Source organism: Ascaphus truei, chromosome 3 (assembly GCF_040206685.1).
Source record: "Ascaphus truei isolate aAscTru1 chromosome 3, aAscTru1.hap1, whole genome shotgun sequence".
Lineage (NCBI taxonomy): Eukaryota > Metazoa > Chordata > Amphibia > Anura > Ascaphidae > Ascaphus > Ascaphus truei.
The window spans coordinates 317,619,011-317,691,099 of NC_134485.1; positions in this window are offsets into that span (position 1 = coordinate 317,619,011).

Genomic DNA, 72,089 nt, shown 5'->3' on the forward strand with positions numbered 1-72,089 from the left:
AAATAGATCATACTAGAAAGAAATGATTGGATCTTGAAACGGAGCATTAAAGATCAGGCTCCTCCCAAACATTGGATGAAGAGAGAAAATAGTAGAGCACTATTCATGCAAAAAACAAGATAGTAGCGTATCCCAATGTGGTAAAAATGAAAAAGGTTTATTGGATCGAAGCATGACAAGGGCTAGATGCCCACACTGACATGTTTCGCGCCAACAGGGTGCTTTATCAAGGCTTGATGTACTTACACCCCACACTTATTCCTTATATTAGGGATACCATACCCTTTTTTTGCTGGGCACCATAGCCCAGGGAGTCTGGACTTTATCTACAACCCAGAACTCCTACTTATACTATTACTATCCCAACACCTACCTGAAGTGTTACTAGAGGGATCCTTTCTGCGTCGTTGCTTTATTTTATCACCTATATTTTAATGATTATGTCAATAAAATGTGTATTTTTATGATGTCCCCACCCATTAGGGAGACTGAGTGCCCATAACTGGGTTTACTTGTGTAGCCCTTGTACCCCGGGGGTACTACAAGTACGTGTGCTGCTGTCACCTGTGAGGCTAACAGGTGGCCTGAACCTCCGCCACTGGGAGCCTGGGGTATTCTTACACACGGTGCAGGGCCTCCACTGATGAGGGATCCCATACATACTGAGGGTAAGGAGTGGGGGGGGGGAACCGTGAGCGCGGGGAGACCGGAGGGTACCTGGCTACATCATCCCCCTGGTGAAAACCTCAACAACCCCGCTTGAACCAACACATGCACAACAACATTATATAATAAAAATGCAGTTTCCTGTGTACAACTTAACGATCACTCTAAACGAGATTATACATTTCTACAAACATATTTATCACAGAGGCTAGCTTAGCTTTTGCTGGCTGCTGAGACTCATAGTGAGGTGCCCCTAATGAATCATAAGACAGTCTAGTGGGAGGGCGTCTCACTCGCTGGCTTCTGCGAGTCTCAATCTCCATTTCTTCATCTTGGGAGAGACCATCATAGGCTTGAGGCCTGGGCTCTCGGGTAGAGGGTGAACCAGTTTGGGCAATGTCTCTTTGTAACTGAACATTGTCTCTGTGTGGCACAAAACTCGGGCTATTAGGATTTAACTGCTGACTTGATGACTCGCCTGTTGCCTGTATTTGAGGTGCAAGCCCTTCACCCGTTTCTCCTTCGGGAGGAGCCCACCAATCTCTGTTGGAAGTTCCTTCCAGAGGATCTTGAATCGTCTCAGCGGTTGAATCTGAATTCTTTGTAAACTCTTCAGGCTCACTATCGTTTACTACTGTTTCGGTTTCTGGATCACTTTCTCCCAGTTGTGGGATAGGCAACAAGTGGTTGCGGTGCCAGACTTTTACCCTGCCATTCACGTCACGTATGCGATAGACAGGGAGGCCCGGCATTTGAGATTCTACTTGGAAGGGTTCCTGGGGAGCACACCTGAGATACCTGTGAGATATGCTAATAACTAAATTAGCAACATGCGTGAGCAGTGAGCAGCTCAAAAGGATGATGTGACAGTGATGTTACCCATCAGATGGTTTACTCACACTACTAGAGCGGTGGCCTAAAAAAGCAGTTGTTGTAGGTTTTAGTCCTGTAGAGTCTGACACCATTCCAGTTATTACAGTTGGTTAGTTCCTTAGGCTTATCAACTCTATATAGTTGGTACAGAAATAATTTTAGAAAGTGTGGGGTGAGACTAATTTAAATATACTTTGCATAGCCACTAGCATATCTCCATGCCAGGTACCTCATGTGTGCTCTTTTTCAGCACAGGCATGTCTCCCTAATTCATTTGGAGGGACATTTGAGGGGATATATATATACAACTGGCGACACTTATTAAAGTTGAGTCTCGCTCTCTCTTGTTCAAAAATCTGTCCGGAAATGGATTGCTGTCTGTCTCTGAGGATTTTTTTTGTTGTTGCAGATTTGCATTAATTTTGTATTGATACATTACCCCCATTGTAAGTCCAAATAAAGCATGGGCAGAGAGTGAAGATCCATGAAGGAGAGGCAAATTCTTCAGGTAATACAGCTTTTAATGGGTAGCAAATAAAGAGACAAGCAAGGGGGAATAAGATAAAGTTCTAAAACATATTTATACAGTACATTTCTCACATTTGTTATTGAGATCTAAGAACATGTACAGTAAGTACAAGAGGAATCCCATGTGAACGACAGAAGGCAGGAGCTGCATCAGATAATTTGAGAAACGGATAGCTTTCCAAATGCTATCTTCCTGCAAAGAAAAATAAAGACACTAGAAATTCTGTCTAGGCTTCAAAAACTAAATGAAGATCCATTTGTTCAGAATTGTGCGTGAATGGTATTTTGCATACCTTGAGTATTATGAGTCATAAAAACAAAAGCTATTGTGCTGGAAGGCAAGGAAGAAAAAATTTGGTAAACAGACAGCAAATTCTGCAGAAAACTTTGAAAAGGAATTTATTTAAAAAGTAGGGTTGTAATTAATTGAACAAAATTATTACCATCACAACATGACTATTAAGCTATGATATGACACAAAACGTTTTTGCAACACAATCAGGTGTTGATGGGTCTGCAGTGAGGCCGGTAGCGATCTCCCAGAATTAGGAACTAGCAAATCGGGAATTTAAGTCAGCGAGTGTGTGAGAGCAGAGAGGCATTATTTGATATAAGGCTGCAAGTGAATCAGTGGTGACTGGTTATTTTTCGGAGAGATATATACATTCTGATATCCCTATTTCTGCCACCAGTCTTGCCGAGTTATTCTGCTGTTTTGTATCACCAGGCAGCCCAGCCAAACCTGCTAAACTATTCCAGCACTGATCAATCTGATATATTTCTGCAACATATTTCATCTGATGCCATGTGATTTAGCAGTAGCTTTCTACTCCAACTAGACTATACCACTCTCAAATTTACATCTCTTTAATCTGACTATCTTGGTTACTTACCTTAAACCAGACAAACACTGCTGAGACTGAGGAATATATATGTACGTTACCTAACTGGTGCTGAGCATATCTAGTGCCATAATTATTAAGTCACTAGCATTACACTACTACTATACTACCCCTGGAGAGGTATTATAAGTGTAGCAGAGTATACCACCTGGCCACTGGGGCATTGATACAGCTCCTCAGCCCTCCTGTGAGGGGACTGTGGTGGCCATGTTGGTAGAGGCAAACTGAGAGACTCTATGCATTTGAACTTTGACACAGAGCAAGGGTTACATATACTGGAACTGTAACAAACCAGTCAGTGTGCTGGAGGAGCACATGCGGAGCATAGACTGTCCTGGGAGCCAGTTAGGCTGCCTGAACTAGGCCAGAGCTTCCCCCTAGGCCAGACCTTGGACCCAAATCCTGTAGTTCAGTATTGTAGGGAAGGCCCATAGTTAGGGACCCTTCCTAATAGATCTAGTACCGGTGACACGGCAGAGCCGGCCGGACTTCAGCAAGTAACCAGTCTTCCAAGAACACATGTGCGGCTGCCAGTGGTAAAGAGAGAGAGGATTTCTATTGGAGGCCCCACATTGTGGGACACTGCGTCTGCCTCCATTCAGGGAGCGAGGTCCATGTTCCATGAGCTTCAGAAAGGAAGGTACCCAACCTGTGCACCAACAACACAAGTGGGGTAGAGCTACCATCCACACACTATCACGCCACGTGGGTGACACGTGTTATCCCTGGGTCCCTGGGATAGGTATGTAGCCCTATGTAAAATGGGGTTACATGCCTTTCTCATTCTGTGCTGTAATTCCTGTTAAGAGGGCAGGTTTGCCAGAAGTCATCATGGAGGTTTGCCCTCAACCCCCTTGTGATGTGTCAGGTGTAGCAAAGGAAATCACAGCATGCTCTGTGTCCACTGTTAGTGACACAGGGGAGAGTCTTCTGGAACCTATATATTACGCATCACTTCCTAAAGTTAGTGGGTCAGTCAGCAGTTCAAGTCTGTTCTGTCTGGAGTCAAGTCTGTGAAGCTCAAGTGGCAAAGTGACAAGCTGACACCACACTGTGTCCAGGGCTCTGGCACAGCTGGTAGTCTCCCATAGGGGAGAGGTGGCAGTAATATCCCTAGCTCTATTACAGAGTCAGGAGGGAACTTCCTAATGATGGGCAGCTATATGATGTGCGGCTAAGTACCGGCCACTATGATGGGCAGTCTGCCATGCCTGATGCAAATAAAGATACCCTTGATTCAAAGACCCTTCTTGCCTGTGATTGGAGTTAATCAGGAAGAAGATGCACCCAGGAGTTCTCTTCCAGAAACTCCTCACTGCTATCATGGGGATCTGGAAGGGATGGAGGCGCTGGACCACTGTGAGTAGAACTCAGCACTACCTCACACGCCTGTCATGGTGAAAACCCCACTACCAACGAGCGGGAGACTCAGGAGTCCTGTGAGCCAGCAGGTGCACCACACTACACTGACATGTAACTGGGGGCAGAGTCAGACCATAGGGGCCCATATGAGATTGGGTAGGGGTCGAACCGTTACAGGTAGAAGGGATTGACATTGTGAGTGTTCATTATTGTTGCCTTGTGTATTGTTCCTATATGTGTTTATGCCCTGTTGGTAAAGTTCATTATGGTTTACATTATTGTGTGTGTGGTTGTTCATCCAGAGTATATTTTCCTGTGAGGGGCTATCCTGTTGTGAAAGGGCGTCGGCTTTGACATTTTTAGAACCCGGTAAAAAAAATAATAATATTGAAACGAGAAAAAAAAAAAAAGCAACCAGCGAGCTTGTCAAGCACCTAGACATCGAGCGCCTTCGATGTAAAGTACATTTTTGTGGTTGGTCAAGATGGTAATAGGGTTCTCCGTGCCCTCTAAGAGATGTCTCCATTCTTCTAGAGCTAGCTTAATAGCAAGGAGTTCCCGGTTACCTACATCATCATTTTGCTCAGCAGGAGAAATTGTTTTATAGAAAAAGGCACAGGGATGGATCTGGCTTGGGGTGTGCTTCTATGTGATAGAATGGCTCCGGCTCCGACATCAGATGCATCTATCTCTAAGGTGAATGGTAGTTTGGGATCCGGATGTATGAGGATGGGTGGGCTCGTGGGGGGGGGGGCGGCACGGGAGGTGGGCTCGGGGGGCGCAGGAGGTGGACTCGGGGGGTGCATGGGCAGCTGGCCACGAGGGAGGGGGGAAGCAGGCCGTAGGAGGAGCAGGTACTTCCCCCTCCGTCCCACGTTGGGAGCGGGGGGGGGAGCGGGTCGCCGAAAAGGAGCTGGTACTTCCCCCTCCATCCCACGTTGGGAGCGGGGGGGGGGGGGGGGGGTGAGCGGGCCCTGCTTGCCCTGTGCTTTCGTGTTGGGAGCGGGAGTTGGAGTGGAGAGGGGGTGAGCGGGCCCTGCTTGCCCTGCGCATGTGCACCGGGACCACGGGGGAATCGCCGCCATTTTTTAAAACTTTTTCAAATGTATTTCTTTAAATAACTGGGGCCTGGGATGCCAGTGCCCTTTGTCCCCCCCTGTTGGCGGCACTGGTAGTACCTGTTTGACATGGTCAATGTGTTCTTGAACGGACTTTGAAAAGATCATTAGGTCGTTCAAGTAGACAATAAGAAACTGGTTGAGGAGATCTCTGAAGATTTCGTTGACAAAGTCTTGAAAGACTGCAGGGGCATTACAGAGGCCAAAGGGCATGACAAGGTACTCATAATGGCCATCTCTTGTGTTGAGGGCTGTTTTCCATTCGTCACCCTGGTGAATCTTCACCAAATTGTAGGCACCACGCAAATCCAATTTGGTGAAGATGGTAGCCCCTTGAAGGCGGTCGAAGAGTTCCGAAATCAAAGGTAATGAGTAGCAATTCTTAATGGAGATTTTGTTAAGACCTCTATAATCAATGCAGGGATGAAGAAATCCATCCTCTTTTTTCCACAAAAAATTAGATTTAAGATCATGGTTGGCAAAGTTTTTTGTGTGATAGGGGAGGTGGAGAGCGTTCCCAAAGTGATTCCCCTGGACCTCATTGGGAGTTGGCGTTTCCCGATTTGTGGGGACAATTGAGTACTTAATGTCCGGAATTGCCACAGCACAAGCAGAGCCTGCATTACGTCTGCTTTGTTTCTCGGAGGAAGTTTATTACCACCTAGTTGCATAGGTTCAGGAATATCTGGCTGAAGGGATTCAGACTTACCAGCATGAAGAGAAAGGTATCTCAGAGTAAGTTGGCAATGACGGGATCTTTTGGACCTCCTTTCCTGCAACCGTTGATCCACGCGGATGCATAAGTTGATAAGCTCCTCGAGATCCGTAGGGCGCTCATGTGCAGCAAGTTCATCCTTTAAAGTCTCTGAGAGACTTTCCCAGAAGACGGCCGACAACGTCTCATTATTCCATCCAGTCTCAGCAGCGATAGTGCGGAACTCGGGCGTATCTAGCGACAGGTCGATTCCCCTGGGAAATGTGGAAAAGAGAAGAAGCCGCAGTTACTTTGCAACCAGGTATGTCGAAGACTCTGCGAAATTCCCGGGCGAACTGTCCAATATCCTGTGTGAGGTCCGATATTTTTAATCCCAGATGGGAGAAGCCCATGCCAGGGCATCATTGGTGAGTAGCGAAATGATGTACGCCACCTTGGATCTTTGAGAAGGGAAATGAGAAGGCATAATTTCGAACTAAATGAAGCATTGGTTCAGAAACCCTCGGCATCCGTGGGTTTCTCCACCATAATGATTGGGTGTCGAAAGTCGGGGTTCAGATGTCAAAGTCATAGACATAAGGGTAGATGTGGCAGCAGAAGGACCTGAGGGGACAGGACTTGGAAGAGGCGCTTGTGCCCGGTCAATGAGAGACAGGAGCTTCTGTTGTATGTAGATGTCCATGCGTCGGTCATTCTGCTCTAAATATTTCTACATTTTTGAGAACATGCTGGCGTGCATGCTCAAGACTCACCCCACCTCAGCGGGGTCCATGTTTATGGGGCTGAGCATACTGTAATGGAGTGCTCACCACAAGCAAGGCATGACCGCGGGGCCGATGTGGGGATAGATATATAACGCCACCCACAGCCGCGTGGGCGCGTCTGGAGTGTAGATTCGTTGAGGTCGGGTTTGGAGAAGTAAGGATAGTCAAAGATACTTGCCGAGTTCGGGGTTGGAGAGGTGCGGATCTTTGCAGGTACTATAGCCGAGGTCAGGATTGGAGAGGTGCGGTTCGTCGTGGTACTTTGCAGAGGTCAGGGTTGGAGAGATACGGATTGTTGGTAGCCGGGGTCAGGTGTTTAAAAGAGCGGAGTTCAGAGAGATGGCCAAAGTCAAGAACAGAGAGTTAGGAACCAAGGAGCAAGACAAGACAAGACAAGACTGTGGAGGCAGGGGCAGCAGTGAACACTTCGAAACGACAAAGGTTTATGCTCAGCCAATTTGCCAGAGGGCAGGCTGAGCATATATAGGGAGCAATGACCAATGAGAACTGCAGGCTGTGAGGAGACACGTCAGTAAGGCTGACTGTGGTAGGCTGTTCAGATGCAGGAGACAGGTGTGGGGAGAATCCCTGATGAGGACAGGTGATGCGGTACTTGTGCTCATTGCATGCACACCGCGTGTGCGTGCTGCGCACCAGTGATGTCACTGCGTGGCCACAACCTGGAGGCGGGACTAGAAGAGTCAGTATTTACCTCCACGAGGGATGCGTGTGCACCTGTAGTACAGCGGCCTGTAGTGGTTGGCGCACATGACGTGCTTGTCACGTTTTGCTCACCACAAACAAGACCCCGGTACTGAGATAGGAGTTGATATAACGCCACCGACAGGCACAGGGGCAGGTCTGGAGTGTAGATATGTTGAGATAGCCGGGTCTGGAGTCGGAGAGGTCAGAGTCGTCGTTATGCTTGCCAAGGTCGGTGCAGGAGAGGTCCAGAACGTAGAGGGTACTAGTAGCCGTGGTCGGAGCTGGAGAGGGTAGAGTGGTCGTGGTACGGATACCGAGGTCAGGGTAGGAGAGATGTGGAGAGTCAGAGAAAGCCGAGGTCAGTATGCGCATGCGCGGAGGTGGTGCGGGAGCGCGCGTGGAGCGGCGAAGATCCGGATGCCTCACAGTGCTGCAGGAGGCAGAGGAAGCGGAGCATACGGTCGCGGGTTGGGGTAAGCGGGGAGCACGCCGAGGGCAGTGCGGTTCATGGATCCTTATACTCTTAATCAGTACACTCTGCTCTGTCAGGAAGGTGGGGATACTGCTGACACAGATGCTGCTGTAATTAGATGGGTCCAGCCAGTCTCCTTTCTTGTGGATAGGGGTTATCAGTCCTTCGTTCCACAGTTCAAGGAAGTAGCCAGTAGTAAGGACCAGGTTGAACATTTTCAGTAGAGCTTCTTGTATAGATGCATTGCTGTACAGTCTTCAGCATCTCATGTAGATTGCCACCTGGTCCACTGGCTTTCTTGGTTTTTATTCGTTTTCTTTTTGTTTTTATTTTCTGAATTGTGATGGTTTTGTCCAGGGGGTTTTGGTTGTCTTATAATGTCTTTTATAATGGCGAGGATTTGTTTTTGTTCCCGTGTCAGGGTTTCTTCTGGGATTTCTGGGTAAAAGTCCTCAAAGTTTGTTTTTCCGGATGTTGCCATTCTGAATGGCCAGGTGTCTGCTATTCTGTTTTGTACCAAGTTGTTTCCAGGTTTGACAAAACATATTTTTATCCAATGCTTCTTCAATTCTTTCTATTTTTTTGGCAATGTGGTTTTTGTTTTTTCTTTGTTAGGGTGTGCCTGTAATGCTTCAGGTGTTGGTGGTACCTTATTCGTAGTTCTGTATTGTTTGGGTCTCTGTGTTTTTGGTTTGATATTGTTCGCACAAGAAAAATAGGAGTAAAACACCCCCAAGCGATATTTCCCTGAGGCAAAAATCCAATATGTTGTCATTAAAGTAATCAGTCCCAGACGGTATACTGAACAGAGAAATCACTCATAGAGTTGCTTAGCATATATTAAGTCCTGTTAACATGCTTCTTGTTGATTGCATTAGCCCACAGGTAATTTAGCCTATTCCACAAGGCACCAAATTTGCTAACCTGCACTATATAGGCTGGGTGAAAAGACAATTATACTGGTGAGTAGATAAATACATTTGTACTCACTCACTTAAGCATCTTCATTAAACCGTCAGTGTGCTACAGTCTTGTAGATATCATAAAGCCAATGTGAAGAGATGATGCACAAGTGTAGGGAAAAATAGTAGCTGGACTGCTAATTACTGGCTCAAAAAAATCCTTTGTTATCGGCACATTAAAACAGCATGGAGAAAGATCCCAACCTGCCGCGTTTCACGCGACGTGCGCGCTTTATCCAAGAGTGATATTGTTCGCAGGCTTTTTCTAAGGGTGTTGCATTCCTTATCAAACCATTTTTCTTTGATTTTGGCGTTTGTTGTTGGTCTGTTAGGGCTAGTTTTTTTTCAGGTTTGATTTTCTTGTTATTAGATTGAATACTTTGTTGAGATTTCTTACTGCCAAGTTTACTCCGTGTTTACACCCTCAGACCAATGGCCAGACGGAGAGAACCAATCAAACCTTAGAGCAGTACTTACGCTGCTTTGTCTCTGACACACAAGACGATTGGATGGATCTTCTTCCCTGGGCGCAATTTGCTCTCAACTCCTTACGGAATGAATCTACCCAAAATTCAGGGTAGAAGGGGGGGGGGAGGGGGTGATAGACAGCACTCTGACACAATGACTCAGCAAGGTTGCAGGGTGCACGGAACAGGAAGGGACCCTAATTCCCTTCAGAAGTACTAACAAACCAAAAGATAGTACCAGCACTCTCTGTCTCACAGCTATAGATATAGGCAAATACCAGTGTAGGGAATATGAATAATTTAATGACACTAAAAATAAACTGAAAATATAGCAACAATTGCCAATACGCCAATGCAAGAATAAATATCACCATAGAGAAAATCAAAAATTAAAGGGGGTAGAGGGGAAAGAAGGAAAAGGGGGAAAAGAAAAGGAAAAAATCACAAAAATGGAAAAAGGAAAGCAAACTAGGGGGGCGAAGTTTTGAGGGGTGACCTCTTCATCTGGCCCATTCCCCCTGGTCCCAAAGGGTCCCAGAGGTACTTCCCTAAACCTTCCCTCCCCAATGTCAAATAATCTCACACTCAGCTAATGATATAAATCTAATGTCTAGAGAGGGCAAATCACATAAGCAGATATCAAATATCAAACAATAAATGTAAATACAAGAGTATTGTCAAAGACACAGAACATATGCAGATAGATGTCAATCAGTGAACAAGTATAAGCAAACCCTCTATCAACAGCTCCTGGTGCTCTGTCGAGTGCTCCTGGTCCCCAAGCACTCGACAGGGCACCAGGAGCTGTTGATAGAGGGTTTGCTTATACTTGTTCACTGATTGACATCTGATATCTGCATATGTTCTGTGTCTTTGACAATACTCTTGTATTTACATTTATTGTTTGATATTTGATATCTGCTTATGTGATTTGCCCTCTCTAGACTTTAGATTTATATCATTAGCTGAGTGTGGGGTTATTTGACATTGGGGAGGGAAGGCTTAGGGAAGTACCTCTGGGACCCTTTGGGACCAGGGGGAATGGGCCAGATGAAGAGGTCACCCCTCAAAACGTCGCCCCCCTAGTTTGCTTTCCTTTTTCCATTTTTGTGATTTTTTCCCTTTCTTTTCCCCCTTTTCCTTCTTTCCCCTCTACCCGCTTTAATTTTTGATTTTCTCTATGGTGATATTTATTCTTGCATTGGCGTATTGGCTGTTGTAGCTTTATTTTCAGTTTATTATTAGTGTCATTAAATTATTCATATTCCCTACACTGGTATTTGCCTATATCTATAGCTGTGAGACAGAGAGTGCTGGTACTATCTTTTGGTTTGTTACCCAAAATTCAGGATATACTATGGTTATTTCCCCTCATACAGAGGTACAAAGAAGGGTTCACAGTGTATTGTAGGACCTGCATTAATTTGGTTATACCTTGATGTTGGTATGCAGACGTATGACGCTTTGGCCAAAGGATTTAACTAAATAACCAAGTAATTATAATTATTATTGAAGTATTTAAACTTTATACTTATTACCATATATGTTTTGTAAATTGGATGTAGCATTGGGCACCCCTGTCTTTTGTTGTATATTTGCCATATATTCGTTTTTTTATTTTTACTAATTTATTCCCTTAGCTGGTCAGTGCTCATCTCTTGAGATTGTTTACTTAACATGTCTTCTTTGAATACTGTGAAGTCTCTCTCCAGCTGGGACAGGCTGTCTGTGATAGTGCTGGTGGGTGGATATGATGTGTTGGGGCTTGGTGCGAAATCTTGGTGTGATATCACTCTCGCTGTCTCTCTCTCGCTCTGTCTCTCTCTCTCTCTCTCTCTCTGTGCCTCTCTCACTCTCTGTCTCACTCTCTCTCTGTCTCTCTTTCCCTGTCTGTCTCTGTCTCTCTGTCTGTCTCTGTCTGTCGGTCTCTCTCTTCCACACTCTCTCCCACACTCTCTCCCACACTCTCTCCCACACTCTCTCTCACACTCTCCCACACGCTCTCTCACACTCTCTCACACTCTCACACTCTCTCGCTTTCACACTCTCTCTGTCTCACACTCTCTCTGTCTCACACTTTGGATCTGGATATCTTATTTACCCTATATATCTTAACTGCCCTATACCTACACCAAAATAACCTACAGTATACTGCTTTCTTCCAGATCTGACTCTCAAGCTTCACAGAGGAGACATCGGAATCCCACCTAACCCAGAAGACAGGTAGGGAACACCTCCTCTCCAATATATAACATTGCGGGAATGAGGGTACCTGGACATTGAGAGACAGCGGATCAGGTAAGATCCCAGGCGTGATTGCTGCTTTAGAAATTTGGAAAGCGGGGGCATCAGACACTGGTTAAGAGGTGCAGGAAACTAGTCATTCACATCTGGCTTTTTTTCTAGATTAGTGAGGTAATCCGACACATGCACACACACACGCACGCACGCACACACACACACACAACACACACACTAACAAGGACTAATTGTAGTAAAGTATAAAAGTAACACAATAAATAAACTGTTATGTCAAAAACGAATGTTGTTATTAGTTCTTACTAGGAATTTATTCAATTTCCTTTGTTACATGGAGCCCATATAAGCTAATGCTCTCTGTTAACACAGCTTTAAAGCACAGCATGGGAATCAGATTCAAAGCCAGAGAAAACATTCACAGACTTTCACTGTTCTTTAAAGCTGTGTTAACACCGAGCATTAGCTTATATGGGCTCCATGTAACAATGTTTTTTCAGACAAAAGATGACACATTGTATGCTCATTTGCATGTCATTTCCCAGAATCCCTTGCTGCAGTGGAAGCACTGTATGCTGTGGATAATGGTGAAAGGCACACACACACACACACACTAGTATGTCGTTTTAAATGATACAGTACATACATTTTACATGGTTTATCATTAGTGATACATACAGTAAATGCAAATGTTTAACGTTTCATTAATGTGGGGGAGGTGTACGGAACACATTGTTTTGAAATATTCTCCTCTCTTCTAAAACACTACTGAGATGCCTGGATCAATACTTCAATTAGGCTTTAAAATGTCAAGATCTCAATTAAATGTCGGTGTAACTAGCAAGTGCCTACACAGCTGTAGCATTTTTACTTTCCATAGTAAGCTACTGTACATATGTTTAACACATACTAATCATTTACCTCTGGTATTTCACTGGTAAGATTGAAATGGGGTGACATGTCATAGAAGGATTTTAGAAATGCTGCTCTTGCAGTTTGTAAATTAAAATGCTCAACACAATCTGGCAATCCTAACACTAAGGTTGAAGCCAAAGACATTTTCAAAGTGTTAAACGCTTCAGTGTTTTCTTGTGTCCATCCCTTTGGGAACTTTTTCTTAGCAAAGTGCAATGTATATAATTAGTTGCTGGATGTGCACAGTCAGGTATAACATTTTAGCAACAACAAAAAAAAATTGTCGTTCACAAGAATGATTCAAAGGCAGTTTCATTTATAGGCAAAGGCAAAGCAGCTTTATTTTAATGCTAACCTTGCTTTCATCATACTGTATATTGCTCAGGATATTTTTGTGTGGATCAAATTAAACCTTTTTTTCATCCTGACACCACTAACACTATTTTGGTTTCTTTTTGACATCTGTAACTTAATCTGAGATCTGTTTTATTTATTTTTTATTTATTTATAAAAAAATGTTTTACCAGGAAGTAATACATTTAGAGTTACCTGTCATTTTCAAGTATGTCCTGGGCACAGAGTTATGATGACAAATACATGGTTACATTAAATGAACAGGGTTATCCATTCAATTCACAGACATTTCATGGACAGTTGGAGATGATATGATTATGGGCGTATGCAGGGCCTCAAATAGATTTCCCGGGACCCAGGACTAGAATTTCGTCTGGGTGCCCCCATGTCGGTGGACCTTGCAAGCCCCCCCCCTTCACACCACCTCGTGAGCCCCCTCCACTACCCCCCCTCGCACCTCATCACGAGCTCCTCCCCTATCCCCCCTCGCACCTCAACACGAGCTCCTCCTCTATCCCCCCCTCGCAACTCATCACAAGCCCCCTTTTCTATTCACCCCACTTACACCTGCTCGCAATACCCTTCCTCTTCCCAAGTATTTCTCTTCCACCCTCTGTCTCTCACTCTTCCCCTTCTCTTCTTCACTCACTCTCCCCTCTCACTCTCCCACCTCCCTCTTCCTCCCCTCTCTCCTCACATACTCTCCCCCCTCTGCTATCACTTAATTACCCCCCTCTCCCTCAATTACACTTCCCCAAAATACAATACCCATGCTCCCCCAAAAATACAATACCCCCCACAAAAAATACAATATCCTTCACCCCACACAAAATACAATATCCCCCCACACAAAATATAATATCACCACCTGCAGACACACATACAATACTCCCCCACCCACACAAAATACAATACCCCCACCACAAAATACAATACCCCCTCACCCACAAAAAATACAATTCACCCCCACACAAATACAACTTCCCCCCACCCCACACAAAATACAATATCCCCCCATACAAAATACAATATCACCCCCACACAGAAAATACAATACTCCCACTCACAAACACACAAAATACAATACCTTCCCCCCCCCCCCCCCACACACACAAAATATAATACACTTCCACACACACATGTAACCCCTCTCAGCCCGGCCTTAAAAGAGGGTCACATCTAAGTGCGGTGGAATAGGTTTGTACAGGTGTTGGTGCTTAGAGTCTCTTGTGACAGTAGGGGTAGCTGGCTGACCTAATAAAGAGAAATCCCAGCTAGTTACTCCTAAAAGAAGTATAACTTGGCTGGCTAACTAATGTATATTTCAGCCCAATGTATATAATGTCTGGGGAAGTACAGGGAATGTGGGTTAGCTTTGTGTAATTCTAAGTCCCGTCTTTTACATAAATACTTTATGTCTGTATTTATTCCTGTGTTAGCAATTCCCCCCAGCTTAGATAGTTGATATTGTGTGGTGATGAAATTAACATGTCAGCCCTGCAAATGGAAATGATGTTATGTGCCTGTTCCTATCATTTCTATGGAGGGAGTTTCTGTAATCCATTTAGCTGAGATGTTCCGTAGAAAAGATATGATCAGGACAAAGGTAGGGGACTAGTTGATAGAATCAGTTACCAGGTCTGAGCCCCAGGCACTGTTTCTCTTGGCTGGCTGCCCTTGCTCAATGTTAAATATTAGCCACCAAGTGATATATAAGGGACACTGCTGATTAGAGCACTAGTCCATCTGAGAGACACTCTGGGAAGGAGTGTGGAGTCTGACTGTGACCAGCTGGAGATACATGTCAGAGTGGCTGCTGTATGTTCAGCACTCTGATATCCTGAAGCAGAGAAGCGGACAGGCTAAGCCCATTTGAAGTGGGTCCCTACACCTTGTGAGACTAGAGACTTCCCCCCAGGTCCCCAGTGTGGTAAGTGTATCTTATATTGTGTATTTGTGTATTTGCTGGTTTACCCAGAATAAACTCAGTTTGTTAAATTACTTTGTCCTGTACTTAGTGAAAGTGAACTCAGAAAGTTTTGGTGTTAAAAGTACTGGTCTCCCGTGACATCTCACATACCTTTTCTCAGGGTGTTGGTGTCCGGGCTGGCTTGTATTGTAAACAGATGGTAATAAGAGCGCCAGGAACTTTATTATACATACTGGTTACTTTATTTAGACAATATCACACATACTTCTTCCCTGGGTGCTAAGATAGCTTCCCAGGGAGGCACACATGGCTTATCACCTTCTATTACCATTAGTCATGGATGATATGCAATCTCTTGAGGCATTTCCATGAAACTTCCAGGACTCTGCGTAGGTGTGTACCTTCTATCTGTCATCCTTACAGCTCCCTACCAGTACCTACCAGCCTGGTGTACATTCGGGATGCACATTGATACCCTGACATCCAAAACCTATGCCAAACTAGGTGTACTTTACAGGAACAAATCCTCCCTAAGTCTGCTGGTCAGAAAGCGTATCGCACAGCAGATGCTAATGTCAATTATCGACTATGGGGACATAGTATACGGCTCGGTACCCCAAACCCACCTTAGCAAACTTGATACCCTCTGCAATCCAATATGCCCTTATGTTCTCCAATGCAACTATAACACGCATCACTGCGAAATACTCAAAGAACTAGATTGGTCATCACTCGAGTCTAGGTGCAAAGTTCACCTTTCCTGTCTTGCCTTCAAATACTTTCTGGGCAAGCTACCAATCTATCTGAACAAGACTGTTCATGGTCCCAAGGCTCAACAAAGTATCAGGCCGCTCCTCCTTCTCTTACCATGCACCCCAAAACTGGAACAACCTACCAGAGACTCTTACATCCACCACCAGTTTAAGTTCTTTCAAATCTAAGGCTGTCACACATTTTAATCTGGTCTGTAACTGTTTCATACGCCCATAATATATATTATCTTTAACTGTGCACGCAATGTCTTGTATATACTGTATACCCTGCTCATTTATGTTACTGTATTTGTAAACATGTATTTGTCATCATAACTCTGTGCCCAGGACATACTTGAAAATGAGAGGTAACTCTCAATGTATTACTTCCTGGTAAAACATTTTATAAATAAATAAATACATAGGCGTAGAGTTGGCGTTAGAGCAACTCTACTGTAGGTGTGGCACTGTCCTGGGTCCCTGATCTGGGGATCCCTTGCAATGAATGCCACATCCTCTTTTAGAAAGGGGTATGATGTTCCTGACCTTGCATTACTAGTGGCCCTTCTTAGCTAAGGGACACTCCACCCTAACTTCAAAATAACAGAAGTTGACCATACTCTATACATACAGTTACACATTTAAGACATACACTTAACACGGTGAGACTCCTCTCCTCTGATGTCCTCCAGGAGCCTGGGACGTGGAAGCTTCTGAAGCCCCTTTTATACCCCTGTATGATATCATAATCCATCCTTATCACTGGGCAGAATAAAGACACTTTAATTTATTATGAGAACTGAGGCATGGCCAGACGCCTGACATGAGTTACTCATGAGAGAGGTCTGTTGTGTGCCAGTATCAGAAGCTCAGCGTGTGACAGTCAGTGAGGATGAGAGGCCCACAGCTGGCGGAGAGCCAGGGCCAGCAGCAATGAGAGGACCAGCAGCCGGGGCCGGACTGGGGCCTGAGATCATCCCCAAGGTAAGTTTTTATTTTATATGTAGTTGGGGAGAGGGTGGGGGATTATATGTATTTGGGGGGGTCATGTTGAATGAACAATTAATACAATTTAAATGAAAACAGAATTATGTGTATTTTTTTATTTAGAACTAGCGTTAGTAAATTAAACCCTGAGTGTTGGTGAATGTGTAATTTTTTTTATAATAGCCGTGCTGTGAAAACATTACATTTTCTAAACCCATATAATGAAATATCCCTGCTGTGTCAAATAAATATTTAGAGGCCTTCTCAGTAAACTTCGATAAGTGACTTATCGACAGCATTGAGCAATTTTCTAGCGAATTTGTATGTGTAGCTATTCAGAGAGCTCCGATAACAGGCCAAACTCACTAGAAAACTGCTTCCTCCTGATCGGTAGCACTCTCGCAATGTCAAACCGAGTGGTACTGTAGCTCAAACAATGTTCAAACTCACATTTTTTGACAAATCGAGCTATTCGACCTGAAGGGGGGTGAGATGGGATTTGCGGTGTGACTCTGAAGAGAAAATTTAAATTTGACTACATCGGATTGAATCTGGGTGTCCAGGAGATGCCCTGCATTAATACCAGCATTGAAGACCCCCCTGCTTACATCCTGTGTAATAAAAATACAGTTACACGCAGCTTCAATTTCTTAGCAGTTAACTGCTAAGGTATTTAAGGGGTTAAATACCAGTGCCTGGTTTGTTGGGGTAGAGGGGGTGGGTCAAGGTTGGAGTTGCCCCAGGGTAAGTGTTTAGGCCTACCGGGAGAGTTGCGGGAGGAGTTAACCCATTCATTACCTTAGTGGTTACTTCCGATGAGGTAAGGAAGGAGGTTAAACCCTCCCACTCCCCACCCGGGAAGCCTAAACACCAAATATGGCCAAATACCACCTTATCCACCCCCTCTAACCTCAAACATTAAAATAGAATTCAACAAACAATATTATCCAATACACCCATTTGTTGCCAGTGTGGTTACCTATGCCCTAAATGGGGGCAAAGATAACCCCAATGGCAATGAATGAGCACCCTACTACCCACACTCTCTACCCCCAACAACCTCCCCACCCCCAAACACATACAGTACACTAATGGGCAAAATCCCTATTATTCATATCGGGATGATAGCACATTTATCCATTAAAAATAAAACAATACACAGCCAGCATATAGTAAATTAAAGTTGTACTTGCCCCTACCAGGATGAAGGCCACTCTCATTCCCATCTCCATCCTTAGCGTCTTCTGTGGTCAGTAACATTAAAATTAAAAAACTAACTACTGCCACTAACCCCTTAATTACCTTAGCAGTTATTAACCCATTAAACCAATAAACTCAATGATTGTCACTGTGAACCATGCCCACAATATGGGCATGGATTTTCAAAATGGCAATATATGGGCAACCTAAAAAACAACAATCACCAAATAAAACACATGACATTTTAATAAAAGCAAACATTTGCCAAAAAATGCATTGATTGTCATTGTGTTTATTAATACTCTGGAAGGGGCATAGACAGACACATTGCCAGTCAATGGGCATCCTACAAAAAAATACACAAATAAAATACAATCAATGGGTTTCTTACCTTTGCCGGAATTAAAATTCGGCGGCTTGGCGCTAAGGTAATGAAGCAGTTTTTATTTATTTTAATATGCCAGTAATAAAGCAGGGGTCTCCAGGGCTGAACTGCATTCATTTGAGCCTCAGGGACCCCCGGCATCTTACTTATTTAAATCTCCTGCGTCACGTAACCGGGACATTTAGACTTTGCAATGATACCGGCACCCTGTACTGGGTCCTGTAACTCGGGGAAGTAGGGGGTCCCTGCGGCTGAAATGATTACAGTTCAGCTCTGGAGACTGTGGTATTAAAATAAAAGAAAAACAGTGCGATCGTCTGTAAGAGCTGTGCAGAGAGATGCAGCTCTCTCTGTGCAGCTCTCTCTCTCTGCAGCTCTTACAGATTGCAGGTAGATCGCAGGCTGATCGCAAGGGCAGAACTTAGAAAAGACACAGCAACCGACACTTCTATCCCGAGCGATATGGCATTTTCCTACCAAACGGTATCTGACTTGCGATAACGGTTTCTTTATCCTGTGATAACACAAATGTCAGACCGTGAGGTAGGGTTATGACAGAATGTTCAATATGGTAGTGATTTTATCAAAGCTATTAGAATAGGCCCCTAAGGCTGAGGTATTCCAATATCTGCACTTTTATTTCCACTTTTAGTAAGTTAAGTGGTTGGATCAAAAAGATCATTTTAAAACACTGACATCTTTTGTCTACTGATGATTCTCTGATGGACTCACTAATGGCCAAACCCCTTTTTTCCTATAAAAGAGGTAGGAACGTTAGGGATTGTTTGATCAGAGTGGATATCGGAGGCAAAATCCTACCACTGTCCTTTTTAGGTACTCCCAAATTGGGTACCATAAAATATTGCAGCTGCTCCCAATGTGGGAGCGTACAAGAGCATAATCAATTATTTCATCCCCACATTGGTAAAAATGTTACATTGATACATTTTAATGTTGTTTACCTAATGAACTGCCTTTGCAGACTAGGGTATGTGGTTGAAACCACTCAAAAGGTCAAGGACAGGACCGACAGCATAAAGCCACGATCCATAAGTGTGATGTGAATGCCCCAGCGGCACACCACTTCACATTAGCTAGACACAATGCGAGCCAACTCAAATATTACACGATAGATGGGGTGGAAAAAACACATAAGAAAAGGCTGTGTGGTGCTCAAACCATAGACCCAACAACTACAGATAATTCTTAATTAATATACGTTGTATCCTAGAAGTATCCCATAATAATGATGGTGACCACCTATGAAATAACACACCTCATTCCTCTAGTTATCAATAAACTGGAAGAGTATCACCTCTGAATCGGTAAATACTCACACTAGCTAGTGTCCAGCCAAAACATTGAATAGGAACATATGGTGCAAGATTGAGTGAAATAACTCACTTGTTGAAGGTGGTCCTCCAGGGATTGAATCTTCATAGGTTTGTGCATCCGGTACTCCACAGCAATAGACAGGTTTCCACGAAGGAGAGTTGGAGCACTATTACACAAAAATAAATTGCTAGAGAGTGTGTCCCAAAAATAGAGGTTTATTGGGTCAGAGCATGGTTACAAAGAAAAAATGAGCCCTCAGGCCCCCACCGACATGTTTCGAGCTTCCGCTCTTTCTCAAGGTACCTTGAGAAAGAGCGGAAGCTCGAAACATGTCGGTGGGGGCCTGAGGGCTCATTTTTTCTTTGAAACCATGCTCTGACCCAATAAACCTCTATTTTTGAGACACACTCTCTAGCAATTTATTTTTGTGTAGTAGTGCTCCAACTCTCCTTCTTGGAAACCTGAAAAAACACATAGAGGTGGCAACATCATAAAAAGACTTATGCAGAAGGAATACAAATGGATCAGAAAACTTGATACAATGGCTCCCCATGGGTGTTCAAGCCAATTGTCAGATTGGAGTCCCCTCCTGTAGTCTCGCCTTGCCTACCAGTACACCTTTGAGTTTATGTATATGTAGGGTTTTGATCCTTAAGGACACTAGTTGTTTCTGGTGCCTTTTGCATTTTTTTGCGAGTATTTACAAGGGTGCCTCGTGTCACGCTGTTCTGCCCGCAGACCAGACTAACCCCCAATACTGAGGTGGAAAGTGAGTAACCATGCACCCGCAGTAGTGAGAGTGTGCCCGGAGTGTGGATTAAGGCCAGGGGTACCAGGGTGGGTAGTGTACATGCCAGATCCGGGTGTAGAGAAGGTGCTGTAGTAGGGTCCGAAGCCAGAGGTCGAGGGTAACAGAGTTCCGGGTAGTAGAGGTCCAAGTGCCGAGTTTGAGAGGTAAGCGTGGTCGAGTAGAAGCCGAGGTCGTAGAGCCAGAGAGCGAAGGAAGACAAGCCGGTTCGGTAACGAAGCTGAAACAGAGAGAGAGCTGTATGAAACAGCATTAGGCAGACGAACTATGCAGAACGAGGTTGGAGAGGAATCACAGGGGTAATAAAGTGAGGAGGACCAATGAGAGAAAGGGGCAGAGCAGAGACGTGCCCAGGAGCCCTTTGTGATAGGGCAGGGGTTAATGGCCTGGTTTGCTGCAGGTGAATGGAAGGAGGAGCTGAGCCTGTGAGCTGAGATGGCCGGGGGGCGGAGTTACATGGCCGGTGCAGTGCATAAATTAAGTTGCGCGGCGCGCGCCCTGTAAGAAGAGCGGCCGTGAGTCCAGCGGCGGCGGCGTGCGAGCCACGGGGGGGCGGAGGAACGGCCCGTGATGCTGAGCAGGGACAGAGGAGACCGCAGCCAGCGGTACAGGTAAGGAAGGGCAGCGCCGAGGGCGGCGTGTGCCCTGACTCCTGACCGTACCCCCCCTCGAGGATCGGCCTCAGGACGATCCATCCAAGGTTTGTGGGGAAACTTGAGATGAAAGCGTCTGAGCAACACTGGAGCGTGAATCTGATCCAAAGGAACCCAGGTTTGTTCTTCCGGACCATACCCCTTCCAATGAATCAGGAACTGTAAACGACCTCTGGAAAAACGGGAATCCAGGATGGCCTGGACCTCGAACTCAGGTTGTCCCTGTATGGAGATGGGTTTAGGCCTAGGGTCTTTGGACAGGAAGAGGGTGCTCTGGGTGTAGGGTTTGAGCAAAGAAACATGAAAAGCCGTGGATTAATGCGCTTGAGAACCTCAAAGGGTCCCAGGAATTTCGGAGACAGTTTCGGGGTAGGAGTTTTCAGGTGGATGTTTTTGGCAGAGAGCCACACCATACTTCCTGGCTTGTATTCAGGTACATCTGATGATGCCGATCGGCTTGAATTTTGTACTTTTGAGAAGTGCCAGCGAGTGCAGATTGAATCGTCTTCCAGGAGTGTTGAAGGACGGATACCCGCGTATCTGCTGCTGGTACCCCTGAATGACTACGGGAGATAGGAAGACGAGCGGGATGGAAACCATAATTTGCAAAAAATGGAGATTCTTGGGTAGATTCATTCTTGTGTGAATTGATCGCGAACTCAGCCCAGGGTAGTAAATCAGTCCAATCATCGAGGGACTCAGATATTGACCCGGCCAGCTTTATTCTAAAGCTTGCCGGGTTAAATGCGGGCCAACCGCAGGGCTTTTCTTCAATTTGAATCGGAGTTTCCCACGCGGCGGCCGCTTCAATAGATAAGCTCTAATGGCGCTTATTATTGAAAGCGTCAGAGGCGCGGGAAAACATGACGAAAACGGCCGAAGATAGCTGTGCGCCGTCCGCAGGTTAAAAATACAGCGGAGGCAGCCGCTTTAGATTAAAGCTGACCACCACTGTACAAAACATCTCAGATATTGTTCTAGATTTTGGTTCATCCTCTCAGTCTGCCTGTTGGTTTGAGGGTGGTAGCCGGAGGAGAAGGAGAGGGTGATACCGAGCGACTTGGAGAAGGACCGCCAGAATTTGGAAATAAATTGAGAACCCCTGTCGGACACAATGGACGTGGGAATACCGTGTAGTCTAAAGACCTCTTTGGAGAAAATGTCCGCCAGAACCGGAGAAGAAGGAAGAGCCTTGAGCGGGATGAAGTGCGCCTGTTTCGTGAAGCGATCCACGACGACGAGTATGGTGGTCATTCCCTTGGAGGGTGGAAGTTCAACTATGAAATCCATGGAGATGTGTGTCCATGGACGTTCGGGGATGGGTAACGGAAGCAGAACACCCGTAGGTTTGTGACGAGCGGTCTTATTTTGGGCGTAAGTAGAGCAGGCACTGGTGAAGTCTTTAACCTCACTACCCATCTTGGGCCACCAGAAGGTTCTTCTAATGAGATCCAGGGTTTTCTTAAAACCGGGGTGACCCGCAGTCCTTGAGGAATGACCCCATTCCAGAATCTTCTGCCGGAATTGTGGCGGTGCGTACAAAGTACCCTCCAGAACTCTATGCCTCTGGGAATCTGAGTTTGAGCTTTGATGATCTTGTCCAGAATATCAAATGAATTAGCAGAAATGCTAAATTTGGCCGTTAGAATGGTTTCAGGGATTTCTTCCGACCTCTCTTCTGGGGAGAATTGCCGAGACAGGGCATCGGCCTTAATATTTTTGGTCCCGGGTATATAGGATAGAACGTAATTGAACCTCGGGAAGAATAATGTGCACCGGGCCTACCGCGACCCCAAACGGCGGGCTCCTTCAATATATAACAAGTTTTTATGATCCGTAAGGATGGAAATGGGTACCCGAGTGCACTTGAGAAGGTGTCTCCATTCTAGAAGGGTCATCTTGATGGCCAAAAGCTCTCTGTTACCAACATCATAGTTTCTCTCGGCCGGAGAATTTTTTTTAGAAAAAAACCCGCATGGGTGTAATTTATCTTGAGGTCCTGCTCTTTGGGAGAGTACTGCACCTGCTCCTGACTCCGAAGCGTCCACCTCGAGTATGAAGGGGAGAGAAGTGTCCGGATGGCGAAGGATAGGTGCGGAAACAAAGGTACGTTTGAGGGTCTCGAAAGCAGTGGAAGCTTCTGGCGGCCAAATGGAGGGGTCGGCTCCTTTTTTGGTGAGAACAGTAATGGGGGCCACTATGGAGGAAAAATCCTGAATAAACTTCCTGTAATAATTGGCGAATCCGAGAAAGCGTTGAATAGCCTTCAAGATACTGGGCTGGGGCCATTCCAGTATGGCCTTCAGTTTCTCCGGATCCATGCTGAAGCCTTTGTCGGAGATAATGTAACCTAGGAAGGCTGTGGACCTCTGGTGGAACAGACATTTCTCAAGTTTGGCATAGAGATGATTGAGGCGAAGACGGGCAAGGATGAGCCTCGTGTGTAATACATGTTCTTGAAGGGTTTTGGAAAAGATCAGTATGTCGTCTAAGTGGATGATTACGAAAACATTAAGTACGTCCCGGGAGACCTCGTTCATAAAGTCCTGGAAGACAGCTGGGGCATTGCAAAAGCCAAAGAGCATAACCAGGTACTCATAGTGCCCGCTGCAGGTGTTGAATGCGGTCTTCCACTCGTTCCCTTCACGAATGCGGATCAGGTTGTAAGCCCTCCTAAGATCAAGCTTAGAAAAAATGGTGGATTCTTGTAGTCTGTCAAATAACTCAGAGATGAGTGGGAGCGGATAGCGATTTTTGACTGTAATGCGGTTAAGACCTCTGTAATCAATACAGGGTCTGAGTGTACCGTCCTTTTTTTCATGAAGAAGAACCCTGTGCCGGCAGGAGAGGTAGAGTGCTGTATAAAACCTTTCTGGCGGTGGTCTCAGGGACATACAGAGGATAAGTTTTGCATTTGGGCAAGATCGCCCCAGGAATCAGCTCGATGGGGCGATGCGGAGGTAAGAGATCGGAGTAGGTCTTGCTGAAGACGTCCCGGAAGTCCTCGTATGCCTCCGGAAGAGTGAAGGGAAGAGGGGAAGGTATCTCCAAGCCGGCAAGGACGGTAGCGGAAATGACTTGTTCCGAGGAGAATTGCCATTGGATAGGAACCTGATCCGTCCAATCAATGCACGGGTTGTGCTTCTGGAGCCAGGGCAGACCAAGGATGACTTGGACCATGGGTGAGTGGAAGACATCGAAAGTCAGGCGTTCGCAATGACCGTCTTTCGTGGACAAGGTAAGTAGAGGGGTCTCCAGCGAGATGAAGGCCGGCTGTAGAGGGCGTCCGTCGATGGCCCTTAAGCCTATGGGTGACCTCTTCTCAATCATGGGAATGTTGTTCAAGGTGGCGAACCTCTGGTCTATGAAATTCCCTCCTGATCCCGAGTCGAGGAAGGCCGAGGTGGAAACCAGGAAATCTGTACCCTCCAGGGTAATCAGTAACATAATCCTTTTAGGAAATTCTTCCTTGGAAAGGGAGCGAGAAGTGATCGTACCTAGGGAGAGCCCCACATTACCCACTGGGTATCTTCGTTTCCCGGCCACAGCGGACAAGTGCGTACCTGATGTTCTGGGGATCCACAGTAAAAGCAGAGGCCCTCATTCCTACGACGAGTTCTCTCCGCACCCCGAAGTTGTTGACTGCCAATCTGCATTGGTTCGGAAGTATCTGGAGGTGGTAGGATAGCCGGAGGGCTCCTGAAAGACATGGAAGGAACCGGGAAGGAAACAGGAGTAACAAACCGGGGACGCTGGCGCTCGTGTCGTCTCTGTTGCAGACGCTGGTCCACCCGAATGCAAAGAGAAATCAAATCCTCCAGGGACTCTGGTCGAGGTTGGGTCGTGAGTTCATCCTTCACAGGCTCCGACAACCCCTGCCAGAACACAGCAATCAGAGCCTCCTCGTTCCACCGAATCTCCGCCGCGATGGTCCGAAATTCTAAAGCGTATTTCGCTACGGACCTACGACCCTGAGCCAGGTACATCAGAGCAGAGGTTGCAGTATCCGAGCGAGACGGAGTGTCGAACACCTGTTGGAATTCCCTCTTGAAGCAGGAGTAATCCGTATTAAGCTCAGGCCATACTTCCCAGATGGAGGAGGCCCAGGCCAGAGCGCTTCCTGTCAACAGAGAAAAAATATAGCCCACCTTGGAGCGATCAAAGTGAAGTGACTAGGTGTCAGTTCAAATTGGATATCACACTGGGTCAGGAACCCATGACAAGCCTGGGAGTCCCCGGAGTATGGTTTGGGTGCAGGAATCTTAGGTTCCGAGGCGGTAGCCCCTTCACGAATGGGCGGGGTTAGTCGCGGGGTACGTGGTACTCTGGGGGGAATCTCATGGAGTGTAAGGTTTGAGAGTTGCTGCGTGAGAGTGGCTACTTGGTCTCCAAGAGTCTGACAGTGTTGTGCCAGTGCCATCAGTATTTGGTTCATTTCCAGGGGGGGTCAGCATCAGTTGGGCTCTGCATAATGTCACGCTGTTCTGCCCGCAGACCAGACTAACCCCCAATACTGAGGTGGAAAGTGAGTAACCACGCACCCGCAGTAGTGAGAGCGTGCCCGGAGTGTGGATTAAGGCCAGGGATACCAGGGTAGGTACTGTACTTACAGAACACCTACAAGCTCATATTGAACCTGTGCAGTTGGCTCAAGGGCTTACAACAATTTGGCCAAAATGTTAAACTAAAAGACCATTTTATTTATTACTTATTTATACATGTATATTTAGGCACTGTACCGTATATAAGTTTTTCTGGATGTGCACTGAGCTTTGTCTGTGTTTTATGTTATGTCTCTGGTTTTAAATAGGTAGTGTACTTGCCAGATCCGGGTGTAGAGAAGGTGCCGTAGTAGGGTCCGAAGCCAGATGTCGAGGGTAACAGAGTTCCGGGTGGTAGAGGTCCAAGTGCCGAGTTCGAGGGGGTCAGAGAGGTAAGCGTGGTCGAGTGGAAGCCGAGATCGTAGAGCCAGAGAGCGAAGGAAGACAAGCTGGTTCGGTAACGAAGCTGAAACAGAGAGAGAGCTGGGCACAGCATGAAACAGCACTAGGCAGACGAACTATGCAGAGCGAGGTTGGAGAGGAATCACAGGGGTAATAAAGTGAGGAGGACCAATGAGAAGAAGGGGCAGAGCAGAGGCGTGCCCAGGAGCCCTTTGTGATAGGGCAGGGGTTAATGGCCTGGTTTGCTGCAGGTGAATGGAAGGAGGAGCTGAGCCTGTGAGCTGAGATGGCCGGGGGTCGGAGTTACACGGCCGGTGCAGTGCATAAATTAAGTTGTGCGGCGCGCGCACTGTAAGAAGAGTCAGTAGTCGGCCATGCTTTAAATGGAGGATGGATGTTTTCCTTGGCAGGCGTCTTTTCTTTTTGAGTGACTTGAATGAGGACCCTGTAAAGAATATTGACAATTTCGAATATACTCCTTATCGGATGATTTCCATGTGGCTATATTAATACGCCAGAACATTATTTCAGGAGAAAGGTCCAGAAGATGGGGTACAGGGTGGGTATAGTGGGTACAGGATGGGTATAGTGGGTCCGGGGTGGGTGGTAAGGCCACCCGTGTGGGTAGCAGGGGAGGGTGGGTTAACCTCTTTATTATAGCGGTTAGTAACCACTAAGGTGATTAAGGGGTTAGGGGCCATTAGATTGTATTTTTGTATGTACTCTTGCTGCCATCAGAGGACATGGCCCTGCAGTATGCTGATGAGGATGCCCTTCATGATGGCAGGGGTAAGTAGAAAAGTTTATTTACTTTATTTCTGCTGCCTGGCTAATGTTTGATTTAATAATGGGCAAATGAGCTATTATCATATCTGGATCATAGTTATTTTACCCATTACTGTACTGTATGGGTTGGCGGGGGGGAGGTGTATTTATTGCTATGTATTTCAAATTATATATTTTTTTATACAGGATTGGTACCACAGGCCAGCGGGAACCACCCGAGGGCCCCCAGACACCCACGGTGACTATCCGAGGACCCCCGGACACTCACAGGGACCACCAAAGGACCCCTGGACACCCGTGGGGAACACAGCAGGGACCACAGTCACCAGTGTAGACCACCCTCGGGTGGCCACCAACAGGGACCACCTGGAGACCCACGGAGACCACCTGAAGGCCCAAAGACACTCGCAGGGACAACCCAGTGACCCCTGCCGGCCTCTGGTATCAATCCTGTTTATAAAGATATAAAATCTGGTTTTATGTGGGGGCACAGGGGGTGGGTTGTGTATTGGTGTTTATTACATATTGCAATGTTTATTGGGGGCAGATGCCCCCAATAAACCTGTTATTGTGCCTTAACGCCTTCATTGCTTTAGTGGCTATCTGCTAAGGTAATGAAGCTGCTTTAAGGTAATTTTTATTATTAGTGTGCAGGTGCAGGGGGTCTCCTGATCTGAACCGCATTGATTTCTGCCTCAGGAACCCCCTGCTTTCCAAGATACATGCCCCGTTATGGGGTGCCAATATCTCCTGTGCATTTAAATGTCCCGCGTCACGTGACCGTGGGAATCAAATGCATTGGAGATACCGGCACCCATAACAGGGCCTCTATCTCGGGAAGCAGGGGGCCCCCGAGGCTGAAATCAATATGGTTCAGCTAAGGAGACCCCCTGCTCACTTACACTGGTAATAAAATGTAAATTAAAAATATATATTTTCGGGTGAGATTTGCACAGAGAGATGTGGCTCTCTTTCTGCAGAAGAAAGAACTCGCCAGGTGAGCCCTTTTCAGAGGGGCGATCTTCACGTCGCCGGCTACTCGCCATTTTTGCAAATGTTGCCATCACTGGTATTCAGACATTTCTGCACACAGTGATAACAATGCTGTCAAAAATCTCTATTTAAAAACCCTGGCGATTTTTTTTATCAGAGCTTAGTGCATAGGTCCCTCTGTGTGTCCCCTGGTGCTGCATGCAATGCTTGTGATCCGTAAGCTGAGCAGGATTTTCTTAGTGACTAGAGGGAATATGCATACATTAGTTCAGGCCTGTCTTTACTTGATCTTGCTTTGTTAGGCTTGGCTAACTTCATATCATGTGAGCATACCCTTCATAGATATGAAGGTGACACTGATGACATCACTTAATATGAATAGATACATTACTTTTTCCATTAGGCGTCCTGTTAGAGCCTTATTTTAATTTATGTGCTGTCTTCTCCCACAAATATTGAGGCTGTGAATATCAGGGAAAGGAAACTATTGAAAGAATCTAATAACACATCTATCTGTTATTTTGTTTTAGGTTGAAAACATACTTTTGCATTTTCCAATACATGTGCTCTACTTGTTACCCTTGAGTTCATTGCTCTATAGAAAAAGCTTATTTTAAGGTTCACTGAACAGATCCATATATCTGGTCAATATAAAAAAAATAACAAACTCCAGGAACCATAATCAAGGAGATTGTATTAAATTGCATGCCACGTCTGTGTTAACGCATTTAATAACAAACCAGATATAGCTCCAGAAACCTATAATCAATTTTCTGTGATTTAGTTATTGAACCCAATGTTACTCATTTTTAGTCATGCTTACGCCTTCCATGTTAGTCCTGCAGGCCCTGCTGGCAGCAAACGGGTCACAATAAAAACCCGTAGATCTTCGATCCCATTCCTATTCAGCCTATACGAGTCTTAAATAAGTATGATTAGGAACTCCAGTTGTAAACTTCAACAGAAAAACACCACCGATTGATCTTTCACTTACATTTAGAACGGATGGAATCCCCTCAGCCCCGGTACTTGGGATGTATGTAGACTACAGTGATAGGGCCTGAGTTCACCCACTCCCCGGTATGTATAGGATGTAGTTAGAATAATAGTGCTTTAGTGAAAACAAGACAGTGGGGCTTCTCCGTCACAAATAGCACTATATATTTAGTGAGTCAGATGCAGTTGAACATGCATGCAGGTGCCCATACATAAAGAGTAAATAACTGTGATGACTCAGGAGATTCCTTCCTCTCTTTGTCCCTCTCTCCCTTCTCCTGTCACCCTTCCTATTCCTTCTCACTCCTCTGCTTCACCCTCTACCTCTTTCCCTTTACCTCAGCGCGTTCCCCGCAGGTCCAGCATACCCACGCGCCCCCTTAACCCTCGCCTTGATCCTCTCCGCTCCATCTCCCCTGCGGTAGCTCCGTTACCTTCTCCTGTGGTATCATCCGTCCCGTTGCCTCCTCCTCGCGTGGTACCCACGGCGCGGCGTTCCGCGCGCCTGGTGACGCGTCTTGTACGTGCGCCCATGGAGGACGCACGTGCATGCTCCTCCCTGCCCTTGTTAGCCATTGCGCGGGCACAGGCCTCGCGTGCGTTCCCCTCCTCCTGGCTCCGTCGTCCTCCTGCGGTCTTCCCCTGCTCCGTGCGGGCCGCGCCAGTGTTGCAACCTGTGCGCGCGCATCCCCAGCTTACAGGGGGCGTGCGCACAGACGCTTCTTATCTGCCTTCCCCTGTCTCTGCCTCCCAGGCCGTGCAGGCCATTTCCCAGACTGCTCCTGCTGTCTCCTCCTCTTCTTCCCCTGACCTATCTCCAGCTCCTCCCACTTCTCTCTCTACTCCTCCCCTCTCTGTCATTGGTGCACCTTCCTTTATAATCCCTGTCTGTCCACCTCTTCCTCGCTCTGCATAGTTCCTGTTTCCCTGTATGTACCTGTTCTATGCTGTGCTCCCTCTGTGCTCCTGTCAATACCCGCTCCTGTGTAACTTTGGATTTCCCTGGCTTTGACCCCTGCTCTCTCTCTGGACTACTCTGCTCTCTGGTAACCCCTTGAACCCTGCTACGCATACGACTTCGCTGACCTCTGGCTTCCTAGGACCTGGCTTGCTCTCTGACGACTCTACTCTCTGGATCCCCTGAACTTTGGCAAACGGACACGACTATTCTCACGGACAATCCCCAAGCGTTGCAAGTATCTTCTAACTACTCCTTCAACAGGCCCAGCAACGCTATACCACACTCCGGGCTTGCTACCACTGCTGTGGGTGTGTGGTATCATAACGTTCCTACCTCAGTACTGGGGTCTAGCTTGGTCTGCGGGCATACAGGCGTTACAATAATACAATGATAATACACAGCAATATCGCAGCGCGCGCATTCCAGAGAGTCTGTGGTATAATCCTTTTGCCCAAGGGTTAAACTAGTGGGCCACTGTTGGTGTCGACACAATGTTGGACCTCATGTAAGAAAGAATCCAGCTGTGGTTGCAGAAGGAGCGGCTCAGCGAGTAAAGACACAGACTGGCACTGAGCAGGGGAGCCTGGTTCAATTCCCGGTGTCGGCTCCTTGTGACCTTGGGCAAGTCACTTTATCTTCCTGTGCCTCAGGCACCCAAAAATACCATGGGGCAGGGACCTGTGCCTGCAAAATGTCTCTGTAAAGCGTTATCTAAAACTAGCACCCCTATACAAGAACATGCTAATATATGTATAATATATATATATATATATATATATATATATATATCTTATCTGTTATTTAAACACTCATAGAAAGCTGGAGTTGGTATGGAAAGGATGTCTGTGAGATGGTATTGCCCTCACACACAGATCTGTCAATGATTCCAGCTCTTCCTCACAGTCTCCTACAAGTGTTTGTCCACTTGGGCTTTGGATAGATGAAGCCACGTCTGTTTTCTCCTTCGGTTTGGGGAACAGGTCTTGCTTAATCTCTCTTTTTGTGTTTCTCACTCACAACAAGCCCCTCTCTGCCTGTGTAGCTGCACAGTTTAGTTGTCGTAACATCACTACTCCTCTGGGTCTTAGACCCTCACTGCTTTTCTCTGTCAATAGGGGTTGGCAATAGACACTGCCTGTTTATGTTCAGCACTGGGCTGTCGGAAGAGCAGTCACGTACATGACATTTCTTATAAATGTAACCATAAGGGTTGCCAGGTGGCTTGTCCAAAAATACTGGACTACATGGTGAAAGGTGCGACTCGCGCGAGAATCGCGTTGGGGGGCAGAATGTTATTTATAATCAACCTGATTGTTACGTCATTTTTTCTAAGTTTCACTCCAAGTATTCACTAATTTGCACCAATTTATATCCTGTTTCGTAAAAAATCTGGGGAGAAGTCTTGAGAGGGAGTGCCCTTCCGTGGATTTCTTAAGGAACTATATTAGAAGAAGAAATTATTTATTTATTTTTTAGAATACAAATCGATGCAAATTGATGCAAATTGGTGCATTCTTGGAGTGAACTTTAGAACAAATTACGTAATGGTCAGATCACTTATAAATAACTTACCTGCAATCATACTGTACATGGCGAGCAATACTGATCTTAATGCTCCTCCCACAAATTCCAAGATTGTTGCACCACTCCTCATCTTCTCTCCCCTTATCCTCTCACACACCCACTCCCTCATCCTCTCACCTACGCACCACCTTATCCTCTCACCCACCCACCCTCTCATCCTCTCACCTCCCTCCCTTCATCCTCTCTCACCTCCCTCCCTTCATCCTCTCTCACCCCCCCTTCATCCTATCTAAGACCCCTTCCTTCATCCTCTCTCACCCCCCTTCATCCTCTCACCCCCTCCCTTCATCCTATCTAAGACCCTCCCTTTATCCTCTCTCACCCCCTCCCTTCATCCTCTCTCACCCCCTCCCTTCATACTCTCTCCCCCTCCCTTTATCCTCTCACCCCTCCTCCCTTCACCCTCTCACCCATCCTCCTTTCATCCTCTCACCCCCTTCATCCTCTCACCCCTCCTCCCTTCATCCTCTCTCACCCCTCCTCCCTCCATCCTCTCACACCCCCACTCATCCCTCCCTTCACCCTCTCTCACACCCCCTCCCTTCATCCCCTCTCACCCCCTGCCTCCATCTTCTCACCCCCCTCCATCCTCTCACCCCCACTCATCCCTCCCTTCATCCTCTCTCACCCCCACTCATCCCTCCCTTCATCCTCTCTCACCCCCACTCACCCTCTCTCACCCCCCTCACTTCATCCTCTCTCACCCCCTCCCTTCATACTCTCACCCCCCTCCCTTCATCCTCTCACCCCCCTCCCTGTCATTATCACCCCACAGGACAGCCAGAGAAAACACACACACAAAACAGTACAAGTACAAGTACAAATACACACACACACACACACACACACTAGGACAAAACATCCCCCTTCTCCCCCCCCCCTGCATCTTGGTGCTCCCCACATCATACTTGTCCCCCATGCCACCCCATCAGAGCCCTCCACACCCCTCCCCTCCACAGCTGCAAAATACTATGCTGCAGAGGCTCAGAGAGGCACTATTATCATGTTATATGTTGTGCAATATGCAGAATGTGATAGAGTTGAGGTTGAGTACCCAAGTTCAGCATGTTGACAAAATAACTGCTAGGCACATACCCCTTATACAGGCGCCCCTCCCTCCCCCTATACATGAGCAGCTGGGCTTCCCTCGTCTCCCCCCCCCCCCCATCTCTAATAGCAGGCGGGGCTCCTGAGGAGGCGTTAAGTATAGCAAGCTATACACCAAATAAAAAAAACGGATAGAATCAATTCAATTTAATCTACACAAAGTGAGGTCCCTTATCTTCACGTTCTCTCATGGTAACCCCCCTTTCCCCCCCCCCCCCCCCCGGCAGGGAGGACCCTTCTCGGCAGGACGTCCAACTCGAATGCCGGCTGCCTGCTGGCTTTAATGTTCCAGGGTGTACAATATACCCAACCCTTTTTTCATTATTATTATTTTTTTCTCATCACTCTCTCCCGCCTTAAACCTTTCTCACTGACTGCCCCACACCTCTGGAATGCCTTCTCCTCAATACCCGACAGCACCCACTCTATCCACGTTTAAGACCCACCTTAAGACACACGTGCTTAAACAAGCATATGAATAGCACTGTGGATAATACTGGACACATGATATAAAGCTTAGCCCCCTGCAGATGCACTTACCAGAACTCCCTCCTACTGTCTCTGTACGTTCTCCCTACCTACCAATTAGACTGTAAGCTCCTCGGAGCAGGGACTCCTCTTCCTTAATGTTACTTTTATGTCTGAAGCACTTATTCCCATGATCTGTAATTATATATTATCTGTTATTTGATTACCACGTGTATTACTACTGTGAAACGCTATGTACATTAATGGCGCTATATAAATAAAGACATACAGTACAATACACACAGGACACAGCAGGACAGAGGCAGGAGACACAGCACACAGGAGACAGGACACAGACTCACCTCTCTCTGCTCCATGCTTTTCCTCCACTCTTTGGCCCAACCCCCAAGCTCCTGCCACCTCCTCCTGATTGAATGCTTCTGTGTAATGCAGCCAATCAGGATGGAGGAAACTGCCCAGTCCCCTAGCAGCAGCAACCCCGCTCTATCCCTTCTCAGGGGAAATCCCACATTTGGTTATTAAGTCCGGAGAGGTAATACCGCACACATACATGTCCGTCCCCCTGCACACATACATGTCCGGTATTATCTCTCATTTTTTACCGGACAGAGTAACCATATACCGGGCTGTAGACACCAGACACTTGGCAACCCTAATTATATAACTGTATATATACTGTAGATGTGGTTACACTGTTGAAATCTGCAAATGAAGCATTATTTTCTATTGTGTTTCACCTCTTGTAGCAGGCCAGTCCCCGGTAAGAGAGACAGACAACAGAAAAGGAATATGAACACTATAAAAAAATTGCACCGATCAATATCAAATTCAAATGTGTCTGAATTGTATTTTTCTTTGTTAACACTGATAAACACTGATTTGTATTCATTAAATGAAAACACCAGAAATCAACAGACATTGATTTTACAAACAAATAAACATCACAAATGTAAATCCCTAGTTATAATAAAGTTTAACTTATCCAGCCAGCCTTGTGACTTTTACATTTTCCAGCTGGTAACTGTTACTTGGTCTCCCTTTCCGGTTCTCGATCTGATCTGACACTATTTGAATTCTGAATCTGCATCTTAAAGCTGTAGACCAAGCAATATCCAACATGTGTTTTTTTTATTTTTTATTTTTTTAAATAAACCAGTTCTGTACTATGAGAAAATACTTGTAGCATTTTTTAAAACAACGCTGAATTATATTTATTATATATTATAATGTAACAAACCTTTTTTGCTTCTATAGCAACCATTTACAAAGTCGCACCTTTGAGCCCTGCCATATCTCTGGCAGTGCACCAATTGTTTCTAGTGACTGCTTGGTCACATGATCTTCCCCACAGAACTTTGCATCTTTGGTCCTTTTCTGCTGAACTGACCGCCATTTAGTGAATCCCTGAGCCAAATCTTCGCTGATCGATCACAGGAAAACGGATCGATCTGCAACGTAGCTATTTTTTTTTATCATTGTGTGGATTGTATTGATGCACATATTAAAGGGGATTTTTTTTTTAAATGGCAGCTTGGACTGCTGCTTTAACCCTTATATTGGGTAGGTTGGGTATATGGTCTCTTCAATGACTTTACTCCCTGGCTTACTCTTTTGCTACACTGTATCCTAGTCCTGACTCCCTAACCATTTCTAACAATGTATTAGCCAGACCTTGCTCATGAATAAGCATATAACCATATTCTTGATTTGGGGGGAACCTTAAATCAGCGAGAGCCACATTTCAGGTCTCTATAGTTAATTTTTTTTACATTATCTTGTCACCACCAGAAAATAGGATTTCTCACCTACAGATGGTGAATTGTCAGAAAGATAGCTGTGACCATTAGGTTGAAATTGCTTGTCAAGTTTGATCATTTCAACCAAAGGCAAAGTCCCTTTAGCAAAATGCCCTGATGATTGTCTGCAAGCATATCAGAATGTCCTTTAAAGATCCACTGGTGAAATTAGCTAAGAAGTAAACAGGAAAAAATAAAATAAACCCCTTCCACACTGCATATCACAATGGCCTGTTCTGCTGTACGGGTCCCTTTAGCCATGACAATTCCTTTTGAATTGTATTTAGAATTGATAGCTTTGTATATATTATCTTTTTACTGCAGAGTTTTCTTTAGGTGTTAGTAACAAAATTAGTTCTTACCTTTCCCGTTGTGCTCATTTGTCCTGGATTAAGCAATGGTTTTAGAGAATGCAAACATAGAGATTAGAACTGTGTAAATAATTCCCTCATTATGCAAATCAGGCTAAATATGGTGCTTTGAATAATCATACATTTTGTTAAAATGTGCATTAAACTTACTTAAGACATTTAATTTAGATAGTCTTGCAATTCTTACTAGGAAATAACTGGTGATTTCTTTTTAATAACGTAACCCTAGTGATTCATTTTAAATATGCAAAACAAGAAGAGAATATATAAAAAGAAAGGAGAATGTGTAATGTTGTGTATTTTAACTAATAGGGCCATGAATTTAAAAGATCCTTATAAAGGAAGAGAAAACAGCAATTCATGATAGTATGCTGAGCACTCTACATAATGCTTAAATATCGGATTTGGGTGGTTTCAATCCACGCAGATTCATCAAAATCCCCGTTTGATATAATCCGTGGATGGATTTGCAAAATCCAATCAGCGGACTCAGCAATCCATTAGTGGATTCTTAAAATGGGGTGCGTATCCGTGAAGCATGCGATATGACCAGTTCAGGACAGGCAAAATCTCTCTCAGTTTCTCAGGGGAAGTGAGTTGAGAACCACAGCCAGAGAGCACTATAGCTACTGGGCCAGTTCTGGGTCACACAGTCAGTAGCTTACCCTCTCCATTGGATCTGGGTGATCCACGTACGGTAAGCGTCATGGAAGCATCTTCGTCGCTGGCTACCGCGACCAAAGATAACATCAAAGAGACAGTGTCCTCAGCTGCCTCCGCTACAGGAGATGGCGACAGCAAAGCAGTCTCTATGGAGACCTCCACAGCACATCCTGCAAAACAAATGGCACCGGAACTTCCGGGTTGCTGCCCTCCGCAACCGGGCAAGATGAAGCGAATGCAGCCTCCTCGCTGGGAGATTCAGAAGAAGCCAATATCGGAGTAGCACACACGTCCGCAAGATCCCGTGGGGGCCTAGTCATCGCAGCTGGTTGGGAAATCTCATAATCTGTGACGGTTGAAACTACCTCCACTTGGATCGATCCATCGGAATCATCGAGGTAAGAGGACATATCTGCAGGAAACAGGTTATCGGAATCCTCAAAGATATTTACCATCTGAAAAAGGTGAACAAAGTGAAAGTGCGCAACAACAGTAAATAAGTGACGTGATGAGTGTGATACAATGGAATAGGTGACCTTGTGTGTAAATTGAAGTATATGGAGCGTCTGCAGCTGTGACACCAGGGATGGCTCTGGTCCCCCCTATAAGCACACAAAAAAACAAAAAACACAGCGCACAACGCTCGTAGTGCATTAAATGATATCTTTAGTAACCAAAATAAGGAGGTAAGTATTGTGCGTACATTTAGATAAAATAAACAAGCATTTCAGGGTTATTGTTACCCAAACACCAACGGACGCCCGTGATGGTCTCGTGGCTCTCTCCTTCTCACTCCAACAACCTCGGTGTAGGGCCTGGATAATCTCCACTCCAATCGCTGGTATTTCAGCCTCTCGCCTTGGGTAAGGCTAGTGCAGTCTCAGCAGTCCAGAATGACCTCCGCTTGTGTGCGCAATGCCCGTCACTGCATAGGTCTCGTTTGCAACGGAGCAGCGGAGCACACGCTGTTTGGCGTCCTGGTCGAGCACTTCCGGGTCTGTGACGTCATATAACCGCGAGAGTTCGTCGCAAGTCTACAGAACACCGGACCGGTTCTCTGGGAGTGCTGGGATATAGAGGGTTCGCAAAGTTCTTAGTCCAACGCGTTTCGAAACCGCATGGGTCTCTTCATCAGGGAATAAAGACTAATCAGTCTATTGGCATTTAAATACCCCTCGTGCGTCACTAATTGGTCCCTCCATTAAGGATTTGAGCCAATCGCAACGCAGCGGGGAGGAGTCAAAGAGCTCCATGGTAACTGAGAATGCATCCTAACATCCATCTGAGCCTGGAATGAGCTGTTGAGGAGCGGTGACATGGTGTGCGTAGAACAAGCAATCACCTCATATTGGAACGGGGACAACTCACTGGTGCAGTATTCCTAGATTTTGCAAAGGCTTGTGATACAGTTGATCATGCTATCCTGCTTAACAGACTCCAGAGCTCTGGAATAGGGAAACATGCTTTAAACTGGTTTCAGTCCTACCTATCAGGAAGATCCCAACATGTGTCCATCTCAGGCTCTAACTCCAACCCCCTGGATATCACCTGTGGTGTCCCGCAAGGCTCTGTTCTGGGGCCCCTACTCTTCTCATTAATGATCTTCCCACAGCTTGTAAGGAAGCCTCAATACACATGTATGCAGATGACACAATCCTATATGCACACAGCCATAGCCTCTCTGACCTTCAACAGACCTTCAGTCTGACTTTTTGAGACTCGAAAACTGGATTTCCCCAAACAAACTGTTTTTAAACACTGACAAGACTGTAACAATGATATTTGGGACCAAGACTACATTTTTAAAGCTTCCAGCGACTGAGCTCCAGATTAGAACCAACGCTAACACCACCCTAACCCCTGTCACTAGTTTTAAATACCTGGGCTTATGGTTTGACTCCCACTTAACATTCGGAATGCACATTGATACCCTGACAACCAAGACCTATGCCAAACTAGGGGTACTTTACAGGAACACATCCTCCCTAAGTCTCCTGGTCAGAAAGCTTATCGCACAGCAGATGCTAATGCCAATTATTGACTATGGAGACATAGTATATGGCACGGCACCTCAAACCCACCTAAGTAAACTTGACACCCTCTACAATTCAATTTGTCGTAGATGCCCTTACTCAGACGCTTCAAGCTGCACAGAAAGCGATTGATTGTCTTTATGGACGTTTAGATAAGGAGCAAGAAGCTAATTCTGCACTACAAAGCTGTCTATCCTCAGCAATTGCTAAGTGTGTTCTCCAGGAGAAAGAAAAAGAGCAGTTGGAGAGTAACCTGGATGTCATTTCAGGTGAGCTAGAGAAGGCATATACTGATGCTGCTGAGAATCGGCGCCTCGCTTCTAAAAGTAACGAATTCCTGGAAATCTCTATGAAGGAAATTGACAGGCTTAATACAGAGCTTAAAGTCTCCCAGGAGGAGATTTGCTACTTCAAAAAAGAGATGGAAGTCGTTCGGGAGGAGAGATGCTACTTGAAAACAGAGATACGTTCTATGAGAGACGCCTCCGAAGAGTTAAATAGTAGGTTTGAAATTATAAACCAAATGAGTAAGAACTTCTCTGTCCAAGCCAGTGAAGGAGATAAAAGACTCCATGAATCAGAAGAGGAGAAGAGACTATTGATAGAAGAAAAGGCAAGGATGCAATTAGCGCTGGAAAAAGCAGAGGGTGACTGGGAAAAATAAAAATTTCAGTTGGAGAATGACAGGTTGATCTTGTCAAGTAAGCTGGAGAAGGCCTACGCTGATTCTGCCCAGTACCAGACTTTCATGGCTCAAGTGGAGGCAGTACTGGAAGCATCTTAGAAAAAGGTTCACAGGCTTACTACAGAGCTGGAAGCCTCTGAGGAGAAGAGTTGCCACTTCAACACAGAACTATGTTCATTGAGAGAAATCTTCGAAGGGTTAAATATCAGTTTTGAAACTGTAACCCAAGAGTGCAAGAATCTCTATGTCCAAGTCAGTGAAGGAGATAAGAAACTCCATAAATTAGGAGAGGAGAAGAAACAGTTGGCCCAGGAAAAGTTAGATGTGCAGACAGCACTGCAGAATGCAGAGAGAGTGCTGCAAGAAGAACGTGTCTCCCTGGAGCGGTGCACACAAGCAGAAAATATGCTGCAGAGTCAGATGCAAGAACTACGTACACATCTGCAGGACACCAAGGAGAAATGGGTGAATGCTGAAGAAAAGCAGTGAGTTCTGCAGGAAGAAAGTTTCCAGACTGCCTACAAAATAAAGATGCTGCAAGATTATTTGAGTACCCAGTGTGTCCCCAAAGAACAGCATGAGGAGCTGAAGGCCACACTGAGCATAACCAGAGCCTCGCTGGAGGAAGAGCTAAAGCTAGCAGCTGAACACACATCTCAGCAACTCACAGCGCTGCAGGCGCAGATCGCTGAGCTCAAGACACAGCTTGCCAAAAAGGAGGAGAGAGAGAAGGTGTCCGTCTGTCAAGTGGCTGGCCTGACACAGCGCTATGAGGTCAAAATGGCTGATGCCTGCAAATTATTGGACCACACAGCCCGTGATAAGGTCCGGCTGCAGCTGGAGCTGTACAATGCCCGGGAGGAGTACCGGCAGCTGCAGATCAGAAATGAAGAAGATACAACTGCTTTGAGTGGGAAAAGAAGTGCAGAAGGACAGCTTCAAGAGCTGAAAACTCGAATAGCTGGTTTTTCATTGGGTGATGCCACGAAATGGCAGTCACAAGAGGAGACCATGGAGAGCGAACTCTGTGTCCCCAATGACTCATGTGGAAAGGCTGCAGCCGTCCTTGATGTCCACATTCCTGATGTCTCTACCCCTGCTTTTGGGTTGAACGCACCAATTCGGAGGTTACTTGCAGCAACCAATGTACCTGTGGAGTACCCTCTGCCCGCTGACAAACCCCCAGAGGTGGGTCACCTTGAGTCCACTTTTCATCAAAGCCTCCGTGAAGAGCCTGGAGGATCGTCCGGAGAACGCTCTCGAGAGGGGGGAGTAATGTCAGGGTCGCCTAGACCTCCTGCCTAGCCATAGCTTCCTTGTCCACTGGGTGTGCTGCTGCCTTCTGTTGCCTCTGGGTTCCTCTGTCTGTGTCTTCTTGTTGCTCCTGTCTCTGTCCTTTATTGCTTTGCTTCCTGTCTGTTGCTTTTGCCTTTGCTTCAAGTCAGACTCCTTTGCACATGCCTGTCTTTGATTCCTGATCTGTTTATGTACCTGTACCTGTAAAATAGTCTGTTCACAGTAAAGGCCCTTGCTAGTAATCTGGCTTGTCCCTGTTTGTTCCCTGCTCCCCGGTCTCAGTCCCTGCTCCCTGGTCTCAGTCCCTGCTCCCCATTCTCAGTCTCTGCTCTCGGACCTGTCCTGCCCCGCCTGTCCTGTTCCAGTCTCCTCGTTGCCAACCTCTGCTTGTTACCTGACTTCGCTACCTGCCGCCTGCCTCGGACCCCTGCTTGTTACCTGACTTCGCTTCCTGCCGCCTGCCTCGGACCCCTGCTGGTGACCCCTACTACGCTCGTGCTGTTCCGGCCACCGAGATCCTACCTGCCACAGGAGTCTCCCGTGACAGATGATCTTTTTTTTATCTGGGATGGAACGGATGAACAGCTCATAGATTTTTTTACATACTTAGATAGGCTCCTGACCCCAGTTCGGTTCACCAACAACTGGAGATCCACCCAGATATCATTTTTAGATGTACTCATCACTTATGATGGGCACAGTCTTAATACAGACCTCTATCGAAAACCTACAGATCGTAATGCAACACTTCACACATCAAGCTTCCATCCAGAACCTCTTAAGGCAATGTTGCCATTCTCTCAGAAAATAAGGGCTACTAAGATTGTTAGTAGGCCTGAAAAATTAAAAGAGACCCTAACAGATATCAAACAGAGGTTTGTCTCACGAGGGCACAAACCATCTGATATTGACAAAGCGCTAAGCAAGGAGGTTCAAGCGGTGAAAAGTGATACAGGAACAGAAAGGATCAATATAGTCAGCAAGTATACTACAGCTAGTAAACAAATTAAAAACAGTATTTGTAAACATTGGAGGGTTCTTCAAGCTGATGCCTAATAGGCCCTTTATGCAGTGCGTCCCCACGATTTGCGTATCAGAGAGGTCAAAATCTAAAAGACATGCTCATCAGAGCAAGTGATGATAAATATCTTGCAGCACCACATTTTCTGAGTGTACAAAATCAGGATGTTATAAGTGCTTTGGATGCTCGGTCTGCAATAGCCTCACTACAGGAGATACATGTTGTCACCCACGGAGTGGCCAAAAATACAAAATTCATAGTAGAATTACGTGTATTTCCACGAACATCATTTATGTCATTAAGTGTCCTTGTGGGTTGCTTTATGTAGGAAAGACGAGCCGCATGCTTAAGACAAGGTTCATAGAGCATCGCAGCAAAATTAATGGTAAGAAGGAAGAGACTGTACTTATCACACATTGCACAGATCACAAACATACAGTAGCTTCATTGAAGGTTATGGGGATAGAATCAGTAGTTACATCTACTCCAGGTTCAGAGAGGGACATAGCATTACTTCAGAGAGAAGCCTTCTGGACGTACACACTTGATGTAGTCTCCCCCAGGGGACTTAATGACTATTTGTCCCTTAATTGCTTCCTCAATAGTCGCTAATATGTTTGATCTTATGTGAATTTCTCTTCCACATTGTATACTGAGTCTTGCAGCTGCTGCTGCTGTTCTTGAACAACCAAAAATCATGAAAGAAATTATCCATATTTTAAATCTTTTATTTTAGGGTATAGTGGCACTTTATTGATGTATTCACATTGAATAAACTCTCTCCTCTCTTCATTATTCCACCCAGATCTGATGTTTTATCTACGAGATAGATTAAGCTCTCTTCCCCCTGGTATTAAAGCCTAAGAAAAAACGGCATCACCAGCTAAGGAGATAGAGAAGATCTATGCCTGTCACTGATGACATCACCGAAACCCCGAAATATCGCGAGACTACGGGACGACGGAGGGACAACATCCAGAGGAGGAGCAGAGGGAGTACGTCAACAAGACCTTATGCCTGTTCAGGCAGCCGGATCGCACCACGCAGAGGGACCTGTTGATGACATCAACGCGTACGAACCATTTGATGACGTCAGCATGACCGGACCGGAGCACACACCGCATGGAGGATCAAGATGCTGACAATCATGTGACTACTGGGGGGTAATTTGTGGTGTTTTAAGGATTTTCACCTGGGTGTTTATGGCTATTTATACTGGACATTTTTGTAGTCTCTGCAAGCCAGTCACTTGATAAAGTCTGCTAGGAGGGATGAAACGTTGTGTTTTTGTGCTGAATACATTTTTCTAAAGAAATCCGAAGTTGCCCTGGATCTTTCTACTTTTTTTTATTTATATAGCGCCATAAATGTACATAGCGCTTCACAGTAGTAATACACGTGGTAATCATACAAATAACAAATAATATAAATAACAGGTCATGGGAATAAGTGCTTCAGACATAAGAGTAACATTAAGGAAGAGGAGTCCCTGCTCTGAGGAGCTTACAATCTAATTGGTAGGTAGGAGAACGTATAGAGACAGTAGGAGGAAATTCTGATACGTGCGTCTGCAGGGGGCCAAGCTTTATGTATCACGTGTCCAGGGTTATCCACAGTGCTATTCATATGCTTCTTTAAGCAAATGTGTCTTAAGGTGGGTGCTATTATATAAGCTGCCCCACAACAACGGATAACCAATCCTGAAAATGAGACAAGACAACACAAAGACAGGGGCACTTATTGTAGCAAATATGTGTATTGTATTTAGCTGGATATAATATAGACAAACTTTGTAAAGAATAAAAAAACTTTTGCCTGTATGAGGGTCAGACTTCTTTGCCCTTTCTGGGTGATGTTCTTAGCTGCTCGTTTGAAAACGGGCTGGTGTTTCCCTCTGGGTCACCGGAATTGGAGCCGCTTCCGAAGCCGATATCACCGCTGCACTGGGTTCTCCGTTCACCGTGCTTGTCCCCAGGGTTGTAGTGCTCAGGTGGTGTTGCGCCACTTCCTGAAGTATAAGCACCGACGACTGCAACAATGCATTTGTTTTGACGCAACGGTAGCGTCGCCGTCACTATAAGCGCAGTCTTAGGCTTCCACGAATGGTAGTCATCAAAAATTGTATAGTTTGAGTACTTGTGGTTCAGTCAGATTGCATCTAGATTGTGACTAAGCGAGTTACATAAAAGCATAAGAAAACATTACCACATACCAAGTAAAAAAAAAGTTCTAAGGGAAATGAGAAATGGTTCTGACAAGTCTAATTATTAATTAGGGCAGTGTTTTTCAACCAGGGTTCCTTGGAACCCTTGGGTTTCCTGGGCATCCCTATAGGGTTCCCTGCAATTTTCTGGTCATTTGAAAATGATATCAAATTCAGAACAATTTACAATGCATTCACAGAGTTGCTGTTAGAGATGCTTGGGGGTTCCTCCGAATCTCAATTGGGGTTCCTTAACAAAAAAAAGGTTGGAAACCACTGCATTAGGGAGTCACAAAAGTAAATGGTGTGCCTTTAGAACGTAACGTTTTGGTGCGTTTCTTGGTGAACTGTGTTCTGCTACAGAATAATTTTACGGAATCATGCCAGAAATTACAGATGTTAAAAGAGTTAAAGTTTACATTGATGACATTCTAGTTTGGATTGCCACAGAGACTGAGCATAATGAAAGATTGCACAGAGCACTGTAGACAGCAAAAGACAATGTACTGTACTCACAGTTAACAAGGAAAATGTTTACTTTAAACGTACTGAACTCTTGTACCCATGGGAATATTTTCTCACATTACTAAGCCTGATGCAGCAAATGTGCCATGAACAGAAAAGCATTACAAAGGTTCAGGTTGTCTGAGCAAAACAAAAATAACTATTAGGAAACTGTGGTTGGAATCTAATGAGTAGAAAATTCAGAGGTACAGTACAAGAAAAAGCATTTACCATTTTAGAGGCAATCATCACTTGTGAACCTATGTACGCTCCAATACTTTGATATAAATGGTATTTTCCAAGCTACAAGCTAATAGTTCAAAAGATGGAATTAGTAGAACACTGCTACAGCCAGATGATTAAAAACAGAGAACAATGCCTGTCACGGGAGACCAGGACTTGTAACACTTTTATACCGGGATCATTCACTAGGCAAAACACAGTAGTGGAATAAAATGTAGTTTATTCGCGTAAACCCGCATACACACAATGAATACAAAAAATACAGACGAAAAAACCCCTTACTGGGGCTCTGGGGGTGAAAACTAGGCTAAAATAGCTGCAAAGCGTCTGCTTCGGAAGGCTTACCTTGACCGGGATATCCGCTTTGCCTTCCTGGTCCTCTTTTCGGCTGGAAGCTCTAGCCGCGACTGCTACGTTCTAAAACGAGAACTTAAACCTCACGTCTGACTTAGGCTCAGCTAGGCAGGCTTTCTTAGCTCCAAAAATGAAGCCGGTTGCTCTGCTATTAATAACAGAGCAACTTTGAAAAACCCACCTTTGCATCACCGGCCCAAGTCACGGGATCGTCTGGTTCTCTGACTGGGGCTTCTCCTTACATCATATATATTCTTTCATAGTAGAGTAGCACTGTTTTATTTGCTTTGTACGGTACACTGTATCTATTATTAATTCACATTAATAAGATGTTTTTGGGTTGCGCACTTATATATATTTCTTCTCCTTACATACCTTCCGCTGTTCTATGTTCAGCATGGAAGTAGGAGTAGCGACCAATCAGAGCGTGGGAATTCCTCCTCATCAGCCAATAGGAATAGGGGCTCATCTATTGCTGAAGTCAGAGGAGGGGGCATCATTATCAAGATCAAGATCATTAATAAACAAGTTTTGAAGCAGGGGTCCCGATACGGATGCTTGTTGTACTCCAGTTCATTTTTTAGCCCAACCAGAAAACGTTTCATTTATGACAACTCTCTGTTGTCTATCCTTCAACTAGTTTTCAATCCAGATGCAGATATTTTTCCGAGTCCAATTTGCTTTAGTTTGTACACTAACCTTGTGTGTCACCGTATCAAAAGCCTATGCTAAATCTAAGTAGACCACATCAACTGCATTACCCTGGTCTAAATTCCTACTTACCTCCTCAAAGAAACAAATAATATTAGTTTGGTACAGACTATCCTTCATAAATCCATGTAGACTATTACTAAGAGGCCAATACTAGTAGCTCTGAAGTTGACATTGCCAAACAGCACAGTTTGGCATGTTCAGAAGTCACAGAATAAGATGTGAGAAAGAAACGTATACTCTATTACAAATCGCATAGTTTAAACCGTGTCTATAAAAAGTGACAAATTAGCATCTGGTGTATCGTTATGATGCACGCGCGCTCCCGTGCCACGAACACAAGCCCCACCCCACACACCTGATCCAGAGCAACAGCAAGCAAAAGCCTGAGTGGTTCGTGCTTGCGTGATACATAACTACTGGCATGCTTGCTGTTAAAGCAATGGAAGGTGCCCATAGAGCAAAGGAGCAGTTCAGGCACACGCGTGCCCGCGCCCACACTTGACGCGATAAGCGTCATAATGATGCACGCGTGCCCCCATATCAACAAATTAAACCCAGCCCAAGTGTTGTATGTAAGCAGAATGAAGAATGAAAACAAGGGGAGTACGCGCTTGCGCAATAACTACCCCTAGTGCACGCATCTTGGTATAGAATAAACACAACCCAGGGCAGGGGAACAATGTGACAAACTGAGGCGCACTAAAACGAGACCCATCATGTACACGTGCACGTGGTAGCCCATTAAACAAAATAAAATAAAAAAATGTATTGAAAAATATATGATGATGAAACAGATTACTCGAAAAGAAAACAGAACAACCATATTATGATTTAACACATGATCTAAAAAAGGCAGCACAATCCAGATGAGGAAAAAGCGGAGCACTATGAGAACAAGTGAAGGGGGCTACGAACCTGATAATGTTAAAAATATCCTTTATTGATCCAGCGACATCAGAGGAAGATACATGTGCAGCTCGGACGCGTTTCGCGCATCAGCGCTTTGTCAACGAGTTCCTCCTACCTCACAAACATATACATTAATATAGCATGTCATCCTAGTCCACCCGGAAGTAAGACGCTCTAAATTTGGTGCGAAAAATCTAAATCAGTATACCATAGAGAAATGCTACCTCAAATCATGTATGAAGAGTTTGGCATAAGAGGGTGCAAAACAGGTGCCCATAGCAGTGCCCTGTGTCTGTAAATAATTATATTTATCAAATATAAAATAATTGTGCTGTAGTAGAAAGATGATACAATCTAAAATAAAAGTGGTTTGTGCCCAGTGTATATTGGAAAGATTCAACATTTTCTCAGGTGATAATTTGTAGTGTTCTTCTGTCACGCCTGTATGCCCGCAGACCAAGCTAGTCCCCAGTACTGAGGTGGGAACGGTATGATACCACAAATCCACAGCAGTGGGAGCAAGCCCGGAGTGTGGTACACTGGCGACACACTTTATTCGAGCTCGGCTAGTCCCACGAATTCGGGTATACTAGGGTGTATTGAGGTTTGTGACTGTTTTCTGCCCGAGTGCATTGCGTTATTTTCCAGGCAGGGATTGAAGCATTTTATTCCCGCTGGCTGCAATACTGCACAGTATATATATATATATACTGCATTACAATTCATGAATTTATGCCATCTGGTAGACACGCGAAGCATTGCAGCCTATTAAATCCTAATCATTATCATTTAACAGATCAGCCGCCTGTCAGCCAGGCATGAACCATGGCTGGGAAGGCAAACGCAACGGGGCTTGTCTGAGGTGAGGAGCGGCGCATTCCAGGTATCTGCCAGGTACATACTGGGTATTTGCTCGAATAAAGTGTGTCGCAGCAGTATAGCGTTGCTGGGCCTGTTGGAAGAGTTGTTAGTATATACTTGCAACGCTTGGTGAATGTCCGTGAGAATAGTCGTCTCCGTTTGCCAATGTTCAGGGATCCAGAGGTTAGAGTCGTCAGAGGGCAAGCCAGCTCCTAGGAAGCCAGAGGTCAGCAGAGTCGTATGTGTAGCAGGGTTCAAAGGGATACCAGAGAGCAGAGTAGTCCAGGGTAAGCAGGGGTCAAAGCCAGGGAAATCCAAAGTAACAAAGGAGCAGGTAATCACAGGAGCACAGAGGGAGCACAGCATAGGTCAGGTACACACAGGGAAACAGGAACTATGCAGAGCGAGGAAGAGGTGGACAGACAGGGATTATAAAGGAAGGTGCACCAATGACAGAGAGGGGAGGAGTAGAGAGAGAAGTGAGAGAAGTAAGAGATAGGTCAGGGGGAGAAGAGGAGGAGACAGAAGAGGCAGTCAGGGGAATGGCCTGTACAGCTTGGGAGGCGGAGACAGGGGGAACCTGATAAGAAGCGTCTGTGTGCGCCCCCCCTGTAAATTGGGGATGCGCGTGCACAGGTTGCAACACAGGCGCGGCCTGCACGGAGCATGGGAAGACCGCAGGAGGGGGACGGAGCCAAGAGGAGGGGAATGCACGCAAGGACTGTGCCAGAACGATGGCCAGCAAAGGCAGAGAGGAGCATGCACGCACGTCCTCCGTGGGCTGATGGTGTGCACGCACCGGACGTGTCACCAGGCACGCGTAACGCCGTGCCATGGGCACCACGCGAGGAGGAGGCAACGGGACGGATGGCACCACAGGGGAAGGTAAAGGAGCTACCGCGGGGGAGAGGGAGCAGGGAGGATCAAAGCAGGGGCTAAGGGAGCACGTGGGTATGCGGGACCTACGGGGAACGCGCTGCGGCAAGGGGAGAGAGGTAGAAGGTGAAGGAGAGGAGTGGGAAGGAGTAGAAAGGGTAACAGGAGATGGGAGAGAGGGACAAGGAGAGGAAGGAATCTCCTGAGTCGTCACATCTTCCCATCATTTATATTGCATTCTTTTGTAATATTTAGTAGATTAAGCCAGATTATGATGTTTGCATATTACTTACATCTATACTTATATATCTAATCATATGGATTTATATAATGTTCATTATATGTATTGGTCGATTTTATTATCATGCACTACAGTCAATTGCGTATTAATTGGTTCCATTTATACTTCTATCATATGGAGTTATATTATGTTCAATTTAATGTATTGGTCAAATTTATTATCATGCACAACAATTAATTTTATATAGTGACAGTGATAATGTTACAATATTGACTGAGAGTCAGACTATATAATATATTGGATTTATGTAATTACATCAATTATATTCATTGTTTGTATACTCTTGATGTCCGTATCAATTAATTCTGTCATGGACATGATGTCATCTGACACACCAAATCGATATTACTATATACTATATATTAAATAATACATCATGTACATAGAATGAACTTATTGGTATAGGTATCACATCGATTAATTATTTACACAGGTTATGTAACACCTGAAGTTGATAGATAGATGTTCATATTTTTATTTATCATGCTCCATTTTCTTAAGTTATATGTTCTCTTTTTCTTTCTATCTTGTTCGTTTGAACAAATGTTGTATTTTAACATTGTGTATTATATGTGTCATCCACCTCCACCCGCTAGGTGGCAGAATACATACTCTATGATTTGAGGTAGCATTTCTCTATGGTACACTAATTTACATTTTGCGCGCCAAATTTAGAGCGTCGTCACTTCCAGGTGGACTAGGATGACATGCTATATTAATGTATATGTTTGTGAGGTAGGAGAAACTCGTTGACAAAGCACTGATGCGCAAAACGCATCCGAGCTGCACATGTATCTTCCTCTGATGTCGCTGGGTCAATAAAGGATATTTTTAACATTATCAGGTTCATAGCCCCCCTTCACTTCTTCTCATAGTGCTCCGCTTTTTCCTCGTCTGGATTGTGCTGCCTATTCATCCCCTTCAGCGTGATGCACATGGACCAAGCTGGACAGTCTGCAGATCATACCTGCTGTGAGTACATCCATATTCCTTCAGTTGGAGAAACTGTGTATTAGAAGTGTGTGACTCTTGGGAGTTAGTCCAGGACTTTTGATAGGATAGTGTGTTCATATACATTCTATTCCTGTCTATCCCCAGGACACATTGATTATTGACTCCCCACCTTTGAGTATACATATATACACACCAACACAGTGGTACTCACCTCTATCTATATGGTTTCTGTCCACTTTAAGTGTTTTTTTTTATTTCCAAGGATGCTGTCACATGAAGTTTGAGCACTGACACCAATCATGATCTAAAAAAGGTGGTCTGTATAAGATATAATTGTATATATGCAAATTAACAGGGTTTAACTTGTTGATACGGGGCACGCGTGCATCATTATGATGCTTATCGCGTTGGGTGTGGGCGCGGGCGCCCGCGTGCCTGAACTGCTCCCCTGCTCTATGGGCACCTTCCATTGCTTTAACAGCAAGGATGCCTGTAGTTGGGTATCGCACAAGCGTAAACCACTCAGGCTTTCGCTTGCTATTGCTCTGGATCAGGTGTGTGGGGCAGAGCTTGCGTTCGTGGCATGGGTGTGCGCGTGCGTCGTCACAAAACACCAGATGCTAATTGGTACGCTAAGGGGTGGATTCCAGCTATGTTTTATGATCGGTAATTTACCTTATTATTTACCTATAAATATATTGGTGATGATATGATATGTAAACCTTTAGAAAGCGCTCTGTGTAGAGCAAAACGCGTTGGTAGGGCAACACCTTGCTACTTTTTCTATTATGACCAATAAATAATAATTTTTATGGAAAACGCACTTTCCCTCTAATCATCTTTTTTGGATACCCCTGGTTGTGCTCTGTTACTTCTTTTCAAATCTTGTATCCTGTATCATCTGGATGGAGGCACACCAAGATTGCCTGGCATCTGGATCAACATGGACGTTGCAGCATACTCGTGAGTTTTTGCTTGCTACATGTTTTCCACTGTGATTGTAAGGACATTAGGTACTATTTAGGGTGATCCAATTGCATTGGTTTCTGATAGATTGTGTACCATACCTTTATTCTATTATCTGTCGGTTTACCAACCAGAATACCACACCCAGTACCTGTCCTCATTTTAAGATATAAAATCCAGGCTTTACCACATGGGTACTGTAACAGGGGAGTTATCCCTGTTCAGGTAATGGGCCTCTAATCCAGCAGTGGGGTGGTTAACTGCTGGTAGTCAATTAACAAATACCACCTGCCTGATTACAGTAGATTGCTTAGAAAAGCCTGTCTTTTGAGACAGGAAGTGAAACTCCTTAGCTCACACCTGAGCTGAACTTGGAGACTAACAGTCTTGAGCCCTGCCAGAAGAAACAGCAGAGCTGCTTTCAAGACACAGGGGAAACTTCAACCCCTGAGAAAAAGGAAAGATTTTCCATCCAGAGAAGATTTTCCCTCCAAACCACTACAAACAGATAAGACTTTCATTTATAAGACTTTTTATATCTGTTCATTTCATGCGATATGTTTGGGGCTGGGAGACATGCTTATCTAAAGGGAGTTGTGGATGCATAGTATTTCACTAGAAATACTCCCAAGTGAACAGATGCTTTGTTTACCCCTTTGTTTGGATGGTTTCCTGATGTTAAGGAAACAGGCGCAATAAAAGCTTTATTTAATGTCACCATAACCAGTCTCCCTTGCATACCTCTGTGGGCGTATATAAGTTTTTCTGGATGTGCACTAAGCTTTGTCTGTGTTTTATGTTATGTCCTTGGTCTTAAATATATATATCGCCATGCTCAGTAGCACTCCTCTGTGAAACTTATATGCTTATATATATGTTGTGGGTATTTTGGGGGTTCAATATGAGCTTGTAGATGTCCTGTATGTTTTATCATTCTTGTTCAGCTAGTCTTAGCTGATTGGAGGGTGGCAACCTCCTACCTAATTGAAGCTCACTCCCTCCCACATTTAAATGGTTAGAAGCTCACTCCATGGCTTACAGTGTGATCGTGACAAATCTATTACAGAGTGCTTTTCCTGGTAATGTACAGGCTAATAAAAGCTTCAATCAGACTTAGAACTTTTGCAACTGATATTGACAGATTTATTATAAATCATTCTTCCTGGCAATGCACAGGTTATTAAGAATCTATATTAGTGTAGGGAGCCTTGAAATGTGATCTGCCGTGCTGTTGGCTCAAGGGCTTACAACAATTTGGCCAAAATGTTAAACTAAAAGACCATTTTATTTATTAGTTATTAATACATGTATATTTAGGCACTGTACCGTATATAAGTTTTTCTGGATGTGCACTGAGCTTTGTCTGTGTTTTATGTTATGTCCTTGGTCTTAAATATATATATTGCCATGCTCAGTAGCACTCCTCTGTGAAACTTATATGCTTATATATATGTTGTGGGTATTTTGGGGGTTCAATATGAGCTTGTAGGTGTCCTGTATGTTGCATAGTATTTCACTAGAAATACTCCCAAGTGAACAGAAGCTTTGCTTACCCCTTTGTTATTGATGGTTTTCTGATGTTAAGGAAACAGGCGCAATAAAAGCTTTATTTAATTTCACCATAACCAGTCTCCCTTGCATACCTCTGTGAGCGTCCGCCTACAGGTACCCATTCATCTTCAGATATCATTTGTTCTGTATATGGTCTCTAGCACTACGCATCTAGTTACGCATTCTGCTCCAGTAACCTGAATGTGAAAATGTGAAAATTGACAGTAAAAGGAAGACTTAAAACATAATGAGCTCCTGATTAAATGTTACAGCACTATAAATCTAAAGAAATACATAATGTACTGCAATTAACCTACATGTTCTCATGTGTTTGATTTGCAAGCAAGTGCATGCATAAATAAGCCCCAGTGCAATGGAGGTGGTTCAATTTAATGTCACAAATGTTTAGCTATTGTAGGTAAGGAAATACCTAGTGTTTCTTTATACTTTTTGTTAAATGGGGTATAACAAAGAATCACGTTCTGTATGCAGCAACTAAGGCTTCTTGTAGAACAACAGGATCATATTCACGAGTTAGAAATCTGTCAGTCAGAGACCTAGATTGTGTAATAAAAATGTATTTAGTGGAGCATATGCTCAGTATTCTTACAAATTGCCTCTTAGAAATACCACATTTTTAAAAGTGAGGGTCACAACTCAGTATCAACTGAATGTGGTTTTCTAAATATGACAGAATTAACAGATCCATCTAAATCAATACATTTAAAAAAAATTCAACGTGAAAATGGAGATAGAACACTCTCTACAAAGACTCTTTTCTCTTGTGTATATCCTGTACTTATGTGTAAACCTGTGGTTTCAGTTTATGTTAATTGTGTTTTTATGAATGATTTAATAATATTATAGATGTTTAGTGATGTTTCCTAATATATAATGGAGAAGACTTTTCAAACAGTCCCTTGGTAAGCTGTGCTATATAAAGCCCACGTGTGGTGGGGAGGTCGCTCCTCGACAAAGCTCCATCTAAATGCGGAACACAGAATGTTTGGTGGGTCACCATTCCCCCATTTTATGTGTGTTTTAAAATTTTCCTTCAATACATTTAGATTTTTTATTTATTTTTCTGCAACTATTCTTCTGTTTGGATCATTATTGATTTGCTGTGAGCTGATCTTTCTGTAATATATTGTTCCTATAAGTAGACAGAAATGGGAGATCATTTGATATTTATAAAATGACAGAAAATGTCCTGTGTAATACCTGGATGACTAATTAAAGACCTTAGGGAACATGTTGAAACATACTGTGAAATAAGAAATTAAATTTAGCCTCACATTCTTGAGCAGGTGGCCTCATAATTGATAAAGAAACAATACATTCATCTGTTAATAAATTGATCACATGTGAAGGAGGGACGTTATGAAAACATTCAACAAGAAGTTTGTGTAATGTGCAATGAAATGTGTCGGAACCGGCAAATATTATTTTCATGGAATGCAGGTAACTACACTAGTTGGGGAAGAATGGATGGGTAAAATAAAAGCTAAAATATATGCTGGTTTATCTAAGCTAGTTTTACAGTAGATAGCCATTTGTTGTGTACAGAGAAGATACCATGAGGTACAGAGACTTGATGGTGGACGTCGTGTTTTAATTGTATTTTCTATCTAATCCGGGAGGGGGGTGTTCTGTAAATGACCACATCAGACATTATTGCAAGAGATGCCAGCAGCCTGAAGATTTGTATTTTTTCCTTCTCAGCAAGAGAGAAAATGGCCATGTTCATTCCACTTACTGGATGTGGTCGATCCCCATTAATAGCTGCAAAAACAATTAAATTGTTGGGGATCATCATTAGTTACAGTGCCAAAGTAGGGTAAGAGTTTTTTTTCTTTTTTACACTTTTATTATTATTGTATCTCTGAACTTTGAGTTATCCTGGTAAATCCCACATCCTCAATGTTGATTTAGAGTGTTCCTAATCCCAAGAAATCCTAGCATTAATGATGTGGCATATTCTGTATGTAATAGGCCTCTTCTATGGTAGGTCATGGATACAGCATAAAGATAATATCTGAGCTACAATCAAAGGAGAGCAGAAGCATCGATTGTTTGCAGTCTTCTCTTTTCCTCATAACTTTGTGGCCAGGTCTCCCCTTGCCTCCACTTACCTCTGCTGCCGCCGGGGACAGAGGCGGACCCACGGGTTAGGCAGCAGGGAGCTCAGGTGCACTGGAGCCTCCGCGACACACCCGGCTAGCGGGGGCCACCATGTTGGGATTGGTGCCAGTGCAGGAGACAAAGCGCGCATGCACAGAATACCCTGATGTGCGGCGGCCATTAGATGGAAGGGTGCACATGCGCAGTAGCCAGGGACAGCGGCGGCCATCACACAGCAGCACCGCAGACCTAAAACATAATCAGCTCCTACTGCTCCCATGAGCCTCTGGGAGGCGGGTGAGTCAAATGGCTGCTCCTGAGAATTGATACATTTGGCACGCCAGAGACCCCACCAGTCAGAGCTGGGACACTGAAGGGTAATGGTGTATGTGCAGGGTGTCTGTGGCCACTGCACTAGGCCAGCGAACCCCTATTAGGCCACAGCTAGGCCCCGACTCACCATTAAGTCTGTGGCTGCTACAGGGACAGGCCCCTTAGACAGGGACACTGCCCCATTAGCTGATCATTGTCAGGGACACAGCTGAGGATGACGCACAGCATCAGCGGCCTGTGGTCTTGGACAGACCACCACCGCATGTAGAGACAATTAAGGTGGGACCCTCCAGCTGGATACCACCCCATGTGGAGGCGGTCTCATCGCTGACGGAGGCTGCAAGGTACCTGACGGACCCCTGTCTTCCATTGATGCTACAGGGTGTGGGGGCACCCGGCAGGTATCATACTATACAAGTGCACCAACTATAACACTGTGGGCAGCGATGTCACACACTTCTGGGAGGGTTGGCTACTGTGGACACCAAGTTGGGTAGGTGCCCAGGGCACCTCTGTACATTGCGGGACACTCTCACCGGGGTGTGGACTACGTTATACATGTAGTAGTATAATCATATGTGTTCAGTAAAACCTGTTATCTATACAAGTGTGTGCCTTTCTTGTATTGGGTCCTGTGACGGGGTTATCTAGCATTGTTAGGATCCCTCACAGGTGGAGGCGCTGTCACCAAATGAACCAGGTACACCCCAGGCTCCCTGCAGCGGAGGATTAGGCCTCCTGTGAGCCTAGAGGTAACAATGTAAAGGGGGGTTAAGGCTGCACACCACAATATATAAATAAATACATACAGTTTACCGGTGCTGCTGGTTCAAGGAAGTGACACAAAAAACACAGCGCACGACGCTCATAGTGCATTAAAAATTATATTGACATAAAAAATATTAAAGGTGAGTATTAAGCGTACATCAAAATAATAATAAACAGGCAATTTTGGGATAATGTTACCCAACACCACGTGGAAGCCGGATCAGATGTCCTCACATAGGAATGGAGGCTGGTTCCTTTCACACCGGTTCCTGGTCAGGTAAGTGGGAAGTCTTTGTTAGTCCTTGCTCCCAAGAGTAAATCAACACTTTGCAGCTCTGTCCTCGATCGCTGCTTTAGACGAAGCTCCACACCAGCTGAGATCCTCTCTCACACCCCTCCGTTGGAACGCTTCCGGGTTGGTGACGTCACCGCGGGGTTTCTCACCGATACTGGCGCCGGTTACACTGGGTATGCTCGTCGTAGTAAGGCAGTGAAGTTAGGAATAATACTGCTCTAAACTCTCCAACGCGTTTCGAAACCCGTAGGTTTCTTCATCAGGGAATAAATGAATTTATTGTGACAAGGCACTTGAAAAAGACCTGTTGGTCGAAACGTCGTGTGGCACAATAAATTCATTATCTTGAAATCCGTGGAGTGCTGGATCTCTCTTTTTTCCTCAGCCTAGAGGTAACAGCACACCCACACTCAGTTGCTGCCACATCTCCCATAGGGTGGGGGAAAAGCGCTACACCTTTATCACAATTTTATCATGTATTTATTGACAGGCCTCACAACTATAGAGAAAAGATAAACTAATTTGTATATGAACCCATGTTTAGCAAGATAACACATTATTTAACCAGTTATAGCGACCTTACAGTATGTGTACAATAAAGATGTAAGAAATAGATTGTGAAGACCTGTTTTTTTCCGTATGATTGATTTTCATTGAACCCCAAAACCTTAACAAAACAAGCAAATATTTTGATAAATTGATGATTTGAGTAAAAAGATGAACCTTGGCTGTAGTTGCGTTATGTAATAAAAGGCTCCCTACTAAGAAAATAATAAAAGTAATAGTTTGTGATTGTGGTAAATTAAATTAAAATAAACTAGCTATTACACACAGTGCGCATTTGCCAAAACTCTCCCATGATTATCGCATTTACCGGACAGAAAATGTATATAGATTTTAGGTAATGATAGCTCAAGATCTTTCAAAGCTTATTGTAGAAATATTAATATTGTTGCATGGGAGCGAGAAGAGATATGTTAGGTCAGGATATCTATATTAAAGCTTTTTTTTTATTGCCAGTTTTGATGAACATAACAAGAACGTATCCTTTTGAATGTAATGTCTTATAACTGAACTAGTAAAATTATGAGTAGAAAAATGTATATTAAGGACTGGCTCCAGGTTGTAATAGAGGGTATTGTTTTTTTTTGCAATACTGCAAGTGCAATTTATGGTATTCTGAGCTGGGTTGATCCTTGTGAATTAGGCAGATACAAAATGATACATTATGGATCTTTTTGGACAGTCCTCATTCTCACCTGCACTCTAGCCTATTTACTGCGATCTTCGTGTGACAAAATGAGAATACCAGCAGAGAGTGAATGATCATGCGGGGAACAGTAGGGTTCAGCGGCCATCTCACAGCTCTACTGCTCTCTTCCTCCTCCAGAGCAGGACTGACTAAATTTGGCACTGCCCCTAATCAGGAACCTGAAGGGGAGGGCTCATGGTCTATACCTATCCCTGATAGGCTTACACAGGCCAAGAGTCATCACCTTACTTCTGTCCATCAGAGAAGAGCATGTAGGGGGGTCACAAGCCCACAGAATTAACCTGTCACAGCCTGCAGCTAGCAGGAACTTACATAATAGGGGGAAAGACAGGCAGAATAGACATACCCTGTTACACAAATATAGGATAAATATCTGTTATCTAAATTTAACATAGGTTGAACTTGATGGACACGTCTTTTTTTCAACCTCTTCTGTAACTATGTAATTTAGAATCCATTTTTTGCACAATCTCCAATTTATTTACGTCCTTCCGTAGATATGGTCTCCAAAATTGAACACAGTACTTACAGATGCAGCGGCCATTATCCGACCATTTCTCGGGTTGAAAAATGCACTATAATGCGTGGTGGTCCGAGATGGTCCGCTGCAGACTAAATGACCCATCGGATTAACACAGCTGGGGTCCCTGCTGTGTTAATCCTAAAGGGTTGTACCTCTCTGTAAGAGACACGCAGTAAGAGATAGGCTAATCAGTCAGTCTACCTGTGCGCCTCTAACAGGCAATCATAGGCATCAGCATCAGGTACATTAGGCATTGCAGGGAACTTCACGGGGGTCCGTCTAACGTCATCATAGCAGCATAGGCATCAGAGTCAGGTGCATCAGGTGTTGCAGGGAACTTCACGGGGGGTGCATTAAATGTTACCACAGGGACATGGGCATCAGTAACAGATACATCAGATGTTGCAGGGAACTTAAGAGAGTTGCATTTAACTTCATAGCAGGGGCATGTGCATGAGGAACGGGTACATCAGGCTTTTCACACGAGTCAGCATAAGCATCAGAATCAGGTGCAATAGGCGTTGCAGGGATCTTTATGAGGGGTGCGTTTAACGTCACAGCAGGGTCATGGGTATCAGGAACGGATACATCACACTCTTCACATGAGTCAGTTGGCAATTATTGTCCTTAATCCCAACTTCTTGCTCAAAAGCATCTTCCACTGGTTTGACAGCGAATTGTCCTAGGCATCGTTCGGTTATCTCTTCTTTGTTGCTGATGTAGCCATTTGTGTCTGGCTCAGCATTAAAGATCTCTAGCAGCTCAACCATGGTGGAGTTTTCACCAGCTCCCACTGAATCCCGTTATTTCTTTCACTTTGCAGTAATTTGTTCAGACGGAAACACTGCGGAATAACCAGTGATGCGTTTTTCATTGTGCGATACGTTTTTCATTGTGCGATACCGGTTATATCCCTGCTTCATTCTATTCACAGACGGAATCTTGATGGCGGCGGATTTCCAAGGAATGAATCTGGTTCGTGGTAGAATGACTGGATCAGAATTGCACTTCATTGTTGTAATCTGCTTCTTCTTTCCAGCATCTTGTGGAAAGCAGACTGTAGCACTGTAATGCAGTGCTCACCACAAACAAGGCATGACCGCGAGGCCGAGGTGGGGGTAAATATAAACGCCACCCACAAGGGCGCATCTGGAGAGTAGAATGGTCGAGGTAGCCGGGTTGGGATTGGAGAGGTAAGTCTTAATACTTGCCGAGGTCGCGGTTGGAGAGTAGCGGATCATTGCAGGTACTATAAGCTGTGATCTGGATTGTAGAGTAGAGAGTAGTAGTGGTACGTTGCCGAGGTCGGGGTTGGAGAAGTGCGGATCATCGTTAGGTAGCCAGGGTCAGGGTCTGGAGTAGAGAAGAGCGGAGTCCAATAGAAATCTGGGGTCAGGAACTGAGAGCTAGGAACAAAAGAGCAAGACAGGACTTCAGAGGCAAGGAAGCAGTAAACAGTACGCACCGTAGGTTTATGCTCAGCCAATGTGCCAGTGGCACAGCTGAGCATATGAAGGAGAAGGTAACCAATGAGACAGGAGGTGGTGTGGAGGTACTTCAGCAACGAAGGCTGCTATTGGCTGTTCCGGTATACAGGAGAGGTGCGGGGAGGTGCCCAGGTGTTGAGATGCTGACGCGGCTCCTGCGCGTTGATCAAGTGCTACGTGTGCGCACTGCGTACTGATGCCACTGCCGTGTGGGTGGTGCCCGAAGGCGGGGCCAGAGAGTGAGGCATTAGGCCTCGAGTGTGCGGCTGGTCCCCGAAGGAGAGGTGTCCTGGCTGACGGAGGATGCAGGGAAAGCGGGAGCCCCGGTAGCAGGCGGAGGTGAGCGGGAGCGTGCCAAGGGCGGCGTGACTCCCTGATCCTTACAAGCACTGAGATATCATGGCGAATTCAATTTTAGGAACTCAGAGCTTGCTTGGTTAGGACATAGGATCTGGATCTGTATCTGAATCACACAAGCAGCTTTTTTTATATTCCTGTAGCGTCTTTGTTGCTGAACCCTTCTAACATCTGACTGCAGTACAATCACACATTGTTACAGATATTCAAATTTCCTCCTTTGTCATTACATTTTACAAATTGTCTGAAGAATGCAGGCTGCTTTATTCTGGCGACAAAGTTGACGAATTTTCATCCCTCAATAGGTGGCCTGTATAATGATAGCTGCGGAGCATTTGAGCAGATAATGCTGTCTCTCTAGCTTTCCTTGGATGAGGGCTCTGTAGTATCTCTGAAAAGTTAGGACATTTCTACTTTATTCATTCTTTCTTTCAGAGTCTGCTCTGATTTTAGAAAGTTCTAACTGAAAACATTGGGAGTTACATCTTTCCTTTTCCAAGGCGCCCTCTGCTTCTTGCAGTGCCAATTGCATCCTTGACTTTTTTTCTACCAATAGTCTCTTCTCCTCTTCTAATTCATGGAGTCTCTTATTTCCTTCACTGACTCGGACAGAGAGGTTCTTACACACTTGGTTTACAGTTTCAAACCCACTATTAAATCCTTCGAAGGTCTCTCTCATAGAACGTATCTGTGTTCTAGCTCTGTACTAAGCATGTGAAATTCCTTTTGAAAGGCTTCAAGCTCTGTACTATGCCTGTGGACTTCCTTCAGAGAGATTTCCAGTGCTGCGTCAACTTTATCAACAAAGTTCTGGTCCTGGGTAGATCAGTGTATGCCTTCTCCATTTGACATGGTCTTTATTTGACATGGTCACTCTTCAACTGATGGTTTTCTTTCTCCTGTAATATATATTTAGCAATTGCTGTGGATAGACACTTCTGTAGTGCAGCCTTGGCCTCTTGCTCTTTATTTAGTTGTCCAAAGAGGCAATCAATCTCATTCCCTGCGGATTGAGGTGCCTGGGTTAAGGCTTATTTTACCTTGGTTAAAGGCATCCTCTTTCTTTTCCACTACTTCTGGAATGACTCTGTGAGTCGCCTTAGGCTGCAGCATGTCTCTGTTCCCTTCTAACGCAGGCTTTCCTGATATTAAAGGGTCATCCTTAATTCCTTCTGCAGTTTCCACTATACTCTGAGAACCTCCCTTCTTTTTCTTACTCTTTGCTTTGAGAAACTCTGAAGAATCAGTGGTATTGTGTTCACATTTATTGCTCAAGACTGTTTTCAAAGTGTGCACCATAGCTTCAGACATGGGGAACCCAAACTTCCCAAGAAAACCACTAAAGAGGAAATGTCTTGAAAGCAGAAGCATTGGAATAACAACAGAAATATTAGGCACAACAGGGAGACAAAAGATTGGAGAGCTGATCTTTAGATTTGAGACCTTAGCATCAGTCACAGAAATAGCATAAATTGCATGGGAAACCATGATAGAGAAACCTGCAGTTAGATCTGAAACAATAGAACCAAGCATAGGAAGATCACAGATTGCAGAGAAATCATGGCATACAGCAACACAACAATGGAAGTACTCTTGTTTTTAAAATGGGATCCCTGTGAAACAGTAGTGGTCCAACCAAGGTAAGCAGAGAAATCAAGGTAACACAAGTCTGTTTTTAGAAATACAAGTCTGAGAGTCTGAAGTGGTGACACCAGGTACTGCAGGGAAATACAAGCTGATCTTTGGAAAAGGAAATATGAGGATCAGCAGGGGTTAAACCAGGTACTGCAAAAACCTCAACGAAAAGTACACGTCTCTTCAGCAACAATTTCAGCCTTAGCAAAAAAAATCTTAGACACAATATGTCTTCCTTATCTTTACAGAGGGTACAGTGGAGAGTTTTCTTTTGGAAACTGAAAAAGCCTCTTCAACTAAAACTCCCACAGAAAGCATAAAGGGAACTCATCTAAGGGACAGAGTGCACAATAATCCTACAGACACTTGCAGCAAAAAAAACCTTCAGGATCCCAATTGGGTCTTCAAAACATTAACAAAAATACTTATCTTCAACCCAACACAAGCTGGAGGGGTCTGCTAAAGCAGGCAGGTGATGGATCTGTTCCAGTGAGATCCAGAAATGGCCTATGTTTTTTGTCACGAGGGAGACTCCATGAGCGGGTAAGACCTCCGCGATCGGAGCAGCGGGGGAGGCAAGAATGGTCTGGCTGAGGTCGGTGGCAGGCGACAGGCAAGAATCGTTGGGGTCACAGGCTGAGGTCAGTGGCAGGCAAGGATCATAGGGGTCACAGGCCGGGTTGAGTGGCATGCAGCAGGCAATGATCGCCGGGGTCCAGGCAGGGGTCGGCAGCAGGAAGGCAGGAAGGGGAGCAGGAACTGAGACCAGGGAGCAGGAAACAGGTAGGGGACAAGCCAGTACAGAGGCGAGGACCTTTAATAAGTAATCAGGACCCAAAAGGAGTAGAAGCATGGGCATAAGCATTAGAAGTCAGGACACAAAACAAAGGCAAGGAGGTGCAGGAAACAAGAAACTATAAAGCAGGCAGAGCCAGAAGACAAGCACCCAAGAGGAGACAAACAGAGGAAAATCCAGAGCAAGCAGAAACAGCAGCACACCCGGTGGATAGACAAAAGAACTGGAGAGAGGGCTATTCCTGACATGGTTGTAGTAATACATGTCCCCCAGACCAATGTCTGCTTATGTACCAGCAGTAAACCCAGTTCTAAAAATAGCAATTTAAAGATGAGAGACTGAGAAGAAAATGACTTGACAGGCAATAGAATTAAAACTCCCAACCAATTTTGATTTCACAAATAACTAACAGAGCCCTGAAATTAAAGAATTTCAGCATGGAGGTATTCTTGACAAGTGATCTGATAGCTTCAGAAATATATTCCAGAGCTATTATCCTATCCTATCAACAGAATTAAAAAAAAACCCACAATCATTGCCATAGTGGAAGGCAGCCCTCCTCTATTTTATTTATCAATAAGCAGGTCAGAAATCTCACAATCTGTTTCCTTTTGCTTAGGGACTAGAAATTAAAGTGAGATGCAGAAGAAAATGAAAGAGCACATTCTTTTGCAGCAACATGTTTTCCTTACTGAACAAAAAGTGATATTAAATAGAAGGCCCGTTTTTCTAAACTGAGTTCTTGTTTTCCAGACATTCTTTTATGGTGCCAGATATGTTTTAACTTAAAGACAAAGCAACATAATGCAGATTAGTCAAGCTATCCCCTCGTGAGTGAGTCTTGAAAATAGATATGTGAATGTTCATTTGTTCTTCAGATTCAATGCTGTTTCGTAAGCACTGAAAATACCATGAGATACTGCTAGTGTGAAAATACCGTCTTCAACACAGGTTTCTTGCGGTTCCAATATGTATTGTTGAGCCATTTTTCAATCCCAAATTTCAGTCCAAACAGGTTATAGATGGAGAGCAATCATTTTTGGTTAGATGTTCTCTCCTGCTCTGAGGTAATATTTCTCAAGCAAGGCGCGATATCGTTTTTTTTCCTAACTACAAACTAACTTTTTCATTTGAACCTTTTCAAATCTTGTTAGTATAAAGAAAACAAGAAATATTGCCGCTCTCCAGGTGTGTAAACATATATAGGTCAGGGGTGCATACGGGAATCATATACACATAGCAAAGGGGAAAGGGTTAAAGAGTAACCCCAAAAGAGATCCTATTTGCACTCCCTGACGCTAATAAATGGCTAGGAAGAATTCAATCCTTGGGAGGATCCCATTCACCATTTAGTAAATAATTATAAAGTATAGTATAAAGAAACCTCCATTATAACAAAGGACATATACAGAACATTATCGAAGGTCGTTAATCTGCTGTCTTTGCACCAGTCCCAGACTTATCTCACTCTGGTGTTCACCCTCTTGTACCAAGCAAATATTTTTCTGTTGCATTCTGTAAAACTTTGCCTCAGTAATTCCACAGAACATGCAAAATTAACCCTTAAATGGAAACTTCAGTTGGATTTTGAACCCCAAAAAAATCTATCTACAAGTCTCAAATACACAGTACTTATTTCCTTTAACTCAATAGAAATGTCTTGTCAAACATATAAATAATGTGCACATGTTTTATATAATTCTAAGAAACATTGGATACGTATAAAGATAATATTGTCTGAATGCATTAATATGTTTAATAAAGCAGCTCTAAGGCTAACGCCGCCAGCAGCTTTCTCGGGGCTCCCCCTCTCGGCGGCCTTACAAAGCCCCCCTCTTTGTCTTACATTCCTACTCACTCTCCCGCATACCTCTATTCCCCCCTCTTACTCACCCCTCTCTCGCTCACTCTCTCCATCTTATACTCTTCCTCTCCCTGTCTCATACTCTTCTTCTCACTCCCACACCCCCCTCTCTCCCCCTCTCTCTTTCTCCTCTCACACACTCCTTCCCTTCTTTCTCTCACTCCCTCCACCCCACTGTCCACACACACACAATTTCACCAAACACACAATTCCACACGCACGCCCGCCTGCCCGCCAATACCTACACAATTTCAACCCCCACAATAACCACACAAAACCTCCTCACACCCAAATACCCATACAATACCCCCCCTCCCACACACACACACAACAATAACCACACCATACCCACATGTAACACCCTTCTGGTCAATGGCTGTGAGACACTGAAAAAACTGACATTGGGAGTCTGAGACCACAAAGGAGGCGTGACATATAGGGAGATATAGGGAGCAGCAGATGGTGAGAGTAGAGCTGCAGAGTGCAAGAGAGGGAATACCTTTCCCCAGGAGCCTGGCAAGAGATACAGTGTGTAGCAGAGTCTTCCAGTCAGACTGAGCAGCGCATAACGTGAGGTAGTTGGAATGTCACAGAGAGTGTTTCATCTGTGTTAAAGGGACCTACATAAACCTGAGGGTCTCGAAGCAGTGAGTAGGCCACGTAGGGTGGCGCTGCCTGCGCTGGAAGCTCAGGGCCACCCCTACTACCCTGCCATACCCTTTTCATTTTACATGGCATACAGTAAACTACTCTTTGCGAAGTAACAGGCCTGCACCTATAATACCAACATATATTATACGAGCTCCAACGCTGTGCTATCATCAACCGGGCCCTATAGTTAGTATCTGGGTCCCTGGTTAGAGACCGTGTGGGACAATTGCACAGTGAGGTATCTCCTTGCAAGTGTGTTGTCGAGGGTCCTCTGAGTACGCAGGCCCCTGTATGGAATTATTGTGTTCTGCATACATAAAGTACGGTTACTCAAAAAATAAGTTACTCTGTACTGTCTGACCCCAAATACTGTACATATTACCTGCACTCCTCCCTTTGTGAAATATGCAGCTGGTTAAAGGATTTGCCTTACATTTATGGAAAACAAAGAACAATTCCTGCACTCCTCCCATTGGGTTATAATATACCAGTGACATTTTTACATTCACAAGTCTGTGTAACAAGGAGTCATTTGGCTGGAAGTCCTCCGGTAGCATGCCGGTCCCGCATGTGTATATGGAAGTTGGACCCGAATTCCTGGCAAGGGAAGGAGGTGTGGCCCAAAGGCAGGTTTGCTGCAGCAGCAGGGGAGAGCTGGGGCCCTGCAGCAATTAGAGGTCTGGCAGCAGGACAAAGAAGTTGGGCCGGATCCAAATTCCAGCACTGACTAATCGTCACGGTTCTCTCCCCCTGTCGGCAGCCCTCTCTAAGGCACAGATCCTTTGCTTTAGCACATCTTTACTCCCATTGAAATGAAATAATATAACTGGTTTTTGTCACATGTGATTTCTTCCTTACAGTTTAGCGTACATTGCATTTTAGATTAATCCAATATATATAAAATATAATTAAAGACTTATCAACTAACAATAGTTTTCAATCATTTCGAGTCAGTATTACTGAATTTTAGCACAAGACTTCAATAGAGTCTTACTGATAAAAGTCATAACTTTTTTGCTGCAGTTCATTTTTGGCCCACAATCCTCAAATCACAGTGAAGGGCGGATTGGAGACAGATACCAGTCTGGGAAATATCTGCCTTACTGGGCCTCCTCCCATGACCCAGCATCATGTGACGTCGTGTTGTCATGGTAACACGTTACAATGTGACGTCAGATCACCATGACAATGCGATGCTGCAGGATGAGATGCCGCTCCGGTAAGAGACTTATTGCACCCCCCCCCCCCCCGGCAAAAAGTTTAATTGTTGTGGGGAAGAGCACATCAAGCCCCTCTTTAGTTTAATAGCCAAGGTGCCACTGGGCTTTTTCCCTGTTCCCGTGGCCTTATTCGCTCCTGCTTAAAGGCCACCAACCCTTCTGCTGCGACACATCTTATTCTCACATTTGCCGCCGATTGACCGGGGCTTTACTCCGGCTGGCGCCGAAACTAGACCGGGCGCAGCCGCATCTCCTCCGTGCACCCCCTCCACTCGCGCGCATTTTTCAGCCCCTTCCCGACCCCCCTGGCCGCTCCTGCTGTGCCCCTTCTGCTTCCCCGTTCCCCCGCTTACCTTCTGGGGATGACGGGGAAGCCAGAGAAGCCGGGGAAGCCGGGCGCGCCACGTGGCAGTGACGTCACAGTGACGCGCGGACATGCCGCGTCACCACGCGGCCCGCACGCATACTGCCGTGCGGGCAATGTTAGAATAAGATGTGTCGCCACTGTAAGTAGAATTGAAGAAAAACTATTCATGCCTTTGATGTTTGGGGAAAAAATGGTAAGCATGCTTATATAATAAGTATTTCAGTTGTGAAGAACTGGAGACATTGCCCTTACTGAACCTATGACACAGAAATACTATTCTGAATGAGTTTTATTGATTGACACATTTTACACAGCCATTTATATACTGTGGGGATACAGCAGAGAACACGGAAACAGCAGTGATGTGAAATTGAACCAACTTTCTTCTACTCTAGCGTTTTACTGCCTCAGGTGGGTTGTCATGGTGCAGTATGTAAATCAGACAAATTCAGCAAAAAGCTGTGTTTTGTACTCATAAAAATACCTTCATATTACAAATCAATTGCCTGTTATAATCATTTTTATTTTATTTTTTACAACTACAGTTTTTATTTATCCTTCCTTGTTTTCCTTTGTTCAGTAGTAAGGGATATGTAAAATGCTGAATAGCACCGGCTGTATAATTCCCATAACATTGTGAAATGGGGCTTTCTGTTTCAAAGACCAAATGAAATTGCTACCTCAATAACACTTTTCACATGGTTTTAACTTGTGTGCACGCTTAATTACAGTAATATGGCGAGATGCCTTTTCGGAGTGATATTACCATGTACTAGCCATTCTTTCACTTTAATGGGGAGGCCCTTTCAATTTACAGTAGATATCTGAGGGAGATACAAAAAAAGCTCAAATGTGATAATTGCTCAAATTGATGTAAGAGAAAAAAATGCAATACACACTTACTGTCGTCCTGATACATATACTCCTAAATTATTTCATTGTGTTTAGCACTCTCGAAGTTTGACTGTCACAAAAGCCAAACAGCAGAGTTAGCCTATGATACCACATGGATATACTGTATAACCCTAAACCTTTTCTTTTCATATATAGAGTTGTGTCATATGTTTCATGCACAAAAAAGATCACTAAATGTCATATTTCATTGATGCTGATGAAACATTCCATTAAATGCTTGTTCCTCTTGACATCTCTTGGCAAAGTTATCAAGCCAGCATTATATTAAAATAAAATCAGCATCTATTCAACTGCATTGATATCAAATCCAGCTTCCAGCTGAAGGCACTGTTTATGTGTTTTGCTGAACACTGTGACCCTATTAGTGGAATAGATGCATCCTTAGTAGAAGTCAGGATCTACTGTATGTACTGTAGCATCGGGAGAAAAAAAGATTCTCAGGAAATCTTGACTTGTAAAACTGTGCTGCATTATTTCTACATCAAGAGTTACACGGCTTTCTTGGCTATTCATTAACTCATTCCTGCTGTTTAGGAAATGTTAAAATATAACACATATTGGACCATGACATCTCTACCATTTTTTGATTGGAGGCCGATTGAAACTGTCAAGAGATAAGGATGAAAAAGTATTTTTACAGAAAGCATTTTTAATGTGGTCACAGATGTAGCAAGCAGTGTTGTCTCCGCTAACGTAGGTTAATGCCCAAAATGATGCAATAAATATTGCATAAAAAAGAATATGAACTTGCACTCACGCTGTCATAAATCATTTAGGTAGAGGTGCTAGGATGCTGCATCCATACCGCTGGATGCATTCAACTATAAAAAAAAAAAACCATATAGGATCAGCACTCAAAAAAATATAAATAACAAAATGATTTTCTTTTTGGTCTCACCAAGGTTTTTCTTTAATAATCAAAAATCAACAACAATAAAGAAAATATGTATGTATATCTCCTCTCATCCAGATGGACTCCATGATCCCTAATGGTCTTAATGACTATTTGGGTTTCTCTATGTTTTTGTAGATCACCCCCCCCCCCCGGTTTGGTCATTTTACCCTTGGTTGGTTATTGTGAGCTCATTTTGTGTATTTGTATCTTTCATTCATGATTTGGCCGCTGTCTTCTCTCTTATTATGATTATTATTTAATTTTAACATTACTGTTATTTGGTAACATTATGCCAGATAGTAGAAGGGACTGCCCAAGACTTTACCCATACCGATCTCTAAATAGAGATACCAATGATTACTGTGGGGAAATAGAAGCATCACGGGTTGCCATGCAGATCCGTTTGGATGCGTCATCACGTTGGCGGCCCCTCTAGCGGTGTACGCATCTCACGCCCCGAGAGGGAACTGAAGGGCGGCCCAATGAACAGCTGTGACGCGTCTGATACCAGCTGTTTGTTCCTTTTTGGCGCGAAGAATTCCTTTTAAAACTGTTCGTCACTCAAGCTGCCTTTACCACTCATGGTTAGTGGGGTTAAGGTTGCCCTATATTAGCATACATATGCAAGCCATAACCTATGAGTAGATGTGCATTATACACTGGCGACACACTTTATTCGAGCTCGGCTAGTCCCACGAATTCGGGTATACCCGGGTGTATTGAGGTTTGTGACTGTTTTCTGCCCGAGTGCATTGAGGTATTTTCCAGGCAGGGATTGAAGCATTTTATTCCCGCTGGCTGCAATACTGCACAGTATATATATATATACTGCATTACAATTCATGAATTTATGCCATCTGGTAGACACGCAAAGCATTGCAGCCTATTAAATCCTAATCATTATCATTTAACAGATCAGCCGCCTGTCAGCCAGGCATGAACCCAGGCTGGGAAGGCAAACGCAACGGGGCTTGTCAGAGGTGAGGAGCGGCGCATTCCAGGTATCTGCCAGGTACATACTGGGTATTTGCTCGAATAAAGTGTGTAGGTGCAGTATTCATGTTAGGATAGGACATTGTCCAAATTTTGCACACTGGCTAAATCTACACCATCATATCTCCCTCCCTTTATTGTGGTGGGTAGTGCCATATAGGATTGTCTGGTTAGAATTTGTTCTTTTTTTTTTGCTATTTAGTGCTGTACAATTGGCTTTTAGTCTTGCCAGGTCCTTATATGTGGATATATATTTGAGTACTCTTACTCCTATTTACATTTTGTGTGCATATATATGCCATTTGTCTAATTATTATTCAATTTGGCTTTAGCATCATTGATTTCTTGAGGATACATGCAGGGAGCCTAGGCTATTTTTTTAACATCATTTTCTGTACTGTTCTATATATTTTATGTGACACTCAATAAACTTTGGTTTAATTTTGGTAAAACCTGAGTGCTCCCTTAGGAATTCTTTATATATATATATATATATATATATATATATATATATATATATATATATATAGAAACCCTGTCTTCCCATAAGAGAAGGCACAAAAGCAGCAACACTCAGATAAAGCAAAAAGACATGTATTAGCAGTTACAAAACAGCACACTATAAACCCAACGTTTCGGTCCTAGGCAGGACCTTCCTCAGGGGGGTGCTGCCTAGGACCGAAACGTTGGGTTTATAGTGTGCTGTTTTGTAACTGCTAATACATGTCTTTTTGCTTTATCTGAGTGTTGCTGCTTTTGTGGCTTCTCTTATGGGAAGACAGGGTTTCTATATTGATTTTTATGGAGCATGCACCTTGACTTTACATTTGTTGCTTGGAGTGCTGGCTGCTGCTTTTTGTTATATATATATATATATATATATATATATATATATATATATATATATATATATGTAACGGATTTTCTGGCCTAGCCTGACCCACCCAATCTCACATTGGCCCCTGTGGTCTAACCAGTCCCCATTACAGTGTAGTGTCTGGTGGTGCACCTGTTGGCAACAGGACTCCTGAGTCTCCCGCATGGTGTTGTGTGGGGATTGCCAACCCAGACAGGCAGCTGAGGTAGTGTGCATGAGTCCTACCTATATCCAGTGCAGCGCCTCCACCTCATCAGGATCCCAGCGTCCGCTTGTGGATGGTCCTCGTGAGGAACTCCTCTGTGGTGCACTCCTCTGTGTAATCACTCCACACTTACACACGAGGGTATGAGTTAACAAGATCATCTTTATTGACTTGCGGTGGGCCAGCTGCCCCTCACAGTGGGTGTACTTAGCCTCTCATGTTCACCGCACTTCCCTTTGAAAGGTGTCCTTTCCCAAATTGGTGGATTCCCTATCTCCCCTTAGGGAGATATTCCCTGTGCCAAGTCCCTGGTCACAGTCTTATAAGCTGTCTCCTCCCAAGCCTGCACTCAGACTTGCTCCTTGTCTCATAACCTCTTACATAACCACCTTCCAACAATCTCTGAACTAACTTTTGAGCAGTGCTGTGCCTTATGTATCCTCTGGGGGCTGGCACAACTCTGACATCACTAATCATGGATTCAGAGCATGTGACCACTCCCATCCATACATAGGGCACCTCACCAGGGTGTGAGGGCAAACCTCCATAATTACTGCTGGCATGCCCATAACTTACCAGGCCTTACTGTCAGCAGGAGAGATGACTGTAGCCATTTTATAGCATGGTTACATTCTCCCCCTGGTGAATCCCACCGTCCCCGGCTGGGACCTAAATTTGAAGTACCTTTCTTCAGGAAGCACTGTAAAATGAATGACACACATAATTATTCACAACATTACAGTTCATATCTTCATCATAACATAATAACAGATACATCCTAACGTAGATGTATAACAACCAGGATTACTCCCTGATGGAGTATCCATTACGGGTACTACCATACCCTCTTAAGGTGGCCTGCGCACAGCATGGTCCACTGGGTTTAGAGCAGCAATGCGGTAACACTCTGGGTGACATACTGGACACCCACAAACAGCCCATAACTCTGGCCTGGATGCTAGTGGACTGAGAGGATCATGCCCATACACTTCCTTAAGGCATTTCCTGGAGATGTAATCTATAATTTCTTGATTACACCACTTCTCATCTAACACTTCAGGATCCCAATCCTCTAGAGAGCTATCAGTATCCCAATCTTCTATGGAACTATCAGAATCCCAATTTTCTTCCTCCTCATCAGTGGAATCCACCTCAAACTCAATTTCTCCCTCCCTTGGATGGTGGAAATAAAATAACGCATTTAGGCGATTCCTGGCAACTCTTGCCGACACTGGAGGTACATAGGGGGTTCCCCGGGCAATGGCACAATTTGAGCGACATTACCTAAATCCCCAGACGAAACTCCTGATGTCGCTGTGGACCTAGAATTGGACCCAGGGCTCTTAGGCCTATATTTTATACAGTATTAGCATTGCAATCAGTATTACTCGTACAAGATTACTCTTTTCTCCTATGCATTTCCCACCCCACTCCCTCATCGGATGTAAAGCAATCACCCCAGTCCAGGTTCTCCCCAGTCCGTTCATCAGTGCTGCCCTGTGACTCCTCAGACCACCCTTGGCTCGATCAGGACCCTGAGGGAGACGTGACAGGGGCAGGGGCTTTAACTATGGCTGTGGTTTGGCATAGGGAAATACTGCCGGCATACGCGGGGCTATGACCCGCAACTGTTCGCTACCTTGCCCGGTACCATCGGACTGGCACTCCGGTTCACTCGTGTCCTTGTTCCATCGGGTTCCGCTGTGCCCACCGGAAATGATGTCATGGATCTCGCGGGACTCGCCGCCATCTTGCGTTGGGTTCCCCACCGGAACCTCTTCCTCCAGAACGACGTCCGCCGCCGCAAGTGATGGTTCTGCTCTCCGCTCCGCTCGGGCCTGGACTAGGTTTTTCTCCGCCGTTGCCACCACCGGCGCCTGTGGAGGGTAAGGATGTGTCTCACCGCTCCGTCGGCTCGGGGTGGTTCTTCCTCCACCATCGACTCCGCCAGTCACCACAGCCGTGGGACTCTGCCTCTCAGGTTGTTTCTGCACCGGCGACACGAGACTCCGCTCCGCCGCGACACAGGTAAGGGCCGGTTCTTTTCCAGCACCGCTATAGTGGTCCGCCGGTAGGCGCATCACCACCGTTGTTCCTCTTTCGAGGAGCCGAACTCCGACTCGGGGAGTGGCACTCCCGCAGGGGACCGACGTTGAGGTTCCGGGTTCTCACCGCGTTTGTAGGCCCCTTTCTCTTCAGGCTCCGTTCTGACCATTAGGAGCGATCCCCATACTCCGGGATCAACAGGTTCTTTCTGGACCACGCACGGGGCTTCAGCCGTCAGCATGGCTGTGTCCGCTCCCGCCTCCTCGGTCTGCCCTGGTACGAAGGGCTGCACGGCCCCTAGGTAGTGGATGCCACATTGGGGACACCTAGCCGTTGTGCTGGCTTCTCCACCGGGCAACCTGCACTGCATGCACAGGCACCGCAATGTCTCTTTGTCCCCAGCCGTGACTACCAGGAAGCCTCCTGGCAATGAATAGGGATATACCTCATTGTCCATCTCGCTCTTTGTTGTGCTGGTTACGGGAGACACTTTGCACAGTGGTCTCTCCTGTTCACCAGCTCCTCGCAACTGAGGGACAGGAAGCTCACATCCAGCTCATCCCTCAGACAACTCGGGTCTTGCGTGGCAGAGGTAGAGACCCCTCCCCCTGGTGAATATTTGGGGAGGGTCCCACAAGTTAATTGGATGCCCCGGCACAGGGGCTGAACTTTTCACAGTCCTGGGGGGCGCGGCTTCAGTTTTCGCGCCACCACCCGAGCACCACTCCTTATTTGGCGCCAATCCCGGCCAATTTCCTGCAGCCACCTTGCTTGCAAAATCCTTGTCCTCTTTTCCGCGGGCAGCACTGATTACAGGAACTATTTTCTGTAAGGGTACGGCCGGTTCACCAGCTCCTTGCTCTGCTGGATTCATTCCCACTGGGCATAATTGGAAACCACTCCCCCTTGTTGAGATTAGGGGGATGTCCCATAGATTTATCGGGTGACCCAGCACTGGGGCTGAGTTAGTCATTTTTAAAGATGTCATCTATTTCTTTTTTGAGTGTTTATTGAAAAAGAATTGTGAGATACAGGTGTTGAAGCTTCTCTCTCATGTATCGGATTCAATTGTTCTTGTGGTAGGCCAGCAGTACTGTCAGCATAACCCAGAAGTGACTTACTAATGTGTGCTAGAACTCAGTGAGTCTAAGTTCATGAACAAAGAGTGACAGGTATCTGCTCAAATAGGGAGATTCTGT